Raw genomic sequence first — 71329 nt, 5'->3', positions numbered from 1 at the left:
CGCTGACGACACCACTATTGTGGGGCGTATCACTGATGGGGATGAGTCAGAGTACAGAAGAGAGATCGAGCAACTGTCCATATGGTGCCAGCGCAATAACCTGGCCCTCAACACCAGCAAAACCAAGGAACTGATTGTGGACTTTGGAAGGAGTAGGAGGGGGACCCACAGCCCCATTTATATCAACGGGTCGATGGTTGAAAGGGTCAAGAGCTTCAAATTCCTGGGCGTGCACATCTCTGAAGATCTTTCCTGGTCCGAGAACACTAATGCAATCATCAAAAAAGCACATCAGCGCCTCTACTTCCTGAGAAGATTACGGAGAGTCGGATTGTCAAGGAAGACTCTCTCTAACTTCTACAGGTGCACAGTCGAGAGCATGCTGACCGGTTGCATCGTGGCTTGGTTCGGCAATTTGAGCGCCCTGGAAAGGAAAAGACTACAAAAAGTAGTAAACACTGCCCAGTCCATCATCGGCTCTGACCTTCCTTCCATCGAGGGGATCTATCGCAGTCGCTGCCTCAAAAAGGCTGGCAGTATCATGAAAGACCCACACCATCCTGGCCACACACTCATCTCCCTGCTACCTTCAGGTAGAAGGTACAGGAGCCTGAAGACTGCAACAACCAGGTTCAGGAATAGTTACTTCCCCTCAGCCATCAGGCTATTAAACCTGGCTCGGACAAAACTCTGATTATTACCAACCACTTTCTGTTATTTGCACTATCAGTTTATTTATTCATGTGTGTATATATTTATATCATGGTATATGGACACATTTATCTGTTTTGTAGTAAATGCCTACTATTTTCTGTGTGCTTAAGCAAAGCAAGAATTTCATTGTCCTATACAGGGACACATGACAATAAACTAACTTGAACTTGAACTTGAACTCTCTGTACCTCTTTGTCTGTCTATCTTCCTTTGACCCTCTCTCTTGAGACCACGACTTCACTGAGTGCTGCAGGTGTGGTCTCACCAGGGCGCTATGTAAATGCAGTTAGACATGTTTCCCCTTGTGCCCGTACGCGCTGCCAGTAGCGGCCAACCTTGCCGTTTGCTGCTGTGACCAGCTGCTGTGCTACTTATCAGCCACTGTAGACACAGTGTGAAGGATTGCCTGCGCCAGTGTAGCAAGAGAGCTGCTATCAGGGTGGGAAAGTTTCCCTGGACCAGGGTGTACGAGACGGTGGGCACCGATCCACGGCCAAAGTGTGTGTGAGACACTGTTATACTGTGGGAACCTTCCTCTCAACTTGCGATTGTCCTTGTTCATCAGCAGGATTAGGCCATTCAGCCCATCGAGTCTCTTCCGTCATTCAATTACGTTTGATCTATCTTTCCCTCTCTACCCCATTCTCCTGCCTTGTCCCTGTAACCCCTGATACCCGACTGATCAAGAATCCGGCGATGTCCATCTTAAAAATTGTCCAATAACCTGGCTTCCACAGCCGTCTGTTTCAGCGTGCGTGCGTGCATGTGTGAGTGAGTGAGTGAGTGAGTGAGTGAGTGAGTGAGTGAGTGAGTGTGGGTGGGTGCGTGGGTGGGTGGTTGAGAGAAGAAAGTCATTTTTTTAGTTATCTCTGCTTCACCCTGTGTACGTCACGTGGGGCAGCGCAGCAGGTAGAGCTGCTGCCTCTCGGCGTCAGAGACCCAGGTTCGATCCTGACCTCGGGTGCTGTCTGTATGGAGTTTGCACGTTCTCCCTGTGACCACATGGGTTTTCTCCGGATGCTCCGGTTTCCTCCCACATCCCAAAACCATGCGGTTAGTTTTGTAGGTTAGTTGGCTTCTGTAGAACTAGTGTGAATGGGCGATGGCTGGTCGTCGTAGACTCGGTTGGCCGAAGGGCCTGTTTCTGTGCTGTATCTACCAATCAATCACATCAATCAATCACGTATTATCTTTCCGCTGACTGGATAGCACGCAACAAAAGCTTTTCACTGTAGCTCGGTACACGTGACAATAAACTCCTCAACTAAGTGTGGCCTGGATTGTAGCTCCACATACATCCCAAAAGACATATAACCATATAACCATATAACAATTACAGCACGGAAACAGGCCATCTCGGCCCTACAAGTCCGTGCCGAACAACTTTTTTCCCTTAGTCCCACCTGCCTGCACTCATACCATAACCCTCCATTCCCTTCTCATCCATATGCCTATCCAATTTATTTTTAAATGATACCAACGAACCTGCCTCCACCACTTCCACTGGAAGCTCATTCCACACCGCTACCACTCTCTGAGTAAAGAAGTTCCCCCTCATGTTACCCCTAAACTTCTGTCCCTTAATTCTGAAGTCATGTCCTCTTGTTTGAATCTTCCCTACTCTCAATGGGAAAAGCTTGTCCATATCAACTCTGTCTATCCCTCTCATCATTTTAAAGACCTCCATCAAGTCCCCCCTTAACCTTCTGCGCTCCAGAGAATAAAGACCTAACTTATTCCACCTTTCTCTGTAACTTAGTTGTTGAAACCCAGGCAACATTCTAGTAAATCTCCTCTGTACTCTCTCTATTTTGTTGACATCCTTCCTATAATTGGGCGACCAAAATTGTACACCATACTCCAGATTTGGTCTCACCAATGCCTTGTACAATTTTAACATTACATGCCAGCTTCTATACTCAATGCTCTGATTTATAAAGGCTAGCATACCAAAAGCTTTCTTTACCACCCTATCTATATGAGATTCCACCTTCAAGGAACTATGCACGGTTATTCCCAGATCCCTCTGTTCAACTGTATTCTTCAATTCCCTACCATTTACCATGTACGTCCTATTTTGATTTGTCCTACCAAGGTGTAGCACCTCACATTTATCAGCATTAAACTCCATCTGCCATCTTTCAGCCCATTCTTCCAAATGGCCTAAATCACTCTGTAGACTTTGGAAATCCTCTTCATTATCCACAACACCCCCTATCTTGGTATCATCTGCATACTTACTAATCCAATTTACCACACCTTCATCCAGATCATTGATGTACATGACAAACAACAAAGGGCCCAACACCGATCCCTGAGGCACCCCACTAGTCACCTGCCTCCAACCCGACAAACAACCATCCACCATTACCCTCTGGCTTCTCCCATTCAGCCACTGTTGAATCCATCTTGCTACTCCTGCATTTATACCCAACAGTTGAACCTTCTTAACCAACCTTCCATGAGGAACCTTGTCGAAGGCCTTACTAAAGTCCATATAGACAACATCCACTGCTTTACCCTCGTCAATTTCCCTAGTAACCTCTTCAAAAAATTCAAGAAGATTAGTCAAACATGACCTTCCAGGCACAAATCCATGCTGACTGTTCCTAATCAGACCCTGTTTATCCAGATGCTTATATATATTATCTCTAAGTATCTTTTCCATTAATTTGCCCACCACTGAAGTCAAACTAACAGGCCTATAATTGCTAGGTTTACTCTTAGAACCCTTTTTAAACAATGGAACAACGTGCGCAGTACGTCAATCCTCGGGGACTATTCCCGTTTCTAATGACATTTGAAATATTTCTGTCATAGCCCCGGCTATTTCTACACTAACTTCCCTCAATGTCCTAGGGAATATCCTGTCAGGACCTGGAGACTTATCCACTTTTATATTTTTCAAAAGTGTCAGTACTTCTTTTACTTTGAAACTCATAGTATCCATAGCTACTCTACTAGTTTCCCTTACCTCACATAATTCAATATCCTTCTCCTTGGTGAATACCGAAGAAAATAAATTGTTCAATATCTCCCCCATCTCTTTTGGCTCTGCAGATAGCTGTCCACTTTGTCTCTCCAATGGACCAATTTTATCCCTCGTTATCCTTTTGCTATTAATATAGCTGTAGAAACCTTTTGGATTTACTTTCACCTTACTTGCCAAAGCAACCTCATGTCTTTTAGCTTTTCTAATTTCTTTCTTAAGATTCTTTTTACATTCCTTATACTCCTCAAGCACCTCATTTACTTGATGCTGCCTATAATTATTGTAGATCTCCCTCTTTTTCCGAACAAGATGTCCAATTTCCCTTGAAAACCAGGGCTCTTTCCACTTTTTACTGTTTCCTTTCAACCGAACAGGAACATAAAGATTCTGTACTCTTAAAATTTCCCCTTTAAACGTCCTCCATTTCTCTTCTACATCCTTCCCATAAAACAAAATGTCCCAGTCCACTCCTTTTAAATCATCTCGCATCTCATCAAAGTTAGCCTTTCTCCAATCAAAAATCTCAACCCTAGGTCCAGTTCTGACCCTCTCCATAATTATATTGAAACTAATGGTATTGTGATCACTGGACCCGAAGTGCTCCCCAACGCATACCTCCGCCACCTGTCCCGTCTCATTTCCTAATAGGAGGTCCAACACTGCCCCTCCTCTAGTAGGTACCTCTATGTATTGCTGCAAAAAACTATCCTGCACACATTTTACAAACTCCAAACCATCCAGCCCATTTACCGAATGTGTTTCCAGTCTATGTGTGGAAAGTTGAAATCTCCCACAATCACTACTTTGTGCTTACTACTAATATCTGCTATCTCCTTACATATTTGCTCTTCCAATTCTCGATCCCCATTTGGCGGTCTATAATACACCCCTATAAGTGTTGCTACCCCTTTCCCACTTCTCAGTTCCACCCAAATAGCCTCCCTAGATGAGCCCTCCAATCTATCCTGCCAAAGCAATGCTGTAATATCTTCCCTGACTAGTAATGCAACACCTCCACCTCTTGCCCCTCCAATTCTATCACACCTGAAGCAACGAAATCCTGGAATATTTAGTTTCCAATCACAGCCCTTCTGCAACCATGTTTCACTGATCGCCACAACATCATACTTCCAGGTGTCTATCCAGACTCTAAGCTCATCCACCTTTCTTACAATGCTCCTAGCATTAAAATATGCACATTTAAGAAACCCCCCGCCTCTTATTCTGTTTATTTCCTTTTTTTTCTTTCTCCTCTTGTGCCCGAGTGCTTCCCTTTTCTGCTTCCTGCCTCCCATTCTGTCTACTAGCTTTCTCTATTTGAGTCCCTCGCCCCAACCGTTCTAGTTTAAAGTCTCCCCAGTAGCCTTTGCAAATTTCCCCGCCAGGATATTGGTCCCTCTCGGGTTCAAGTGTAACCCATCCTTTCTGTACAGGTCCCACCTTCACCAAAAGAAGTCCCAATGATCCAGAAACTTGAATCCCTGCCCACTGCACCAGTCTTTCAGCCACGCATTTATCCTCCACCTTGCTCCATTCCTACTCTCACTGTCGCGTGGCACAGGCAGTAATCCTGAGATTGTTACCTTTTTGGTCCTTTTCCTTAACTCTCCTCCCAACTCCCTAAATCCTCCCTTCAGGACCTCTTCCCTTTTTTTACCTATGTCATTGGTACCTATATGTACCACGACCTCAGGCTCCTCTCCCTCTGATTTCAGGATATCTTGGACGCGTTGAGACACGTCCAAGACCTTGGCACCAGGGAGGCAGACCACCATCCTGGTCTCCCGACTGCGTCCACAGAATCGCCTATCCGACCCCCTAACAATAGAGTCCCCAATTACTATTGCCCTCTTCTTTTTGTCCCTACTTTCAGGAGTAACAGGGCCGGTCTCTGTGCTGGAGGCCCGTCCACTCTCGCTACCCCCGGGCAGGCTGTCACCCCTATCCATACTCAAACAGGAGTACTTATTTCCAAGGTGTACCGACATTGGAGTACTCACTCGTCCCTGCTTCTGCCCCTTGCCCTTCCTTAGCGTGACCCACATGTCTCTCTCCCGTGGTTTTGGAGTGACCACCTCCCTATAACTCCCCTCTATGACCTCCTCACTCTCCCTGACCAGACAGAGGTCATCGAGCTGCTGCTCCAGGAACCTAATACGGTCCCTTAGGAGCCCCATCTTGCTGCACCTGGTGCAGATGTGGACATCTGGAGGGCCATCCGATACCATGACCTCCCACATCTGACATCCCGAACAGTACACTGCTCTGGCTGTCATTCTCCCGCCTTACCCTGGATCTGATACAAGTACAATACAATAGAAACTGCTGGGAGAAATCAGCAGGTATCTGACTCACAACAGCTGCTCCCTCTTGACCTTTAAACTGCACCTTTATTATATAAACAAAAAGCACTGTGCCTTTAGCCCACTGTACCCTTAGCTCACTGTACCTTTACTAAAGCACTGTACCTTTAGCCCACTGTACCCTTAACTCACTGTACCTTTACTAAAGCACTGTGCCTTTAGCCCACTGTACCCTTGGCTCACTGTACCTTTACTAAAGCACTGTACCTTTAGTCCACTGTACCCTTGGCTCACTGTACCTTTACTAAAGCACTGTACCTTTAGCCCACTGTACCCTTAACTCACTGTACCTTTACTAAAGCACTGTGCCTTTAGCCCACTGTACCCTTGGCCCACTGTACCTTTACTAAAGCACTGTACCTTTAGCCCACTGTACCCTTGGCTCACTGTACCTTTACTAAAGCACTGTACCTTTAGCCCACTGTACCTTTAACCAGAAAGCAGAAATGCTAACCTGAGGTTGCACCCAATCAGCTGCTTCCTCTAGTCTGCTTGAACGCAGTCTCTCGTGATCTAAGACTCAGAGACACATAAAGAAATAGAACCATGAACAAGGCCATTCAGCCTCCTGCATCTGTACTACCCCAATGAACTTTGACCCTGGTCCAACTTAGCTGCTGTACAGAGTCACGGAGTTGTACAGCACAGAAACAGGCCCTTCGGCCCACCCTGTCCATGCTGACCAGGTTGGCCTACTGGGCTAGTCACACCTTTCTGCATTTGACCCATTTCCCTCTGATCCCTGAGAGAAAACAACATATTGGTGTTAATTTTATTTTAATTATGATTTAATTTTTGGATGAGTTGAGTTTAGTTTAGAGATACAGCACGGAAACACGCTGACCAGTCCACGCTGACCAGCGATCCCCGCACACTAACACTATCCTACACACACACTAGGGAGAATTTACAATTTTACCGAAGCCAATTAACCTACAAACCCGCACGTCTTTGGAGTGTGGGAGGAAACCGGAGCACCCGGGGAAAACCCACGCAGGTCACGGGGAGAACGTGCAAACTCCGTACAGACAGCACCCGTAGTCAGGATCGAACCCGGGTCTCTGGCTCTGTGAGGCAGCACACCTGCACCTGCGTCATCATGCCGTTGGGAGTATTATGTGTAAGAAAGAACTGCAGATGCTGGTTTAAATTGAAGGTAGACACAAAATGCTGGAGTAACTCAGGGGGTGAGGCAGCATCTCTGGAGAGAAGGAATGGGTGACGTTTCGGGTCGAGACACTTCTTCAGACTGAATTATCGATTAATTTGTCATGCTACCTTAAAACATTACCTAAAATCCAAATGTGTAGGAGAGAACTGCAGCTGTTGGTTTAAATCGAAGGTAGACACAAAATACTGGAGTAACTCAGCAGGACATATCTGTTCCACACACTCCCCTGACATCAGTCTGAAGAAGGGTCTCCACCTGAAACATCACCCATTCCTTCTCTCTAGAGGTGCTGCCTGGCACGCTGAGTTACTCCAGCATTTTGTGTCGACCTGAAATCCAACTGTTTGATCGTTGTTTGGCTGTGGATGAGAAAGGTAACAAGGTGGGAGGTCATGGCCGCTCTCCAGTGGGTGAGAGGATGGTTCAGTTGCCTGATAACAGCCGGGAAGAAACTGTCCCTGAATCTGGAGGTGTGCGTTTTCAAACTTCAGTACCTGCCTGATGGGAGAGGGGAGAAGAGGGAGTGACCGGGGAGTGACCAGGGAGACTGGTGCGTGATTCCCGAACCAGGGGCCACAGTTTAAGAATAAGGGGTAAGCCATTTAGAACGGAGACGAGGAAACTCTTTTTCACACAGAGAGTGGTGAGTCTGTGGAATTCTCTGCCTCAGAGGGCGGTGGAGGCCGGTTCTCTGGATACTTTCAGGAGAGAGCTAGATAGGGAGTCAGGGGGATATGGGGAGAAGGCAGGAACGGGGTACTGATTGGGGATGATCAGCCATGATCACATTGAATGGCGGTGCTGGCTCGAAGGGCCGAATGGCCTACTCCGGCACCTATTGTCTATTGTCTATTGTCTATTGTGATGATGCTGCTGGCCTTGCTGAGGCAGCGTGAGGTGTAGATGGGGCCTGGAGCCCCTCCCTCTCCCTGTGGCCCGACCCCACCCCTCCATCTGCAGTTCCCACGCTCAGAAAGTCCAGCCGGCTGTGAGCAGAGGTTGCATGAGAGCCAGTCGCAGGAATCCTCAGCAGCTCGGAGCCGCAGAGACTGGAGCAAGGAGCCTCCGGTGCAGCGAGGGGGTAAGGTCAGAGTGTCCCACGTCGTTGGGGACGTCCAGAACAAGGGGTCACAGTTTAAGGATAAGGGGGACATCTTTTAGGACTGAGATGAGAAAAACATTTTTCACACAGAGAGTGGTGAATCTGTGGAACTCTGCCACAGAAGGTAGTTGAGGCCAGTTCATTAGCTATATTTAAGAGGGAGTTAGATGTTGCCCTTGTGGCTAAAGGGATCAGGGGGTATGGAGAGAAGGCAGGTACAGGATACTGAGTCGGATGATCAGCCATGATCATATTGAATGGCGGTGCAGGCTCGAAGGGCCGAATGGCCTACTCCTGCACCTATTGTCTATGTTTCTATGAGAGTGGCTTCGCTCACCGGCTCCTGAATTCAGAGAGGCTTCCGGGGTTATCGAATGCAGGGATGTATCAGTGGACACAGTGTTGGGGAAGCTTCAGTCTGTGTCTACCCCGAGCGGTCCCTGCCCTGGGGAGTGTGTGATGGGACGGTGTAAAGAAACATTTTCTTGGAAAGATATTGTCGAGCTTGAAAGGGTTCAGAGAAGATTTAGGAGGATGTTCCCCAGTCTCCTGACAAGCTCCTCCCTCTCTCCCTCTGGCCTGACCCCACCCCTCAGTTGTGGTTCCCACGCAGGGTGTGAGACAATAGACAATAGGTGAAGGAGTGGGCCATTCGGCCCTTCAAGCTAGCACCGCAATTCAATAGACAATAGGTGCAGGAGTGAGCCATTCGGCCCTTCGACCTAGCATCGGCAATCAATAGACAATAGGTGCAGGAGTGGGCCATTCGGCCCTTCAAGCTAGCACCGCAATTCAATAGACAATAGGTGCAGAAGTGAGCCATTCGGCCCTTCGACCTAGCATCGGCAATCAATAGACAATAGGTGCAGGAGTGGGCCATTCGGCCCTTCGACCTAGCACCACAATTCAATAGACAATAGACAATAGGTGCAGGAGTGGGCCATTCGGCCCTTCGAGTTAGCACCGCCATTCACTGTGATCATGGCTGATCATCCACAATCAGTACCCCGTTCCTGCCTTCTCTCCATATCCATATCTTTATGAGCTCTATCTAACTATGAGCTATAGGGAGAGGCTGAGTAGGCTGGGACTCTATTCATTGGAGCGCAGGAGGATGAGGGGTGATCTTATAGAGGCGGATAAAATCATGAGAGGAATAGATCGGGTGGTTGCACAGAATCTCTTGCTCAGAGTAGGGGAATCGAGGACCAGAGGACACAGTTTCAAGGTGAAGGGGAAAAGATTTAATAGAAATCTGAGGGGCAGCTTTTTCACACAGAGGGTGGTGGGTGTATGGAAAAAGCTGCCAGAGGCAGGGACTATTCCAACATTTAAGAAACAGTTAGACAGGTACACGGATAGAACGGGTTTGGAGGGATATGGACCAAACGCAGGCAGGTGGGACTAGTGTAGCTGGTACATGTTGGCTGGTGTGGGCAAGTTGGGCCGAAGGGCCTGTTTCCACACTGAAATACTGGATAGACTCGGCTTGTACTAGCTAGATTCAGAAGATTGAGGGGGGATCTTATAGAAATTTACAACATTCTTAAGGGGTTGGACAGGCTAGATGCATGAAGATTATTCCCGATGTTGGGGAAGTCCAGAACTAGGGGTCACAGTTTAAGGATAAGAGGGAAATCTTTTAGGACCGAGATGAGAAAATCATTTTTTACACAGAGAGTGGTGAATCTGTGGAACTCTCTGCCACAGAAGGTAGTTGAGGCCAGTTAATTGGCTATATTTAAGAGGGAGTTAGATGTGGCCCTTGTGGCTAAAGGGATCAGGGGGTATGGAGAGACGGCAGGGATGGGATACTGAGTTGGATGATCAGCCATGATCATATTGAATGGCGGTGCTGGCTCGAAGGGCCGAATGGCCTACTCCTGCACCTATTTTCTATGTTTCTAAATCCCTGCTTTCAGTATTCGAAATAAAACCAGGGATTGCTGATTATAGTCGGCACCCTCCAGTATGTATTGTGAGATTATTTGACCTGTTCAATGTTCCTTACTCTGTCCGAATCCCATCTTTGCCTCAACCACGCATCTTCTGATGAGCTGCAGTGTGTATGATCTTGCGGGGAAGAGATAGGGTGAACACACAGTTATTTCCAGATGATGTGGAATCATGGCCCAGAGGACAAAGATTTCAGGCGAGAGGGGAAAGATTTAATGGGGACCCGACGGGCAGCGTTTTCCACACAGAGGGTGGGAAAAGTCTAAGCTACGGAAGTCTAACAAGGGCAGGACTGACACAGTCAATGGCAGGGTGGTAAGAATATTGAGTTTCTAAGGTGGACACAAAATGCTGGAGTAACTCAGAGGGACAGGCAGCATCTCTGGAGAGAAGGAATGGGTGTCGTTGGGTGGAGACCCTTCTTCAGACTGATGTCAGGGGAGTGGGCGGGACAGAAATAGAATGTCGTCTGGGAAGGGGGAGGAGATGGAGAGAGAGGGAAAGCAAGGGCTATCTGAAGTTAGAGAAGTCAATGTTCATACCGCTGGGGTGTAAACTACCCAAGTGAAATATGAGGTGCTGCTCCTCCAATTTGCACTGGGCCTCACTCTGACAATGGAAGAGGCCCAGGACAGAAAGGTCAGAATGGGAGGGGGAGGGGGGAGTTGAAGTGCTGAGCCACCGGGAGATCAGGTAGGTTAAGACCGACTGAACGGAGGTGTTCAGCGAAACGATCGCCGTACCTGCGTGCTTACTTTCAGTGTCTGAACAAGGACCTCCAGATCTCTTTGTACTTCTCCTTTTCCCAACCTGACACCATTCAATCAAGGCTGGTCTATCTCTCCCTGTCAACCCCATTCTCCTGCTTTCTCCCCATTATCGCTATCATATAAATATCCACTGACTTGGCTTCCACAGCCGTCTGTGGCAAAGAATTCCACAGATTCACCACCCTCTGACTAAAGAAATTCCTCCTTACCTCCTTCCTAAACATAGAAACATAGTAAATGGGTGCAGGAGTAGGCCATTCGGCCCTTCGAGCCTGCACCGCCATTCAATATGATCATGGCTGATCATCCAACTCAGTATCCTGTACCTGCCTTCTCTCCATACCCCCTAATCCCTTTAGCCACAAGGGCCACATCTAACTCCCTCTTAAATATAGCCAATGAACTGGCCTCAACTACCTTCTGTGGCAGAGAATTCCAGAGATTCACCACTCTCTGTGTGAAAAATGTTTTCCTCATCTCGGTCCTAAAAGATTTCCCCCTTATCCTTAAACTGTGATCCCTTGTGCTGGACTTCCCCAACATCGGGAATAATCTTCCTGCATCTAGCCTGTCGAACCCCTTAAGAATTTTGTAAGTTTCTATAAGAAGGAACGTCCTTTAATTCTGAGGCTGTGCCCTCTGGTCCTAGACTCTCCCACTAGTGGAAACATCCTCTCCACATCCACTCTATCAGGTCTACGCTAATCCACGTATTCTATTTGATAGCACTAAGCATGAGTCCCTCAATACCTTCCCTGTGGGCAGCACGGTGGCGCAGCGGGTAGAGCTGCTGCCTCACAGCGCCAGAGACCCGGGTTCAATCCTCGGGTGCAGTCTGTGTGAAGTTTGCACGTTCTTCCTGTGACTATATAGGGTTTCTCGGGGTGCTAATGTTTCCTGTCACATCCCAGTGACGTGCGGTTCTGTAGGTTAATCGGTCCCTCTGTAAATTACCCCTAGAGTGTAGGGAGTGGATGAGAAAGTGGGATAACATGGAGCGGGTGATCGATGGGCAGCATGGACTCAGTGGGCCGAAGGGCCTGTTTCCACGCTGTATGTCTAAACTAAAACTAAACTGTCACAGTGGGGCGGTCACGGTTGCGCAGCGGTGGAGTCGCTGCCGGAGACCCAGGTTCCATCACGATTACGGGTGCTGTCTGCACAGAGTTTGCACGTTCTTCCCGGGACCTGCGTGGGTTTTCTCCGGGTGCTCCGGTTCCCTCCCATACTCCAAAGACATACAGGTTTGTAGGTTAATTGGCTTCGGTAAATGTAAAACATGTCGCTAGTGGGTGTAGGATAGTGTTAATGTGCGGGGATCGCTGGTCGGCACGGACCCGGTGGGCCGAAGGGCCTGTTTCCGCGCTGTATCTCTAAACTAAACCAAAACTAAACTCATCTAAAGTTAACGGAAACTAAATTGTCCAAATGCCTTTTAATTATCTCAGATTTCCGGCATCTGCGGTATTTTACTTTTGGGTTTCGGTGTTAAGCATCTTCTGGGGATTGGACCATCACTGGATTACAGAAGGTGTTCCCACTTTGATTATCTTCTCTTAAAGGAATTCTTGAGTCGGCTACTGGCCACAGCGGAGGCTGGAGAAGCAGAGGCCCGGCGGTGAAGAGCAGGATGCTCGTGTTTTTGACACTGGCCATCCTCCTCGCGGCCACAGATGGGAAAGTATTCGAGAAGTGTGAGCTGGCTCGGATATTCAAACAGGGAGGATTGGATGGTTTTAAGGGATATGATCTGAAAGAATGTGAGTCACCAACCGAGAGGCTCTGAGACAAAATAATTGTATCTCAAACAAACCTGCCATCGCTCCTCGCTCTTTGTATCACATTTTGTATTGTGAGCAGTTTTGGGCCCCATATCTGAGGAAGGATGTGTTGGCTCTGGAGAGGGTTCAGAGGAGGTTTACGAGAATGATCCCAGGGATGAGTGGACTAACGAATGATGACCATTAAGACGCACGTTTGCACGCTCTCCCTGTGACTGCGTGGGTTTTCTCCTGGTGCTCCGGTTTCCTCCCACACTCCTCAAACATGTGCAAGTTTGCAGGTTAATTGGCTTCGGAAAGATTGTAAATTGTCCCTAGTGCGTAGAATAGAACGATTGTGTGGGTGATCGCTGGTCGGCGCGGACTCAGCAGGCCGAAGGGCCTGTTTCCATGCTGTAAGCGAAAGTTAAAACTGTCACCTGAGATGGAGACAGAGATCCAGGATAGGCAGGAAAGATTCAGAGACTGGATCCAGAGACTGCCATTGGGGGCGTCACGGTGGCGCAGCGGTAGAGACGCTGCCTTACAGCGCTTGCAGCGCCAGAGACCCGGGTTCGATCCCGACTACGGGTGCTGTCTGTACGGAGTTTGTACCTTCTCCCCGTGACCTGCGTGGGTTTTCTCCGAGATCTTCGGTTTCCTCCCACACTACAAATACGTGCAGGTTTGTAGGTTAATTAGCTTGGTATGAGTGTAAAATTGTTCCTAGTGTTAGTGTGCGGGGATCGCTGGTCGGTACGGGCTAGGTGGGCCGAATGGCCTATTTCCATGCCGTTTCTCGAAGCTAAACTGACCATGTGGAGGAGAGGGTGAGGGTAGGCATAGTGTGCTTGTGATCACTGGTCGACGCAGTCTTGGTGTGCAGAACATCCCCCTTCCACGCTGTACCTCTAAACTAAACTTTAAATTAAGTTAGATTCTGTTCGGTTCAGTTAAATTAAGTTAAACTCAGCTCAGCTCAGATTAAGCTAAGCATCTGCCCTTAGGTCTTAATCCAATAGACAATAGGTGCAGGTGTAGGCCATTCGGCCCTTCGAGCCAGCACCGCCATTTAATGTGATCATGGCTGATCATCCTCAATCAGTACCCCGTTCCTGCCTTCTCCTCATATCCCCGGACTTCGCTATCTTTAAGAGCCCTATCTAGCTCTCTCTTGAAAGTATCCAGAGAACCGGCCTCCACCCGAGGCAGAGAATTCCACAGACTCACCACTCTCTGTGAGAAAAAGTGTTTCCTTGTCTCCGTTCTAAATGGCTTACCCCTTATTCTTAAACTGTGGCCCCTGGTTCTGGACTCCCCCAACATCGGGAACATGTTTCCTGCCTCTTGCGTGTCCAAACCCTGAATAATCTTATATGTTTCAATAAGACCCGAAACGTCTCCCATTCCTTCGCTCCAGTGATGCTGCCTGACCCGCTGAGTTACTCCAGCACTCTAGGTGCTAGTGGAATCAAGGAAGGCACGGGGTACTGATTGTGGATGATCAGCCATGATCATATTGAACAGCGGTGCTGGAGTGAAGGGTCGAATGGCCTCCTCCTGCAGCTATTGTCTCTGTTTCTATGTTTCTAATTTTGGACTGTTTCTCCGTTGCGATGAACGAGGGGTGTGCACGGCGTTCTACGAGAGCACCTACAACTCCGGTGCCATCAACATCAACTGGAAAAGGGGAACGGCTCTGTCCATGGACTGTGGTATCTTCCAGATCAACAGCTTCTGGTGGTGTTTGGATTCGCACACTTCTGTCACCAAGCGGAACTGTGGCATGTCGTGCGGAGGTAGGTCCCGTTACGCAGCCGCAGTCAGGGCTGATTGGACTTCGCTTTAGTATCGATCTGTATATAGTTTCCTTTAGTTTAGGTAGAGTTGCTGTCTTACGGCGCCAGAGACCCGGGTTCGATCCCAACTGCGGGGTTAATTTAGTTTAGTTTAGAGATACTGTGCCGAAACAGGCCCTTTGGCCCACCGGGTCCGCGCCGACCATCGACCCCCTGCACATTAACACTATCACACACACAACGCACTGGGGACAATTTTTACAATTACAACAAGCCAAATAACCTACAAACCTGCACGTCTTTGGAGTGTGGGAGGAAACCAAAGATCTCGGGGAAAACCCACGCAGGTCACGGGAGATCGTACAAACTCCGTACAGACAGCACCCGTAGTCGGGATGGAACGTGGGTCTCCGGCGCTGCAAGCGCTGTAAGGCAGCAACTCTACCGCTGCGGCACCGTGTTGTAGGTTAATTGGCTTCTTACATTGACCGTAATGCGTCGGATAGAACTCGTGAACGGGTGATCGAAACAGGCAAAACCATCACCTATCTGAGTGCTGTTTGTGGGATGCTGCTGTTCCCATGTTAGCTACAGTATGTATAAACAAAGAATTGCAGATGTTGGTTTATACCAAAGATACACACAGAGTGCTGGAGTAACTCAGTGGGCCAGTTGGGACCTTCTTCAGATGATGGAAACCTACCCGAAACGTCACCTATCCATGTTCTCCACAGATGCTGCCTGACCCGCTGAGTTACTCCAGCACTCTGTGAAATGTCACCTATCCATGTTCTCCACAGATGCTGCCTGACCCGCTGAGTTACTCCAGCACTCTGTGAAACGTCACCTATCCATGTTCTCCACAGATGCTGCCTGACCCGCTGAGTTACTCCAGCACTCTGTGAAATGTCACCTATCCATGTTCTCCACAGATGCTGCCTGACCCGCTGAGTTACAGAAACAGGCCCTTCTGCCCACCGAGTGCGCACTGACCGGCGATCCCCGCACACTAACACTATCCTACACACACTAGGGACAATTTACAATATTACCAAGCCAATTTGCCTACAAACCTGTATGTCTTTGGAGTGTGGGAGGAAACCGGAGCGCCCGGAGAAACCCCACGCGGTTTGAGGGAGCACATACAGACAGCACCGTAGTCAGGATCAAACCCGTGTCTCTGGCACTGCAAGGCAGTAGCTCTACCGCTGCGCCACCGTGCCACCCATTCTCATTCCGTTTATCGTAATATTTATCTCTCTTTTTTCAGACTTTCTGGACGACGATCTAACCGATGACATCAAGTGCGCAAAGTCTATCGTCACGCTGCATCCCGGAATGAAAGCTTGGTAAAGCCAACACTGTACTCCCTGACGAAGTATCGTTTTAGCATAGACACAGAGTGCTGGAGTAACTCAGCGGGTCAGGCAGCATCTATGGCGCTAAGGAAATAGGCAACGTTTTGGGCCGAAACCCATAAGGGTTTCGGCCCGAAACGTTGCCTATTTCCAGAAGGATTTTGGCCCGAAACGTTGCCTATTTCCTTACCTCCATAGATGCTGCTGCACCATAATTCAGCGGGTCAGGCAGCATCTGTGGAGAACATGGTTAGGTGACGTTTCACAGAGTGCTGGAGTAACTCAGCGGGTCAGGCAGCATCTGTGGAGAACATAGATAGGTGACGTTTCACAGAGTGCTGGAGTAACTCATAGAAACATAGAAACATAGAAAATAGGTGCAGGAGTAGGCCCTTCGAGCCTGCACCGCCATTCAATATGATCATGGCTGATCATCCAACTCAGTATCCTGTACCTGCCTTCTCTCCATACCCCCTGATCCCTTTAGCCACACGGGCCACATCTAACTCCCTCTTAAATATAGCCAATGAACTGTGGCCTCAACTACCTTCTGTGGTAGAGAATTCCAGAGATTCACCACTCAGTGGGTCAGGCAGCATCTGTGGAGAACATGGATAGGTGACGTTTCACAGAGTGCTGGAGTAACTCAGCGGGTCAGGCAGCATCTGTGGAGAACATGGATAGGTGACGTTTCACAGAGTGCTGGAGTAACTCAGCGGGTCAGGCAGCATCTGTGAGAACATGGATAGGTGACGTTTGGGGTCGGGACCCTTCCTCAGACCCCAACTCGAACTGAAACGTCACTCATCATTTTACTCTAGAGATGCTGCCCGGCCAGCAGAGTTACTCCAGCACTCTGTGCCTATTTTTTGTATAAACCAGCACCTGCAGTTCCTTGTTTTTACAAAGTCTATATTTAGTTGGCATGACCAAAAACAATATAATTTTTTAATATAATCCAATGTCTGCATCTCAAGAACCAGGGGACATAGGTTTAAGGTGAGGGCAGAATGTTTTAATAGGAACCCGAGGCCAACCTTTTCACACAGAGGGTGGTAGGTTTATGGAATCAGCTGCCAGAGGTGGTAGATGAGTCAGGAACCATAACAATATTTATAGAAACATAGAAAATAGTTGCAGGAGGAGGCCATTCGGCCCTTCGAGCCATTCAATGTGATCATGGCTGATCATCCACAATCAGTACCCCGTTCCTGCCTTCTCCCCATATCCCTTGATTCCGTTAGCCCCTAGAGCTCTATCTAACTATCTTTTAAATTCATCCAGTCAATTGGCCTGTACTGCCTTCTGCGGCAGAGAAATGCACAAATTAAATATTCTCTGGGTGACATTTTATTTCTCATCGCCGTTTTAAATGGCCGTAAATGGCCACATTTGGACAGGTAGATGGATTGGAAAGGTTTAGAGGTAGATGGGCCAAATGCAGCTAGGTAGGACTAGTATAGATGGAGTATGTTGGTCGGCATGGGCAGGTTGGGCCGAAGGGCCTGTTTCCGTGCTGTGTGGCCCTTGATGGTGCCGAGACCAGGCGACTCTGCATGCTGGTCCCATAAGTAGATCTGCTATAATTCATTGATTCACTGTGTAAAGCCATGCTACCCACAACTAGAGAGCAGTCCTGAGCTGCTATCTAATTCATTAGAGACCCTCATACTATCTGCAATCGGACTATACTGGACTTGCACTAAGCAGTATTCCCTTTATCCTGTATCTTTACACTGTGGGCGGCTCGATTGGAATCATGTATTGTCTTTCCGCTGACTGTACACGTGACAATAAACTAAACTAAACTAAAGATAGTCCAGAGTCTCCAAGGCACCCAACCCAAAACGTTGCCTGCCCATTCCCTCCACAGACGCTGAATCACCCGCTGAGTCTCTCCAGTACCGTGTGCTATGCCCAATGGTCAATGGTTCAAAGGTCAATGGTCAAGGGTCAAGGGTCAATGTTTTTTTTTACTGTCATGTGTGCCGGGTACAATGAAATACATTTTACATCTAGTTCCGTGAAACTATCCCAGTACAGAAGCACAATTACCTGGTCAGTACAGAGCAGCTCACTGAGTCCACATGCACGAGGTACCATGTTGGTGCCACAAAGGCCCATTGCAGCCGTTGCCTCTGTTCCGGTCGTCTGGCGAACCGTGGTCCGTCTACCCGTATGGCCATCTTTACTCAAGGGTTTGGTCTTGTTTACTTTAGAGATACAGCACGGAAACTGGCCCTTCGGCCCACTGAGTCCGTGCCGACCAGCGATCCCCGCACACTAACAGGGACTACAGATGGCGCAATGGGCTAAGTGTTCGGCTGGCAACCGGAAGGTGGCCGGTTCGAATCCCGCTTGGAGTGCATACTGTCGTTGTGTCCTTGGGCAAGACACTTCACCCACCTTTGCCTGTGTGTGAATGTGTGTGAGTGATTGGTGGTGGTCGGAGGGGCCGTAGGCGCAGATTGGCAGCCACGCTTCCGTCAGTCTGCCCCAGGGCAGCTGTGGCTACAGAAGTAGCTTACCACCACCGAGTGTGACTGAGGAGTGAATGAATAATGCGATGTAAAGCGCCTTGAGTATTAGAAAGGCGCTATATAAATCCCATCCATTATTATTATTATTACTAACACTATGCTACACACACTAGGGTCAATTTACACGTACGCCAAGCTAATTATCCTACAAACCTGCACGTCTTTGGAGTGTGGGAGGAAACTGAAGTTCGGGGAGAAAACCCACGCGGGTCACGGGGAGAGCGCACAGCCGAACAGACGTGGTTGGGATCGAACCCGGGTCTCTGGCGCTGTGAGGCAGCGACTCTACCGCTGCGCCACCGTGCTGTGCCGTGCCCCAGGGCAGAGTGATTGGGGCGGGTGATGTGGATGGGGGCGAGAGCATGCATCTCCCCACGCTGACTGACGCCTCTGTCTATTACAGGGTCGCCTGGAGCACTCGCTGCAATGGGAAAAACATGGAGGAGTTTGTAGCCGGCTGCAACGTATAGAGTTGCCGCCGTCGATTGGAGCGACGCACTTCTGTGCTGCATTCTGATTGTTTGAGTTAACTTTACACTAATGTTGCCTCTTCAAGGGGTGAGAGAGCTTCTCTTCCCATTAACCTTCCCATTAACCAGACACACGAGATGTCCATCTTAGAGTTTAGTTTAGTTTACAGATACAACTTATCTAGAATTTAGGAGATTGAGAGGGGATCTTATAGAAACTTACAAAATTCTTAAGGGATTGGACAGGCTAGATGCAGGAAGATTGCTCCCGATGTTGGGGAAGTCCAGGACAAGGGGTCACAGCTTAAGGATAAGGGGGAAATCCTTTAAAACCGAGATGAGAAGAACTTTTTTCACACAGAGAGTGGTGAATCTCTGGAACTCCCTGCCACAGAGGGTAGTCGAGGCCAGTTCATTGGCTATATTTAAGAGGGAGTTAGATGTGGCCCTTGTGGCTAAGGGGATCAGAGGGTATGGAGAGAAGGCAGGTACGGGATACTGAGTTGGATGATCAGCCATGATCATATTGAATGGCGGTGCAGGCTCGAAGGGCCGAATGGCCTACTCCTGCACCTAATTTCTATGTTTCTATGTTTCTATGTTATCCCTAATGGGAGAGGGGAAAAGAGGGAGTGGCCGGGGTGAGACTGGACCTTGGTGATGCTGCTGGCCTTGCCGAGGTAACACTTGCAACAAAATAAGTTTCATTCATTACCTTGTAGTTTAGTTTGGTTTAGTTTGGTTCAGACTTACAGCATAAAAACAGGCCCTTCGGCCCCACCGAGTCCGCGTCGACCTACAATCACCCGTTCACACTAGTTCCATGCTATCCCACTTTCTCAAAGAAACATGGAAAATAGGTGCAGTAGGCCATTCGGCCCTTCGAGCCTGCACCGCCATTCAATATAATCATGGCTGATCATCCAACTCAGTATCCTGTACCTGCCTTCTCTCCATACCCCCTACACACTAGAGGGCGTTTTACAGAGGGCCGATTAGCCGACAAACCCGCACTTCTTTGAAACACTTTTTCTCACAGAGATTTGCGAGTCTGTGGAATTCTCTGCCTCAGAGGGCGGTGGAGGTCGGTTCTCTGGATACTTTCAAGAGAGAGCTAGATAGGGCTCTTAAAGATAGCGGAGTCAGGGGATATGGGGAGAAGGCAGGAACGGGGTACTGATTGTGGATGATCAGCCATGATCACATTGAATGGTGGTGCTGGCTCGATGGGCCGAATGGCCTACTCCTGCATCTATTGTCTATTGTCTAAATCCCACGCGGGCACAGGGAGAATGTGCAAACCATGTGCAGACAGCACCCGTGGTCGGGATCGAACCCATGTCTCGAGGGCTTTTAAGTAGCAACTCTACCGCTGTGCCATCGTGCAGCCCCCCCTTGGGTAGGATGATGGGTGCCTTTGCTTGGAGGGAGAGTGTTAATAGGATGCATGACATGGGTTTAGGTTTATTTATTTATGTTACGTGCAGCGAGGTACAGTGAAAAGCTTTGCTTTACGCACTGTCCAAGCAGATCAGATAATACTATGCAGAAATACAATCAGGTCAAACTCCAGTACAATAGGTGGAGCAAAGGGGAAGATACAGAGTGCAGAGTATAGTTCTCACCATTGTAGCGCATCTGTTCCACAGACATAAAACATAGAACATAGAACAGTACAGCACAGGAACAGGCCCTTCGGCCCACATTGTCCGTGCTGAACACGATACCAAGATCAACTCTTATCTGCCTGCACGTGGTCCACATCCCTCCATCCCCTGTATATCCATGCGCCTGTCTAATATTGTCTCAAACACCACTATCGTATCTGCCTCCACCACCACCCCTGTCAGCACGTTCCAGGTACCTACCACCCTATGTGTAAAACAAAACTTGCCCGCACATCTCCTTTACACATTGCCCCACTCACCGTCATGCTACACCCAACAAATGTGCTGGACATTTCCACCCTAAGAAAAAGGTTCTGACTGTCCACCCTATCTGAGGCCCGAATAATGTTATACATTTCTGTCAGGTGGGGTCCACACGCAACCTAAACCTCCCTCTCCGGGACGCCCAGAGTCCGTTAGAGACACAGCGAGGAGTCACCTTGGGAGTTACCTTGTAATCTTGATTTATTTTGTAATATAAAACTAATTTTAAAATAACCAACTGCAATGTGTTTATAGCTGCTGTTGTAACTGTTTTACAATCAGTTTCTTTTTCCAGATTGTTTCATATTCGATTTGGTATGAATTAATAAATAAACTCAGAAAACATTATGTCATTGTTATGGAAGAGTCATGAGGTCATAAGGGATAGTAGAAGTAGGCCATTCGGCCCATCAAGGCTACTCCGCCATTCAATCAATCAATGGCTGATCTGTCTCTCCCTCCCAACCCCATTCTCCTGCCTTCTCACCCTACAGGACATTATCTTGCACTTCATTATTCACTTTATTATTCACTTCATCCTGTATCTGTACACTGTGAACGGCTCGATTGTAATCACGTGTTGTCTTTCTGCTGACTGGTTAGCACGCAACAAAAAAGCTCTTCACTGTACCTCGGTACACGTGACAATAATAAACTGATCTCTAAACTAAACTAAAGTGTCTCTCAATCCCAAAACGTCACCCATTCCTTCTCTCCAGAGATGCTGCCTGTCCCGTTGAGTTACTCCAGCATGTTGTGTCTATCTTCAGTTTAAACCAGCATCTGTAGTTCCTTCCTAAAGTGTATTCCAGTCAACCCTCTCCTTGACTCCAGATTGAGAATCTTTTGGAGATTTGGCCGTCACGGTGGTGCAGCGGATAGAGCTGCTGCCTCACAGCGCCAGAGACCCGGGTTTGATTCTGACCACGGGTGCTGTCTGTACGGAGTTTCCCCGTGACCTGCGTGGATTTTCTCCGGGTGCTCCGGCTTCCTCTCACACTCCAAAGACGTGCAGGTTTGTAGGTTAATTGGTTTGGTGTACAGTAAATGTAAAACCTGTCCCTAGTGTATGTAGACAATAGGTGCAGGAGTAGGCCATTCGGCCCTTCGAGCTAGCACCGCCATTCAATGTGATCATGGCTGGCCATCTGCAATCAGTACCTTGTTCCTGCCTTCTCCCCATATCCCCTGACTCCGCTATCTTTAAGAGCCCTATCTAGCTCTCTCTTGAAAGCATCCAGAAAATCGGCCTCCACCGCCCTCTGAGGCAGAGAATTCCACAGACTCACAACTCTCTGTGTGAAAAAGTGTTTCCTCATCTCCGTTCTAAATGGCTTACCCCTTCTTCTCAAACTGTGTGTGGCCCCTGGATAGTGTTATAGCCCAGTCCCACTAGCGAGTTTACCCAAGAGCTCTCCCGAGTTTAAAAAAAAATCAAACTCGTGGTAAGTACGTAGAATGTACGTAGCGGGTACGTCGGAGCTCGGGGACGTCTCTTAGCGGCTCGTAACGCTAACGGCAGGTATTCGGGAAACGCGGTATGCTCGTGAATTTTTTTACAACATGTTGAAAAATGTCCACGAGAGCCTCGAGTACCTACGAGCGGCCATTACCGTAAATCTCCGAGTTCGAATCAGGGGAAACTCGGGAGAGCTCTTGGATTACCTCGTGCAGTGGAACAGGCCCTATAATGTGCGGGGATCGCAGGTCGGTGCGGATTCGGTGGGCCGAATGGCCTGTTTCCATGCTGTATCTCGCAACTAAACGGAACTAAAAATGTCAAGATTCTCGCAAATCTTCTGTGCGCACGTTCCCAAACAACGCGCTTCCCAAAGCAGGAACGTTTAATGCTGACACTCCAAAATCCACACGGTTTCTCAGAAATCCGGCTCCTGTCCCCACACGTTCGAGGACTGCTGTTCACGGAATTGTTGTTGTGGATTTACTGGAAGGGGGGAGGGGGGGGGGGGACAGGAACCCTGGAGATTGTTGAAGGTCACCACTCCCCCACCACTGCCGGCAACAGGACAACTCGGCTTCCAACTGAACCATCGTCCCTCAGATACGCAGCACGGTGGCGCAGCGGGTAGAGCTGCTGCCTCACCGCGCCAGGGATCCGTTCACTTTAGATTATTCAAGTCAAGTCACTTTTATTTCTATAGCACATTTAAAAAACAACTCTCGTTGACCAAAGTGCTTTACATTGGTGGAGGTACTAACGTTATTCAGATTAAGTACATACATAAATACATACATATAGCCCTCATGCAGAGGACGTCAAGAAAGGCTTGAGAGTACACTTATTGGCACGTGTACCGAGGTACGGCGAAAAGCTTTTGTTGCGTGCTAACCAGTCAGCGGAAAATGACCACATGATCACAATCAAGAGAGAGCTAGATAGGGCTCTTAAAGATAGCAGAGTCAGGGGACATGGCGAGAAGGCAGGACGGGGTACTGATTGGGGATGATCAGCCATGATCACATTGAATGGTGGTGCTGGCTCGAAGGGCCGAAAAAAGGCCTACTCCTGCTCCTACTGTCTATTTTCTAATCGAGCCATTCACAGTGTATAGACACACTATAATGGAATAAGGGAGACCCGGGTTCGATCTGTACAGAGTTTGTACGCTCTCCCCGTGACCTCGTGTGTTTTCTCCGGGTGCTCCGGTTTCCTCCCGCACTCCAAAGGCGTGCAGGTTTGTCGGTTAATTGGCCTCAAAAAATTGTAAATTGTCCCTGGTTTGTGTGTAGGATAGTGCTAGTGTACGGGGTGATCGCCGGTCGGCGTGGACTCGGTGGGCCGAAGGGCCTGTTTCCATGCTGTATTAACTAATCCCTATGTAAAATACTATTCCAAAAATAAACTTCATTCAGAATAAAAAACAATACACAAAAATAAAACTGGGCAAACACTCTTCAAATATTCTCAGTTTTCATACATTCAGAGTTCTTCAATAGTGTCTCTCAACAATGTTAGGCCTCACCATCAAACAAAACACCTTTACAATTCAGCGGCTGCAAGAAGGAACTGCAGATGCTGGAAAATTGAAGGTACACAAAAATGCTGGAGAAACTCAGCGGGTGCACCCGCTGAGTTTCTCCAGCATTTTTGTGTACCTTCGATTTTCCAGCATCCGCAGTTCCTTCTTAAACACCTTTACCACATGTGGCTCCCTGGGGTGATATCCCTTCCCTTGTGTGAGGGGCATCCCCACCATAACCTGCCCCCCCCCCCCCCCCCCCCCCCCCCCATGTCCAGCAACGGAAGGACCCTAGACTGTGATCCTCCCCCTCCGAGCCTTGGCGTTGGCTGCACCCAGCTTCAGTGCGTCCCTCAGCAGGAGCTCGAAGGACCGAATGGCCTACTCCTGCAACTATTGTCTATTGTGCTCCTGCAGTCTGGAGCGGGCCAGTTGGCAACATTCCCCGATGGACATCTCGCTCCGCTGGGTGGTCAACAACGCTCGGGCAGACCAAAGCGCGTCTTTCACCGAGTTGAGGACCTTCCCAGCCACACTCGATGTCCGTCTCTGAATGTGTCTCTGGGAGCGGGCGTAGAATGTGCACTCTGTGCTTTGTGGGAAGGTGTGCATTCCTCGATTGAACCACTCACTCAAACACCTGTGCATGTAGTGCGTTCCCTGCAACTTGTTGGGGAAGTCAGAGCTTCCACTGGGCGTTTGGTTCAGCCACTCAAACGCCCAGGTTCAAAGGAGATGACTGAGAGTGGTGGGCACCGCCCGCTCCATCACGGGTACTGACCTCCCCACCATCACAGGGATCTCAAGAGGGGCAGCCTCAAACTTGCAGCCAGCGACCCACACCACCCTGGCCAAGCTTTCATTTCACCCCTGCCAATAGACAATAGACAATAGGTGCAGGAGTCGGCCATTCAGCCCTTCGAGCCAGCACCGCCATTCAATGTGATCATGGCTGATCATCCCCAATCAGTACCCCGTTCCTGCCTTCTCCCCGTATCCCCCGGACTCCGCTATCTTTAAGAGCTCTATCTAGCTCTCTCTTGAAAGCATCCAGAGAACCGGCCTCCACCACCCTCTGAGGCAAAGAATTCCACAGGCTCACAACTGTGAGAAAAAGTGTTTCCTCGTCTCCATTCCAAATGGCCTACCCCTTATTCTGAAACTGTGGCCCCTGGTTCTGGACTCCCCCAACATCGGGAACATGTTTCCTGCCTCTAGCGTGTCCAAACCCTTAATAATCTTATATGAGTCAATAAGATACCCTCTCATCCTTCTAAACTCCAGAGTGTACGTTCCATTCTCTCAGCATATGACAGTCCCGCCATCCCGGGAATTAACCTTGTAAACCTACACTGCACTCCCTCAATAGCAAGAATGTCCTTCCTCAAATTAGGGAACCAAAACTGCACACAATACCTCAGGTGTGGTCTCGTCGGGAAGAAACTACAGGAGCCTGAAATCCGTGATGTTCAGGTTCATGAACAGCTTCTTCACAACAACCATCAGGCTCTTGAACACTGCAGAACAATAATGGCCCAGTCCCACTGTACGAGTTTACCCAAGAGCTCTCCCGAGTTTAAAAAAAAATCAAACTTGTGGTAAGCACGTAGAATGTACGTAGCGGGCATGTCGGAGCTCGGGGACGTCTCTTAGCGGCTCGTAACGCTAACGGCAGGTACTCGGGAAACGCGGTAAGCTCGGGAAGACTGGTGAAGATTTTTGAACATGTTGAAAAATGTCCACGAGAGCCCCTAGCACCCACGAGCGGCCATTACCGTAAATCCACGAGTTCGAATCAGGGCAAACTCCGGAGAGATCTTGAATGAACTCGTACAGTGGGACAGCCCCGTAAGGGACAGAGATTGATTTCAGATGTCCCTGATAGGATAGTGTTGCCAAAGAGAAACATCGGCCTTTCCTGGAATCCTCCTTCCTCCATCAGTCGGAAGCAACTTGCAGAGAACATTCGGAGGTCAGAGCTTTATGAATCGAGTTGGTTTCCGGAGTGATAAGGACAGAGGTAAGTGGGTGTGAGCCGGCCAGCGATCTCGCAGGAGAGGGAGCTCAGTGTGCGGACACGTCTGATGCAGGCACGGACACCATGAAGACCTTCATTCTACTCAGCGCCCTGCTCTTTGTTGCCTCTCCGTACATCTTTGAGAAGTGCGAGCTGGCCCAGCTTCTACTCAGGCATGGACTGGACGGCTATCGTGGCTATAGCCTGGCAAACTGTGAGTTCAGTGCGGGTGTTGGGGGTTACGGGGAGATGGCAGGGGAATGGAGTTAGGAGGGTGAGAGAGACAGCCGTGATTGAATGGCGGAGTAGACTTGATGGGCCGAGTGGCCTCATTCTGCTCCTATCACCTATGAACTTATAGATGCCCGCTCTCTGTGTCTGTATCAGTCTGAAGATGGGTCTGGGCCCAAAACGTCACCCATCCCTTCTCTCCAGAGATGCTGCCTGTCCCGCTGAGTTACTCCAGCATGTTGTGCTTATCTTCGGTGTAAACCAACGCCTGCAGTTCCTTCCTACACTCTGTATCTTCCCCCTCGCTCAACCTATTGTACTTGTAGTTTGACATGATTGTATTTACGTGTCGTATTATCTGATCTGTTTGGATCGCGAGCAGATTGTTTCGCCAGCTCAGTGCACGTGACAATAAAGAACACACAAGTGATGACACAAAGTGCTGGAGTAACTCAGCGGGTCAGGCAGCATCTGTGGAGAACATGGATAGGTGACTTTTCACAGAGTGCTGGAGTAACTCAGCGGGTCAGGCAGCATCTGTGGAGAACATGGATAGGTGACGTTTCACAGAGTGCTGGAGTAACTCAGCGGGTCAGGCAGTATCTGTGGAGAACATGGATAGGTGAAATGTTGGGTTGAGACCCTTCTTTAGACCGACCAGTTTGAAGAAGGGTTCCGACCCGAAACGTCAACTATCCATGGTCTCCAGAGATGTGTAGGAAGGAACTGCAGATGCTGGATAAAACCCAAGATAGACACAAAAACCTGGAGTAACGCAGCCGGACAGGCAGCATCTCTGGAAAGAAGGAATTCTGTGACGTTTCGGGTTGAGACCCTTCTTCAGACTGAGCGTCAGGGTAGAGGGAGTTACAGAGATAAGGAAGTGTAAGAGACCAAAAGATAATGGCCTTCTCCTGCACCTATTTACTATATTTCTAGATGAAGTTTAAGGAAAATATAGAATGGACCATCCGATCCGAATCGTCACCTATCCATGTTCTCCACAGATGCTGCCTGACCCGCTGAGTTACTCCAGCACTCTGTGAAACGTCACCTATCCATGTTCTCCACAGATGCTGCCTGACTCGCTGAGTTACTCCATCTTTGGTGTAAGCCAGCATGTGTTGCTTTCTATAACACATAAGATATAACACAATGCGCTGAATCTGTGGAATTATTTGCCACCGAAAGCTCAGGAGGCCAAGTCAGTGGATATTTTTAAGGCAGAGATAGATAGATTGTTGATCAGTACGCGTGTCAGAGGTTATGGGGGGAAGGCAGGAGAATGGGGTAAGGAGGGAGAGATAGATCAGCGATTATTCAATGGGTGGAGTAGACTTGATGGGCCGAATTGCTTAATTCTGTTCCTATCACTTATGATCTTATATAGACACAAAAAGCTGGAGAAACTCAGCAGGACAGGCAGCATCTCTGGGGAGAAGGAATGGGTGACGTTTCCCCGTTCCTCTCTCCAGAGATGCTGCATGTCCTGCTGAGTTACTCCAGCTTTTTGTGTCTATCTTTACCAGCATCTGCAGTTCCTTCTTACACACTTATGATCTTATCATCTTACTCCTTGTTTGTGTTTATGTGTAGTATTATTTTATCGGATTGGATGGTATACAGCTTTTCTCGGTACCTCGGTGAAACGCACACCTCCAGATTCAGGAACAGTTTCCCCCCAGCTGTTATCAGGCGACTGAACCGTCCCCATATAAACATCCAGAGAGTGACTTGTTGGGCCGAATGGCCATGATCCTGCCCCTCTCACACTTCTGAGCTGCTGATGAAAATTTTAATTAAATTATTAAAAATAATATTTACAATACAATATTGTAAAACGGACCCCACCAGCATAGAAAAATGGAAAATAGGTGCAGGAGTAGGCCATTCGGCCCTTCGAGCCATTCAATGTGATCATGGCTGATCATCCAGTCAGTAACCCGTTCCTGCCTTCTCCCCGTATCCCCTGACTCCACTATCTTTAAGAGCCCTATCTAGCTCTCTCTTGAAAGCATCCAGAGAACCGGCCTCCACCGCCCTCTGAGGCAGAGAATTCCACAGACTCACAACTCTCTGGGTGAAAAAGTGTTTCCTCGTCTCTGTTCTAAATGGCCGACCCCTTATTCTAAAACCGTGGCCCCTGGTTCAAGGTTGCTCTTGCCCATCTTTACCTTAAACCCATGGTCTCTGGTTTTCGATTCCTCTCCTCTGTGCACCAAAGACACAAGAGTCAAGAGTGTTTTATTGTCATATGTCCCGGACGGGGCAATGAAATTCTCACAGAAAGAGTGAACATGTCAACATTGTATAAAACGGGGAAAAAAAGAAAAAGTTCAAATAGGTGCAGGAGTAGGCCATTCGGCCATTCGAGCCTGCACCGCCGTTCAATATGATCTTGGCTGATCATCCAACTCAGTATCCTGTACCTGCTTTCTCTCCATACCCCCTGATCCCTTTAGCCACAAGGGCCACATCTAACTCCCTCTTAAATATAGCCAATGAACTAGCCTCAACTACCTCCTGTGACAGAGAATTCCACAGATTCACCACTCTCTGTGGAACGCTCTCGTGTTCCACCAGGCACACCCCTGCAGCGAGGGACAAGCCCCTTCAAACACCCGCCGTGCCAACTCTCATCGGCAGCCCCCCCCCCCCCCAGGGTGCCCGTGGACAGAGCGTAGTCCCCTCTCTAACCCCACCCGGGCGCGGACGTAACCTCGGAAAAGGGGCTCGGGCAGAGCTGTCTCCGCCTGGCGCCGTGACTCCACGGATGGCCAGCTTGGCCAGGCCCAGGAGCAACCCCGACCAGGACATCCTCGGCCCCAAACCCTCTCCCCTACGCACAGGGTGTCTGACGGTGAGGGTGGTGGGTGTGAAGTGCAGCCAGGAGGCAAGGAGCAGCCCCGTTTAGATATTGGAACAAGGGGGGGGGGGGGGGGGCTGCCGATGAGAGTTGGCACGGCGGGTGTTTGAAGGGGCTTGTCCCTCGCTGCAGGGGTGTGCCTGGTGGAACACGAGAGCGGCTACAACACCAGGGTGGTCGGTCGCAACCGCCGAGGAGGCAAGACGGTGTCGTCGGACTACGGAATCTTCCAGATCAGCAGCACCCGCTGGTGCCGGGACGGGCAGACCACGAGGAGGAGGAACACGGACGATTCATGCGGCAGAAGCTGCCAGGGTGAGATGTCTCCAAGCCAGAGCTGTTGGCTTATTTATTTATTTATTTATCTGCCTATTCATTAAATTATTTATTTCAGGCTCAAAGTCCAGACAAGACACTACATGACATAAAATACATTGCATATAAAAACGGCATAACATACATATAAAAGCTTAGTAAATTACTTATAAGAGCATCATAAATTATATGCAAAAACACAATACATGATTTAAAATATATAACAATATAAGATTATTGAAACATATAAGATTATTAAGGGTTTGGACATGTTAGAGGCAGGAAACATGTTCCCGATGTTGGGGGAGTCCAGAACCAGGGGCCACACACAGTAAAGAGAATAAGGAGTAAGCCATTTAGAACGGAGACGAGGAAACACTTTTTCTCACAGAGAGTTGCGAGTCTGTGGAATTCTCTGCCTCAGAGGGCGGTGGAGGCAGGTTCTCTGGATGCTTTCAAGATAGAGCTAGATAGGGCTCTAAAAGATAGCGGAGTCAGGGGATACGGGGAGAAGGCAGGAACTGGGTACTGATTGGGGATGATCAGCCATGATCACATTGAATGGCGGTGCTGGCTCAAAGGGCCGAATGGCCTACTCCTGCACCTGTTGTCTATTGTCTAAAATCCAGAATAAAAAGAAAGATCAGTGTCCTACAACGAGACAACGAGACCAGTGTCTCCACAGCTGGGATTGGTAGCGTGTAGTGCCGAACCTTACGTTTGATAAGACCAACATAATTTCATTTTCAGAGTCATTAATCCTGCACATAAATTTTTACATATGATTTCTTAGGATAGTACTGACTCCTGCAGCCACAAACATTTCACTAGCACTACACCATCTAGGTTTCCTTAACAGTGTTCTCATGGCATCATTATATGACACATTTAGTCTCTGTACACTTGTCTTTCCATAGTTTGACCACAGGGGTGCAGTGGTGTGCAATATGCTCCAAACAGCGACATCTTCACCGTTCAAATTCAAGTTTATTGTCATGTGTCCCTGTATAGGACAATGGAATTCTTGCTTTGCTTAAGCACACAGACCACAGTAGGCATTTACTACAACACAGATCAGTGTGTCCATATACCATAATATAAATATATACACACATGAATAAATAAACTGATAAAGTGCAAATAACAGAAAATGGGTTATTAATAATCAGAGTTTTGTCCGAGCCAGGTTTAATAGCCTGATGGCTGTGGGGAAGTAGTTATTCCTGAACCTGGTTGTTGCAGTCTTCAGGCTCATGTACCTTCTACCTGAAGGTAGCAGGGAGATGAGTGTATGGCCAGGATGGTGTGGGTCTTTGATGATACTGCCAGCCTTTTTGAGGCAGCGACTGCGATAAATCCCCTCGATGGAAGGAAGGTCAGAGCCGATGATGGACTGGGCAGTGTTTACTACTTTTTGTAGTCTTTTCCTCTCCAGTGCGCTCAAATTGCCGAACCAAGCCACGATGCAACCGGTCAGTATGCTCTCTACTGTGCACCTGTAGAAGTTAGAGAGAGTCCTCCTTGACAAACCGACTCTCCGTAATCTTCTCAGAAAGTAGAGGCGCTGATGAGCTTTCTTGATAATTGCATTAGTGTTCTCGGACCAGGAAAGATCTTCAGAGATGTGCACGCCCAGGAATTTGAAGCTCTTGACCCTTTCAACCATCGACCCGTTGATATAAACGGGGCTGTGGGTCCCCCTCCTACTCCTTCCAAATTCCACAATCAGTTCCTTGGTTTTGCTGGTGTTGCTACCACATCTGTACACGCACCATTAGCTCTTCACCATATCTGTACACGCAGTTAGATTTAGCTCTTAGGGCTGACGGAATCAAGGGGTATGGGGAGGAATCGGTACCCCGTTCATGCTTTCTCCCCATTCTATGATTCTATGACCCAGATCCTCACATCTTTTTAGTTTAGTTTAGTTTCATTTAGCTTAGTGCGAAACAGGCCCTTCGGCCCACCGAGTCTCTGCTGACCACCGATCACCCGGCACACTATCCCGCACGCACTCGGGACAATTTAAAATTAACCGATTTAAAATTCAAAATTCACGGCGGCACAGCGGTAGAGTTGCTGCCTCACAGCGCCGGAGACCCGATTTCGATCCCGACCACGGGCGCTGTCTGTACGGAGTTTGTACGTTCTCCCCATGACCTGCGTGGGTTTTCTCCGGGCGCTCCGGTTTCCTCCCACACTTCAAAGACGTACGTGTTTGCAGGTAAATTGGCTTCGGTAAATGTAGAAATGGTGCCTAGTGGGTGTAGGATAGGATAGGATAGGATAGGATAGTGTGCGGGGATCGCTGGTCGGCGCGGACCCGGTGGGCCGAAGGGCCTGTTTCCGCGCTGTATCTCTAAACTAAACTAAGGAGCCAAATAGCCGACACACGTGCATGTCTCTGGAGTGTGGGAGGAAACATAGAAACATAGAAACATAGAAATTAGGTGCAGGAGTAGGCCATTCGGCCCTTCGAGCCTGCACCGCCATTCAATATGATCATGGCTGATCATCCAACTCAGTATCCTGTACCTGCCTTCTCTCCATACCCTCTGAACCCCTTAGCCACAAGGGCCACATCTAACTCCCTCTTAAATATAGCCAATGAACTGGCCTCGACTACCCTCTGTGGCAGAGAGTTCCAGAGATTCACCACTCTCTGTGTGAAAAAAGTTCTTCTCATCTCGGTTTTAAAGGATTTCCCCCTTATCCTTAAGGTGTGACCCCTTGTCCTGGACTTCCCCAACATCGGGAGCAATCTTCCTGCATCTAGCCTGTCCAACCCCTTAAGAATGTTGTAAGTTTCTATAAGATCCCCTCTCAATCTCCTAAATTCTAGAGAGTATAAACCAAGTCTATCCAATCTTTCTTCATAAGACAGTCCTGACATCCCAGGAATCAGTCTGGTGAACCTTCTCTGCACTCCCTCTATGGCAATAATGTCCTTCCTCAGATTTGGAGACCAAAACTGTACGCAATACTCCAGGTGTGGTCTCACCAAGACCCTGTACAACTGCAGTAGAACCTCCCTGCTCCTATACTCAAATCCTTTTGCTATGAAAGCTAACATACCATTCGCTTTCTTCACTGCCTGCTGCACCTGCATGCCTACTTTCAATGACTGGTGTACCATGACACCCAGGTCTCGCTGCATCTCCCCTTTTCCTAGTCGGCCACCATTTAGATAATAGTCTGCTTTCCTGTTTTTGACACCAAAATGGATAACCTCACATTATCCACAGTAAACCGGAGATCTCGGAGTAAACCCACACAGGTCAAGGGGAGAACGGACAAACTCCGTAAAGACAGCACCCGCCCGGGTCCCTGGCGCTGTGAGGCAGCAACTCTAGGCCACCGTGCCGCCAACAAGAAACATGTTGGCACAAACCGAGATGACTCTGTGGAAACCCGGAGCTGTTCCGAGGGGCGAGGAAAACTTGCACGGACTTCACCCGAGAACATTGTGTTCACGAACAGGTGGCGCAGCGGGTGGAGCTGCTGCCTCACAGCGCCAGAGACCCGGAGAAGGCAGAGATAGATAGAGTCTTGATTAGTATTGGTGTCAGGGGTTATGGAGGGGGAGAAGGCAGGAGAATGGGGCTAGGAGGGAGAGATAGATCAGCCATGATTGAATGGCGGAGTAGACTTGATGGGCTGAATGGCTTAATTCTGCTCCTATCACTTATGACCGCATGGGTTTCCCCGGGTGCTCCGGTTTCCCCCCACACCCAAAGACCTTCCCGTGCGGGTTTGTAGGTGAATCGGCCCTCTGTAAATTGCCCCTCTAGTGTGTAGGAAGTGGATGAGAAAATGGGATAAGATAGAACTGGTGTGAATGGGTGATCGATGGTCTGCGTGGACTCGATGGGCCGAAGGGCCAGTTTCTGTGCTGGACCTCGCTACCAATCAACCACCTTGTATTTCTCCCGCAGATTTTATCAATGAAAATATTACCGATGACATTGAATGTGCGAAGAAAGTGGTTCTGCCTCAAGGAATGAATGCCTGGTAAGTCAGACGTTGCTGATCTTTGGCCTGGAGCTGTAGCTGGGTGACATGGAGGATCAGGAGGCTTTGGAGATGGTGCAGAGGAGGTTTACCACAATGCTGACACAAGGAACTGCAGAGGCTGGTTGGCAAAAAAAAAGCGCTGGAGTAACTCAGCGGGTCAGGCAGCATAGAAACATAGAAAATAGGTGCAGGAGTAGGCCATTCGGCCCTTCGAGCCTGCACCGCCATTCAATATGATCATGGCTGATCATCCAACTCAGTATCCTGTACCTGCCTTCTCTCCATACCCCCTGATCCCTTTAGCCGCAAGGGCCACATCTAACTACCTCTTAAATATAGCCAATGAACTGGCCTCAACTACATTCTGTGGCAGAGAATTCCAGAGATTCACCACTCTCTGTGTAAAAAATGTTTTTCTCATCTCAATCCTAAAATATTTCCCCCTTATCCTTAAACTGTGGTGAACGTCGATAGGTGACGTTTCACAGAGTGCTGGAGTAACTCAGCGGGTCAGGCAGCATCTCTGGAGAACATAGATAGGTGACGTTTCAGTGTGCTGAAGGAAGGGGGGGGGGGTGAACAGTAGGAGGAATGGGTGAGCTCAGGGAAGAGTTGGAGGGGGAGGAAGTATGCTGTCTGGATTTGAGGGGACCAGCTACAAGGAGACATTGGTCAAACAAAGATGGTTTACTCTGGAACGTCAGAGGCTGAAGGAAGACCTGCAGTTCTACTACCTGTCTCTCTTAAGAAAGACCAGTGTGAGGATGGGTCTCGACCCGAAACGTCACCCATTCCTTCTCTCCAGAGATGCTGCCTGTCCCACTGAGTTACTCCAGCTTTTTGTGTCTGACTTCAGTGTAAACCAGCATCTGCAGTACATTTCTACCCAGCTGTCCTTCTGTGTTCCCCTTTTGTTCAGATGGACTCGGGCTTTCACAAATCTCAAACAGTTAACACACACACGGCGTCAGGCGATTGGGAAGAGAATCTGGATTTTGGTTTTAAATCTCACACTTGAGTATAAACGTGGGGAACTGACCACAAACGCCGCTGCTGTGGCCACAGTGAGATTATTCCACTGAAAGAGAGATGTTCCTTTGAAACATAGAGACTTAGAAACATAGAAAATAGGTGCAGGAGTAGGCCACTCGGCCCTTCGAGCCAGCACCGCCATTCAATATGATCATGGCTGAACATCCAGAATCAGTACCCCGTCCTGCTTTTTCCCCATATCCCGTGATTCCTTTAGCCCTAAGAGCTCTATCTAACTCTCTCTTGAAAACATATTTGAATAAGGAAGTACAGCGAAGGTTAACACATCGTTTCCCAGGACAGAGGCTCTTCCAACCTACCTCATTGTGGATTTTGCACTTTTTATCTGCACTTTCTCTGTAACTGTATGGCACGGTGACGCAACAGTAGAGTTGCTGCCTCACATCGCCAGAGACCCGGGTTCGATTCTGACTACGGGTGCTGTCTGCACAGAGTTTGTACGTTCTCCCCGTACATGGGGCGGAAATCCTGGGGGGGGGGGGGGGGGGGGGGGGACAGGGGGGATATGTCCCTACCATGCTTTGAGAGATGGGGGACGATCCCCTCCCCATGTTTTGTCATCCGGACTTCATCATTCCAAGGGCTGAATCGGCCCATTCGCGGGGCATTTCAGCGCCCGGCGCGGCTTAAAATCGAACTGCTGCATCGAGCTGATCGAGGTTCCCGATGTTGAAGCCCCAGCCGGCTGATGAAAGGCCCCGTGAACGGGCAGATTGCGCGTGCGGCCGCCAAGAAATTGTGTCCCCCTCATGTTTTGACAGCAATTTCCGTGCCTGTTCCCCGTGACCTGCGTGGGTTTTCCCCGGGCGCTCCAGTCTCCTCTCACACTCCAAGGACATACAGGTTTGTGGGATAATTGGCTTGGTAAAATTGTACATTTTCCCTAGTGTGCATAGGATCGTGTTAGTGTGCGGGGATCACTGGTCGGCGCCGACTCGGTGGGACGAAGGGCCTGTTTCCGTGCTGTATCTCTAAACTAAACTAAATTAAACGCGGTAGACACAAAAATGTGGAGTAACTCAGCGGGACAGGTGGTATTTAAGAGTGTTGGTCTTGGCATCATGCACGGTACAGACATTGTGGGCCGAAGGGCCTCTTGCTGTTCTACGGTCTATGTTCACCTGTTTTATTTTTACAGGTACAGCTGGAAGAAGAAATGCAAACAAAGCACTCTGACCAAGTTTCTGAAGGAGTGTGATGTGTAGGAGTGGTCGTGGCTTGCTCGCGGGCGCAGCCTCCTGCAAACGTCCCACACTCTTTACTCATTGGCTTGCACCGCTATAAGCCCAGCGAGTGAGCGGAAGATCATAGAACCCTTCAGCCCATCGCATCCCTGCTAGCCATGATCCCCATCACACACGTCCCATTTGCCGCGTTTGTCCCATAACCTTCCATCTAAACCCCTACTTCTCATGAACGTGTCCAAGTGCCTTTACCAGTTGTAACAATACCTGCTTCTAGCCCCTCGTTCCATACACCCACCACCATCAGTGTGAAACAAACACTTACCTGATTTCCTTTAAATTCCTCCCTTCGGATGGCACGGTGGCGCAGCGGTAGAGTTGCTGCCACACAGCGCCAGAGACCCCGGTTCCATCCCGACTACAGGTGCTGTCTGTACGGAGTCTGCACGTTCTCCCCATGACCTGCGTGACTTTTCTCCGAGTGCTCCTGTTTCTGCCCACACTCCAAAGACATGAAGGTTTGTAGGTAAATTGGCTTCGATAAGTTGGAAATAAATTGTTCTTAATATGTAGGATAGTGCTAGTGTACGGGGTGATCGCTGGTCAGCATGGACTCAGTGGGCCGATGGGCCTGATTCCGCGCAGTATCTCTAAAGTGAAGTCACCTGTATCCTCTAGTTCAGATTCCCCTGCCCTGTGAGAAAATACTGTGTCAATGTATTCAGTCTATTTAGTTTAGTTTAGTTCAGAGATACAGCGTGGAAACAGGCCCTTCGGCCCACCGAGTCCACATCGGCCAACGATCCCCACACACTAACACTATCCTACACACACACGGGTCAATTCACATTTAAACCAAAGCCAATTAACTTACAAACCTGCACGTCTTTGGAGTGTGGGTGGAAACCGAAGATCTCTGAGAAAACCCACGCAGGTTACGGGGAGAACGTGCAAACTCCGCACAGACAGCACCCGTGGTCGGGATCGAACACGGGTCTCCGGCGCTGTGGGTCAGCGACACTACCGCTGCACCACCGTGCTGTCTGTATGCCCAATGATTTTATAAACCTCTGTAAAGTCGCCCCTCGGTCACCATCTTCCAGTGAGAATAAACGCAGCCTGTCCACTCTCTCCCTAGATCCACTGCCCACCATTCCAGGCAGCGTCCTGGTGAATCTCTTCTGCACTCTCTCTATCGCTAACCTATCAGAATCTGAATCAGAATGCTTTATTGTCATTGCATGTGTCACATACAACAAGATTACTGTGTCTCTCCATTTAAAAGAACTTCAACATTCACATACTCATACTTTTTACACTCCCTCCCTCCCCAAACCCATCCATGGATTCACATTTACATAAATTATCACTGTCTCCCACCCCCCCTCCTTCCCCATAACCCGCTCCCAAGACAGAGTTCAGTTCCAAGATTGCTGATGGGTAAAAGCTGTCCTTCCTGTAATGTGGGACTAGAACATTTACCGCCTGACCATAGAAACGTAGAAAATAGGTGCAGGAGTAGGCCATTCGGCCCTTCGAGCCAGCACCACCATTCAATATGATCATGGCTGATCATCCAAAATCAGTACCCCGTTCCTGCTTTCTCCTCATATCCCTTGATTCCGTTAGCCCTAAGAGCTTTATCTAACTCTCTCTTGAAAACATCTAGTCAACTGGCCTCCACTGCCCTCTGTGGCAGAGAATTCCACAGATTCACAACTCTCTGGGTGGAAATGTTTTTCCTCATCTCAGTCCAAAATGGCCGACCCCTTATTCTTAAACTGTGACCCCTGGTTCTGGACTCCCCCAACATCGGGGGGGAAAATAAATGCACAAAGTGCTGGAGCAACTTCCCATCTCCACCTGCAGTTGGAGGCATCTTCAATTTAATGACGTGTTTTGTGTAACTACACCTGCCATTCACGCAACCCATTGCTTACACTGTTCTCTCGACGGCAATGTCAAGAATAAATCATATTCTCCAACCGTTCTCTGTGTGACTTAAACTGTGGGACTGCTTGCGGCGATTAGTTTTCAGCTGTGGTCAATAAGGAAACCAGTAACTTTATGAAGATGTTGCCAGGACTTGAGGGCCTAAGCCACAGGGAGAGGTTGGGCCAGGCTGGGACTCTATTCCTTGAAGAGCAGGAGAATGAGGGGTGATCTTATAGAGGTGTACAAAATCTTTTACTCAGAGTAGAGGAATCAAGAACCAGAGGACATAGGTTTAAGGTGAGGGGGGGAAAGATTTAATAGGAACCTGAGGGGCAACTTTTTCTTTACACAAAGGGTGGTGGGTGTATGGAACGAACTGCCAGAGACGGTAGTTGAGGCATGGACTATCGCAACATTTAAGAAATATTTGGACAGGTACATGGATAGGACGGGTTTAGATGGATATTAACCAAACACAGGCAGGTGGGACTAGTGTAGGTGGTGGGACATGTTGGCCAGTGTGGACAAGTTGGGTCGAAGGCCCTGTTTCCACACTGTATCACTCTATGACCCCATAACTCCATCTCCAACCCTTGATTCTGTGGTCACAGTGACCAATTCTCCCATTTATAGATGTTTGGATCTTGAACGGGTGTCAAGGGTTATGGGGAGAAGGCAGGAAAATAGAATTAAGAGGCAGAGATCAGCCATGATTGAATGGCAGAGTAGACTCGATGGGCCGAAGGGCCTAATTTTTCTCCTATAACTTGTGAACGTGTGGTGCAAGACAGTAGTTCTTCACGACCTTCTCAGGGGCAAGGAATGAACGATTATGGTCTTTCCTGGACACACATGGTCACAAATAAACCTCCAAACCACAGACAGCAAATCACAAAGCAAAATTTATTTCAAATCACAAAGTGTAGTTTAGAGATACAGCGCGAACAGGCCCTTCGGCCCACCTAGTCCACACCCACCATCGATCACCATTCACACTAGTTCTATGTTATCCCACTTTCACATCCACTCCGTACATACTAATTAACCAGGCCAATTAACCTACAAACACGCATGTCTTCGGGATGTGGGAGGAAACCGGCGCTGCCGACGGAAATCCACGCGGTCACAGGGAGATCATGCAAACTCCACGCAGACATGGACAGGTGACGTTATGGGTTGGGACCCTTCTTCAGGCTGATGGAGTGGGGGGAAGAAGCTGAGGAAGAGAGGGTGGGGGGGACAAAGTTTGGCAAGTGATAGGTGGATACAGGTGAGGGAGATGATTGTCAGATGTCGGCTCCGGAAGCCGCGGTCTCAAGCTAGGAAGCGGCCGTTCCAGGTAGCCCAGCCGCCGTGAGGACTCTCCCGACGCCGGGGCAAGACCACCCGGTGAGAACGGCCAGGAACATCGGGCCTCCGTAGAGGCAATTGCGGTGGCCTCAATAGGCCTGACTTTGGGGCGAACATGGGGTGGGGACTGGACATTGTGCCTTCCTCCACAGTGCTATCCACTGTGGGGGGATGATTTTTTTGTCTAATGTAATCCTGTAAGTCTGTGTCCAAGATGGCTGCCGTGAAGAGAGAGTGGACGCTGGCACGATTTGGTTGCCGCTGCTCCCTCTTCACACTGTGTTTTTGATTTTCTGTTTTTGGAATGAATTCTGTTTTTAATTTGTGTCTCTGTGATGTCTTTATTACTTATTTTATTCTGATTATATGTTTTTATTTCTATTAACCTATGTAAGGTGTCCTTGAGATGTCTGAAAGGCGCCCATTAAATAAAATTTATTATTATTATTATTAGATGGGTGGAGTCAGTTGCAAAGGCTGGGGGTGAAGAGGAGACAAGAGGCGGTCAGATACGGAGAGGAGGAGTGAAATGTAAAGCTGGAGGGGGGGTATGTGGAAGGGGAAAGGGGGGGACAGGATAGTGAGAGAGAGGGGGACACACCAGAGCAGCGCACAGGGAAAAGAGTGGAGGGGGGGGGGGGGGGGGGGTGTTACCCAAAATTCAGAGTTCAATGTTCATACCGAAGATAGACACAAAATGCTGGAGCAACTCAGGCAGCATCTCTGGAAAGAAGGAATGGGTGACATTTAGGGTCGAGACCCTTCTTCAGTCTGTGAATCAGGGGAGAGGGAGACTAGATATGGAGGAGCAAGGTGTGAAAACGACAGATCAAAGCAGACGATGATCAAGGAAATGTAGAATGGTTCATTGTTGGCTGAGGGGAAGCTGACAACGAGGAATACAAACAGTAAAATTAATCAGGAGGACAGTGAAACTAGTCGGTGAACCAGGGCGGGGGAGGGATGGAGAGGGAGGGAAAGCAAGGGTTACTGGAACTAGGTTGGGGCAGGGTTCATACCGCTGGGTTATAAGCTACCCAAGTTGACGTCTGGGGCATCATTACATTGGATGATAGTACGGGCTTGAGGGATGAGTGGCCTGCCCCTGTTTTCTTCATCCTGAGGACTTGCTACATCAGTGTAGCACATCGGGAAGAAAGTACAGGAGCCTGAAAATGGTGACCTCCAGGTTCAGGAACAGCTTCTTCCCAACAACCTTCAGGCTCTTGAACACTGCACGAATATATTAAACGACACAGAGTACTGGAGTAACTAGCTGGAGTAGTGGGACAGCCAGCATCTGTAGAGACCACGGAGAGGCAATGTTTCGGGTCGGGATCCTGTCAGTAAGTGACAGCAAGTTCTAAACCTACACCAGGCACATGCAGAGAGTTGTGGACGCAGCTCAGCCCATCGCACAAACCTACTTCCCTTCCATTGACTCCATCTACACCTCACGCTGCCTCGGCAAGGCCAGCAGCATAATCAAGGACAAGTCACACCCTGGCCACTCCCTCTTCTCCCCTCTCCCATCGTGCTTAGGGTACAGAAGTGTGTAAACGCACACCTCCAGATTCAGGGACAGTTTCTTCCCAGCTGTTATCAGGCAATTGAACCATCCGACAACTAATTAGAGAGTGGTCCTGAGCTCCCATCTACCTTATTGGTGACCCTCGGCTTATCTTTGATCCGACTTTACTGGACATTATCCTGCATTAAACGTTATTCCCTTTATCCTGTATCTATACACTGTGGACGGCTCGATTGTAATCGTGTGTTGTCTATCCGCTGACTAGTTAGCACACAACAAAAAGCTTTTCACTGTACCTTGGCACACGTGACAAGAAACTAAACTCTAACCCACACCAGGCAAATGCAGAGAAAATGATGACACAACAACACCAATAAACATCTCTGGGAAATCAATTAATTTGTTGCTTATTTGTTGAGATTTCAGAAATGCGGAGTAACTAGTGTTAGTCAGGAGTTGTTTCCAGAAAGTGGTCACAACCCCACAGGCCAGTTGTTGTCTAGAGGTTGCACTCCTGCAGATAATTGTCAACATTTTCCTTGCAATGTTTATTCCAGCCGTACCTGCAATGGGAGAGAGGATCATGAGTGGACTAGGTCAGCAAACAGCGTTAGGCACTTGGAGTCACAGAGTCACACAGGCCCTTCCGCCCAACTCCTCCACCCCAGCCCACTTTTACAAGGATGATCCCAGGAATGTGTGGATTAACATATGATGGGCGTTTGTTGGCACTGGGCCTGTACTCGCTGCAGTTTTGAAGGATGAGGGGTGAGGGGACCTCATTGAAACTTACCCAATAGTGAAAGGCTTGGATAACGTGGATGTTATAGAAGATGTTTCCACTAGTGGGAGAGTCTAGGACCAGAGGTCACAACCTCAGAATAAAAAGGATGTTCCTTTAGGAAGGAGATGAGGAGGAATTTCTTTAGTCACAGGGTAGTAAACCTGTTGAAAGCCGACAATGCATTTGTAGTTTAGGGCCCCATATCTGAGGAGGGATATGTTGGCATTGGAGAGGGTCCAGAGGTAATTTACCAGAATGATCCCAGGGATGATGAGAAAGGAGATAAGGTGAAATTTCTTTAGTCAGAGGGTGGTGAATCTGTGGAATTCATGGTCACAGAAGGCTGCGGCCCAGCCATGGAATATTGTTATAGCGGAGATTGACAGGTTCTTGATTAGTACAGCTGTCAGGGGTTATGGGGAGATGGCAGGAGAATGAGGTTGTGAGGGAGAGATAGATCAGCCATGATTGAATGGCAGAGTTGACTTGATGGGCTGAGTGGCCTAATTCTGCTCCTATGACATGAACTGCAAGTAAGAATTTCATTGTTCTCTCTAGGACATATGGCAATATGACTTTTGACGCCTGATTCACATATAAACAGAAAACCAGAGATGAAGCAGCATGTTTAAACGTACCAGGCATTCATTCCTTGTGGATCCTTTACCACCCTCTTTGCACATGTGATATCATCTGCAATGTTATTGTCGACAAACTCTAGAGGTAGAAAGTACCAGGACAGAATTAGTTGTTGAAACACTGGCACCTCCCCAAACACAACTCAACCCTAACTGCCCAACTCCCCCCCCTCCCCCCTCCCCCCTACCCCTTCGCCACTTGGCTATAGATGGGAGGCAAACACGTTGTGACAGCCACAATACAAATGTTTAAACGATGTTTGGACAGGTAGATTCAGGCACGGAAATCGTTATCAAAACATGGGGGGGACCTGGGGACACAATTTCTTGGGGGCCGCGCGCACACACACACGCGCACACACACCCACACACACACACGCACACACCCACACACACACACCCCCACACACCCACACACCCACACACAAACACACACACACACACACACACACACACGCACGAAGCTTCAGCCGTGAGCCCTGTGGACAGTAATTACGGGAACGACGGCCCAGGCTTACGGGCAGCGCGGTTCAGCAGCGCTAAATCCAGCTCAACTCTGCTGTCTCGCCGGTTTAACTTACAGCCCTGCCTGGACTGACGGGACACCAGTCCGGAGCCGTGGAGCTAGCGCTGTTTCACCGCGCTGGCTGTAAGCCTGGGCCATCGTTCCCGCAAGTCCAGGCAGGGCTGTAGGTTAACCTGGCGAGACAGGCAGAGTTGAGCTGGATTTAGTGCTGCTTTTCTGCGCTGGCTGTTTCCCGTCTGACTCCCGACATCTCTGGCCACACCCGGGCGTGGGGCACTTGGTTGGGGGCGGGGATGGTCCAGTGGCAGTTCGGCAGCGATTGCAGCGCCGGAGACTCAGGATCGATCCTGGCTGCGGATGAGGCGCAGGTCTGTGTCCAGGGCTGCTGAGAGTGTTTTCCGCTTGTGACCTATGACCTGGGCAAGCAATTCAAGCTCCGCTCTATGTTCTTTGCTACACAGACTTTTTTCTCTGCCAATCTATCCTCAGTCCCACCCACCTACTTACGCCTCTGACCGACACTTCCCTCCTCCAATCATCGCACTGAATTATCATGTCCCGCCCCCATTGCCTATTGACCGACGAGTCTCTCGTCCAATCGGCGCCCTCGATCGTCAGTCCCACCGCCAATGTCTCGCGGAAAGCGGAGATTTTACCGGGTATTAAAATCCGGATTACAAAAAATGGGGGGAATCGTCCCCCACCTCTCAAAAATGGGTGAGGGGGGAAGTGTCCCCCCTGCCCCCCCGGGATTTCCGCCCCTGGGTAGATTGATAGGAAAGGTTTAGAGAGGGAAAAAAAGAGACACAGAGTGCTGGAGTAACTCAGCGGGTCAGGCAGCATCTCTGGAGAACATGGATGGGTGACGTTTCGGATCGGGACCCTTCTTCAGACTTGACCTGAAAAGTCACCTATCCATTTTCTCCAGAGATGCTGAGTTACTCCAGCGTCTTTTTTTTGGTAAATCTGCAGTTCAGTGTGTCTCTAAGGTTTGGAGTGCATCTTGGTCAAAGTTGGGTCAAAGGGCCTGTTTCCGTGCAGCATGAGTCTATGATATGAACAGGCTGGAAATAGAGGGTTATAGACAATGCAGGCTTAACAGCACAATGGCCTGCACGGACATGGTGAGCTGAAGGGCCTGTTCCTGTGCTCTACTGTGCTGTATTCTATAAATGACCATGCCTGTCATAAATTCACATACCTTCAATGCTTCAGCATGGAATGGAAAGGATGAATCTTTTAGTTTTAGGTTTATTATTGTCACGTGTACCGAGCTACAGTGAAAAGATTTACATGCTGTCCAAACAGTTGAGGTAAGACTATACATGAATACCATCATGCCAAGCCAAAGGCAAGTACTATAGTTATTGTGAAGTCAAGCTTGAAAGGGTTCACAGAAGATTTACGAGGATGTTGCCAGGACTAGAGGGTCTGAGCTATAGGGTGAGGTTGAGTAGGCTGGGTCTCTATTCCCTGGAGCTTGGGAGGATGAGGGGTGATCTTAGAGAGGCGGATAAAATCATGAGAGGAATAGATCGGGTAGATGCACAGAGTCGCTAGCCCAGAGTGAGGGAATAGAGGACATTGGTTTAAGGTGAAGGGGAAAAGATTTAATAGGGATCTGAGGGGTAACTTTTTTACACAAAGGGTGGTGAGTGTATGGAACGAGCTGCCAGAGGAAGTACTTGAGGCTGGGACTATCCCAACGTTTAACAAACAGTTAGACAGGTACATGGATAGGACAAGTTTGGAGGGATATGGACCAAACGCAGGCAGGTGGGATTAATGTAGATGGGACAAGTTGGCCGTTGTGGGCAAGTTGGGTCGAAGGGCCTGAGTCCACACTGTATCACTCTATGTCTCGATGATTTAAGTGCTTAGAGCCCTTTACCTAAAGAACCAGAGGACATGCGTTTAAGGTGAGAAGGGAATAGGAGCCTGAGGGGCAACGTTTTCACACAGAGGGTGGTGTGTACATGGAACGAGCTGCCAGAGGAGGTAGTTGAGGCAGGGACTATAACACTATTTAAAAGACATTTGGAGAGGTACATGGATAGGAAAGGTTTAGAGAATATATTCGCCGAACGCAGGCAGAAGGGACTAGTGTAGAAGGGGCATCTTGGTCAGCATGGGCAAGTTGGGCTGAAGGGCCTGTTTCCATGCTGTATGACAATGCAAAGAAAATATCTGTTGTTAATCGGAAACACAACATACTTGAGATTACATGCTGCATTATGATATTTTATCATGCAGAGTGCAGAATATAGTTCCCTGCATTATAGTGTTTAGTTTTATACAGTTTAGTTTTAGTTTAGAGATACAGCGTAGAAACTGGCCCCTTAGCCCACCGATCCGCGCTGACCAGCGACCCCCACACATTAACACTATCCAGGCACGTACCGTGAGTAATTACTCAGGGTAGGCAGGCGGCTTTTAAAAAAAATCTTAGACCTTGCATTCGCAGATTGTTCTCTCCTTAAAAATAGAAAATAAAAATAAATAACAATTCAATTTGTCCAAGTCTTCTAGAAACATTGAAAATAGGTGCAGGTGTAGGCCATTCGGCCCTTCGAGCCTGCACCGCCATTCAATATGATCATGGCTGATCATCCAACTCATTATCCTGTACCTGCCTTCTCTCTATACCCCCTGATCCCTTTAGCCACAAGGGCCACATCTAACTCCCTCTTAAATATAGTCAATGAACTGGTCTCAACTACATTCTGTGGCAGAGAATTCCAGAGATTCACCACTCTCTGTGTGAAAAATGTTTTTCTCATCTCAGTCCTAAAAGATTTCCCCTTTATCCTTAAACTGTGACCCATTGTTCTGGACTTCCCCAACATCGGGAACAATCTTCCTGCATCTAGCCTGTCCAACCCCTTAAGAATTTTGTAAGTTTATATAAGATCCCCCCTCAATCTTCTAAATTCTAGCGAGTACAAGCAGAGTCTATCCAGTCTTTCTTCATATGAAAGTCCTGACATCCCAGGAATCAGTCTGGTGAACCTTCTCTGTACTCCCTCTATGGCAAGAATGTCCTTCCTCAGATTAGGAGACCAAAACTGTACGCAAGACTCCAGGTGTGGTCTCACCAAGACCCTGTACAACTGCAGTAGAACCTCCCTGCTCCTATACTCAAATCCTTTTCCTATGAATTCTAACATACCATTCGCTTTCTTCACTGCCTGCTGCACCTGCATGCCTACTTTCAATTTGGAGTAAGGAGGAGAACTTCTTCAAAGTAGGCATACCTTGAGGAGGGGGAGAACTTCTTCAAAGTAGGCATCCCTCCCATGTCAATTCTTCCCTTCCCTCCCGTACCACCCCCTCCCCGGGCACTTTCCGTTGCAACCGCAAGAAATGCAACTGTCCGTTTACCTCGACTCCATTCAAGGACCCAAGCAGTCGTTGCAGGTGCGACAGAGGTTCACCTGTATCTCCTCCAACCTCATCTACTGCATCGGCTGCTCTAGATGTCAGCTGATCTACATCGGTGAGACCAAGCGGAGGTTGGGCGATCGTTTCGCCGAACACCTCCGCTCAGTCCGCAAGAACCTAACTGACCTCCCGGTGGCTCAGCACTTCAACTCCCCCTCCCACTCAGAATCCGACCTCTGTGTCCTGGGTCTCCTCCATGGCCAGAGCGAGCAACACCGGAAATTGGAGGAACAGCACCTTATATTCCGCTTGGGGAGTCTGCAGCCTGCGAGCTTGAACATTGAATTCTCCCAATTTTGTTAGCCCCTGCTGTCTCCTCCCCTTCCTTAGCCCTCGGGCTGTCTCCTCCCATCCCCCAGTCCTCGGGCTCCTCCTCCTCCTTTTTCCTTCCTTCTCCCAGCCACCCCCTATATGTCTGAAGAAGGGTTTCGGCCCGAAACGTTACCTATTTCCTTCACTCCATAAATGCTGCTTCACCCGCTGAGTTTCTCCAGCTTTTTTGTGACTTACTTTTGTGACCTACTTTTAATGACTGGTGTACCATGACACCCAGGTCTCGTTGCATCTCCCCTTTTCCTAATCAGCCACCATACAGATAATAGTCTACTTTCCTGTTTTTGCCACCAGTGGATAACCTTACATTTATCCACATTATACTGCATCTGCCATGCATTTGCCCACTCACCTAGCCCATCCAAGTCACCTTTCAGCCTCCTAGCATCCTCCTCACAGCTAACACTGCCCCCCAGCTTCGTGCCATCTGCAAGCTTGGAGATGTTGCATTCAATTCCCTCATCCAAATCATTAATATATATTGTAAATAGCTGGGGCCCCAGCACTGAGCCTTGTGGTACCCCACTAGTCACTGCCTACCATTCTGAAAAGGACCCGTTTACCCCCACTCTTTGCTTCCTGTCTGCCAGCCAGTTCTCTATCCACATCAATACTGAAACCCCAATACCGTGTGCTTTAAGTTTGTATACTAATCTCTTATGTGGGACCTTGTCGAAAGCCTCTGAAAGTCCACATATAACACATCCACTGGTTCTCCCTTATCCACTCTACTAGCTACATCCTCGAAAAATTATTTAAGATTCGTCAGACATGATTTACCTTTCATAAATCGATGCTGACTTTGTCCAATGATTTCACCACTTTCCTAATGTGCTGCTATCCCATCTTTAATAACTGACTCTCGCAGTTTTCCCACTACTGATGTTAGATTAACTGGTCTGTAATTCCCCGTTTTCTCTCTCCCTCCCTTTTGAAAAAGTGGGGTTACATTAGCTACCCTCAAAGCCTCAGGAACTACTCCAGAATCTAAAGAGTTTTGAAAAATTATCACTAATGCATCGATTATTTCTGGGGCTACTTCCTTAAGTACTCTGGGATGCACCCTATCTGGCCGTGGGGATTTATCGGCCTTTAATCCATTCAATTTACCTAACCCACTTCCCGGCTAACCTGGATTTCACTCAGTTCCTCCATCTCATTTGACCCCCGGTCCCCTGCTATTCCGGCAGATTATTTAAGTCTTCCTTAGTGAAGACAGAACCAAAGTAGTTATTCAATTGGTCTGCCATGTCCTTGTTCACCATGATCAATTCACCTATTCCTGACTCCAGTTTTCTTTCACAATCTATTATCCCTTTCCTAATTAAGCCCTTTGTCCTCCTCTGCTGGACTGAATTTCTCCCAGTCCTCTGGTAGGCTGCTTTTTTATGGCTAATTTGTATGCTTCATCTTTGTTTTGATATTATCCCTGATTTCCCTTGTTATCCACGGATGCACTACCTTCCCTGATTTATTCTTTTGCCAAACTGGGATGAACAATTGTTGTAGTTCATCCATGCAGTGTTTAAATGCCTTCCATTGCATATCCACCGTCAGCCGCCGACAGCAGAACCGGCTGCCACCTGAGTAAGGCCGGCGAGCGACAGGAGAGAGGTTTTCAGACGGAGAGTACTGCCAGAGGTGTGCGGGGACCGGCAGAATGGGCTGTCCGTTCCCGGCGGCCACTCGCAGCCACCCAAGCTACTTCACTCTCCGGCCACAATGCGGTGGCTCCGTGCAAGGAGCGCCGCAAGTGGGTTACTGGCCCCGATCCCCTCCTTCACAACGCTCCTGCCTTCCCCGCAAATTTACCCCGGGCCAGACTCCCCAAACACTGTGAAAGGAGCTCCCCCCCCCCCCAACACCAGGAAATACGGTATTTAGAAACATAAAGCACCAAGAAATGTACTTACCACATTATCGGTACATGAACTCCATTCTTCTCTCTTTGCTTCCTAACATACCCTTCAGATAATGGCTATCCATATTTGAAAAACCCGCAAAGAAACTTGCGCTGCGCATGCGCAGTACAGCAAAGGCAGAATTTCAGCTGCCTTCAGCTCCCCTTGAAATTGACGGCTTCAAGCAGCGCGGACGGCACGTGGGCTGCACAGACCTTCCTGTGTTACAATCGCTGCGGATGAAAGGCACGGAGAATTATGCCTACCTAAGAGATCGATCTCTTAGATAGGCATAATTCTCCCATGCCTTTATTATTTATATTTAATGGTTCCATGTCATAATTTTAGTCAGGGTAGGCAGTGCCTACCTTGCCTACCCGGATGGCACGTGCCTGACACTATCCTATACACACTTGGGACAATTTACATTCATACCAAGCCAATTAACCTACAAACTTGTACATCTTTGGAGTGAGGGACGAAACCGGAGCACCCGGGGAAAACCCACACAGGTCACAGGGAGAATGAACTCCGTACAGACAGCACCCGTAGTCGGGATCGAACCCGGATCACCGGCGCTGTGAGGCAGCAACTCTGCTGCTGTGCCACCGTGCTGCCCAGAGACAAAGTTGGGGAAAACAGCAAGTGGTAAGCAGAATGCCAGGAGTGAAACCTAACGGAGCTTAGAATTAATTACCAGACATCTCACGCACGTGTGCAGTGTTGTTCACAAGCATTTAGTGAATTTTCCGTCTTTCCATCGTCACACCACCAGCGACTGTTGATCTGGAACAGTCCGTAATCTGTGGAAACAACTCTGCCATTTCTCCAGTTCTGTCCCTCAGCATTGGTACTGAAGCTGCTTTCGTATTGCACCAAGCATACCCCTGAAACAAGGGCAAAGATATGTCATGGAGCACAGAAACAGGCCCTTCGGCCCAACATCCCCATACTGACCCGGTTACCATTTGACTGCGGTTGGCCTGTGTCCTCTGAACCCTTCCCATCCAATGTATGTGTCCAAATGTCTAAGTGTATCAGCTCCTGTAGCTTCTTGTGACAGCTCACTCCAGATACGGACTGCATTCTGAGTGAAATGCTGCCCCAGAGATCCCTATTAAGTCTCCCCCCTCACCGTATGCTCTCCATCGAGTTTGGAACCTTCTACCTGGGAAAAAGATTGTGAGCATTGATGTTAAGGACAACCCATAAAACCTCGTAGACTTTCCCTGATCAGTCCATGCCCGTCAAAATTCTGGTCATTCTGCCTCTCAGATCATCCCTCCAATATCTTCGGTTGAAACCAGCATCTGCATTTCCTTCCTACTCATTTTGTCCGCTCCATTGCAAAATTGTTAGGGAGAGCTCTTAAAGATAGCGGAGTCAGGGGAAATGGGGAGAAGGCAGGAACGGGGTACTGATTGCGGATGATCAGCCATATTCACAGTGAATGGTGGTGCTGGCTCGAAGGGCTGAATGGCCTACTCCTGCACCTATTTCTATTGTCTACTGTAAAATCTCCTCAAGATATATCTACTTTGAAGAGGTTCTCCCCCTCTCTTCAATGAGAGTTCTGCAACACCCTCTCTCACTGCTCCCCCTCTGTCCTTCCTCCTGCTCTCCGACGCTACGACCACGTTTTAACTCAGACTCGCTCCCTATAATGTCTCTATCTCTCGTTTCCCTCTCCCCTGAGTCTAAAGAAGGGTTTCGGCCGAAACAACACATATTCCTTTTCTCCAGAGATGCTGCCTGACCCGCTGAGTTACATTTTGTGTCTCCCCAGCACGAACGTCAGGCTCACTGGTCAGTAGATCTCAGTCTGGTCCTTGCTGCCCTTCTTAAACAACGGCACAACATGGGGTAGAGTGGAATCGGACAGTACCCTACCTTTAGACTACAATTATACAGCGTGGAAACAGTCGCTTCGGCCCACGAAATCTTTGCCGACCAGCGATTACCCCGTACACTAGCACTATCCAACACACTAGAGACAATTACATAAACCAATTAACCTATAAACCCGTCTTTAGAGTGTGGGAGGAAACCGGAGCACCCCGGAGGAAACCCACGTGGTCACAGGGAGAACATACAAACTCTGTACAGACAGCACCTGCAATCATGTATTGCCCCTAGTGTGTGTAGGATAGTGTTAGTGTGTGGGGATCGCTAGACGGCGTGGACTCAGTGGGACGAAGGGCCTGTTTTCGCACTGTATCTCTAAACTAAACTAAAGGCTGTATGCTATTCAATGAGATCAGATAATACTTTACATAAATGCAAACAAGTCAAGGGGTAGACGTTGTTCCTGAGCCTGGTTAAAAACATTCAGTGCCTATGTCGACAGTGCCTATTCTTGGGACGACAGATGGCACAATGGGCTAAGTGTTCGGCTGGCGACTGGAAGGTGGCCGGTTCGAATCCCGCTTGGAGTGCATACTGTCGTTGTGTCCTTCCAACCCGTAACTTTGAAAGACACGGGCTAGCTCACATTTGGTGTAGGTCCGAAGGCTCGCGACGGTGAACAAAGCACAAAGAAGGAACAGGGTCTTCATCTCACTGGTAATTACTCTCCTGTACGGTCGATTCTAATGCGGAAATAACTCTTGCCCACTTTCCACTTGCAATCAAATTGAACGCTGCCACAGTTCAATTAGAAGATATATACACACATGAATAAATAAACTGATAAAGTGCAAATAACAGATAATGGGCTATTAATGTTCAGAGTTTGTCCGAGCCTAGACTAATAGCCTGATGGCTGTGGGGAAATAGCTATTCCTGAACCTGGTCGCTGCAGTCTTCAGTCTCCTCTACCTTCTACCTGAAGGTAGCGGGGAGATGGGTGTATGGCCTGGATGGTGTTATAGGAGATTAGTGGGCAAAATGAGGGCACATGGTATTGGGGGTAGAGTGCTGACATGGATAGAGAAGTGGTTGGCAGACAGGAAACAAAGAGTAGGGATTAACGGGTCCCTTTCAGAATGGCAGGCAGTGACTAGTGGGGATCGCAAGGCTCGGTGCTGGGACCGCAGCTATTTACAATATACATCAATGATTTGGATGAAGGGATTCAAAGTAACATTAGCAAATTTGCAGATGACACAAAGCTGGGTGGCAGTGTGAACTGTGAGGAGGATGCTACGAGACTGCAGGGTGACAGGTTAGGGGAGTGGGCAGATGCATGGCAGATGAAGTTTAATGCAGATAAATGTGAGGTTATCCACTTTGGTAGCAAAAACAGGAAGGCAGATTACTATCCAAATGGCGTCATGTTGGGAAAAGGAGAAGTACAATGGGATCTGGGGGTCCCTTTACATCAGTCTATGAAAGTAAGCATGCAGGTACTGCAGGCAGTGAAGAAAGCGAATGGCATGTTGGCCTTTATAACAAGAGGAATTGAATATAGGAGCAAAGAGGTCCATCTGCAGTTGTACAGAGCCCTAGTGAGACCACACCTGGAGTATTGTGTGCATTTTTGATCCCCTAATTTGAGGAAGGACATTCTTGCTATTGAGGGAGTGGTTCTTGGTTCTTGGTTTCTTGGAATTTAAACTGGAGGTGGTGAAGGGAGTCAACTTAAATGTTAGAAAATAATCGCTTTTGTTTTATTTTCAATCAATCTTGCATCGTAACATACATTAATCATTTATTTTAAAAACACCCAAACCTACATTCCAGTGCTCAACAACAATTTTGTACAGTGGTGACTGCCTGCTTATCACACAATTTGCAAGTCATGAAGAAGAAAATGTATTGCTTGTTTATGGACTTAAATGTCACCATCTGTTTCTTCAACTTGAATTTTAAAAAAGTTCAGTATTGCTGCAGAATTCTTATTTAAATAACTATAGTAAGTGTTTTTGAAAGCAATGGCGTACACATGTTGCACTTAAGCAAACATGGCTCTTAGTGCAGCGTAGGTTTACAAGGTTAATTCCCGGGATGGCGGGACTGTCATATGCTGAGAGAATGGAGCAGCTGGGCTTGTACACTCTGGAGTTTAGAAAGATGAGAGGGGATCTCATTGAAACATATAAGATTGTTAAAGGTTTGGACACGCTAGAGGCAGGAAACATGTTCCCGATGTTGGGGGAGTCCAGAACCAGGGGCCACAGTTTAAGAATAAGGAGTAAGCCATTTAGAACGAAGACGAGGAAACACTTTTTCTCACAGAGAGTGGTGAGTGTGGAATTCTCTGCCTCAGAGGGCGGTGGAGGCAGATTCTCTGGATGCTTTCAAGAGAGAGCTATCTTATAAATAGCGGAGTCAGGGGATATGGGGAGAAGGCAGGAACGGGGTACTGATTGGGGATGATCAGCCATGATCACATTGAATGGCGGTGCTGGCTCGAAGGGCCGAATGGCCTACTCCTGCACCGATTGTCTGGTTCCATGATGATGCTGCCAGCCTTTATGAGGCAGCGACTGTGATAGATCGCCTAGATGGACGGGAGGTCAGAGCCGATGATGGACTGGGCAGTGTTTACTACTTTTTGTAGTCTTTTCCGCTCCAGGGCGCTCAAGTTTCCGAACCAAGCCACGATGCAACCAGTCATCATGCTCTCTACTGTGCACCTGTAGAAGTTAGAGAGAGTCCTCCTTGACAAACCGACTCTCCGTAATCTTCTCAGGAAGTAGAGGCGCTGATGTGCTTTCTTTATGATTGCATCAGTGTTCTGGGACCAGGAGAGATCTTCAGAAATGTGCACGCCCAGGAATTTGAAGCTCTTGACCCTTTCAACCATCGACCCATTGATATAAACGGGACTGTGGGTCACCATCCTCCCTCTTCCAAAGTCCACAATCAGTTCCTTGGTTTTGCTGGTGTTGAGGGCCAGGTTATTGTGCTGGCACCATTTGGTCAATCGGTCAATCTCACTTCTATACTCTGACTCATCCCCATCAGTGATACGTCCCACAACAGTGGTACCGTCAGCGAACTTGATGATGGAGTTCGCACTATGACCGGCTACGCAGTCATGAATATAGAGTGAGTACAACAGGGGGCTGAGCACGCCGCCTTGAGGTGCTCCTGTGCTGATTGTTATCGAGACTGACACATTTCCACCAATACGAACTGATTGTGGTCTGTGAATGAGGAAGTCAAGGATCCAATTGCAGAGGGATGCGCAGAGACCCAGTTCGAGTTTGGTAACCAGCTTGGAGGGGATGATTGTATTAAATGCCGAGCTGTAATCAATGAATAACAGCCTGACGTATGTGTTTTTGTTGTCCAAGTGATCCAGAGCGGAGTGGAGGGCCAGCGAGATCGCATCCACCGTTGATCTATTGTGGTGGTAAGCGAACTGCAGAGGGTCCAGATTTTTTTCGAGGTAGGAGTTGATTTGCGCCATGATCAACCTCTCAAAGCACTTCATCACCACAGACGTTAGTTCCACTGGTCGATAGTCATTGAGGCACGTCACCTTGCTCTTCTTGGGCACCGGTATAATTGATGCCCTTTTAAAGCTGGTGGGAACCTCAGGCCTCAGAAGTGAGAGGTTGAAAATGTCCGTAAAAACCCCAGCCAGTTTTTTTCAAAAAAGGACACTAAGTGCTGGAGTAACTCAGCAGGTCAGGCAGCATCTCTGGAGAACGTGGATAGGTGAAAGAATAGGTGTGAGACAAAAGAAAGCTTTATACCATGGTAACCTCATTGCACAACATTGAAAGAACAATACAAGGGCGGGTATTCCCAGAAATTACTTAATTGTTTTGTGTTACTGGATTTCACGTGTCAGCAAAAACATGGAACAATGCCACAGTTCAATTAGAAGACATAAATGCCCAGGAACAAAGGGATCTACAGGGAGTGGTGGTCACTGCCCGCTCCATCACGGGTACTGACCTCACCACCATCACAGGGATCTACAGGAGGCACTGCCTCAAAAAGGCAGCCAGCATCATCAGAGACCCACACCACCCTGGCCACGCTCTCACCTCACTCCTACCATCCGGAAGAAGGTACAGGAGTGTGAGAACCGTGACCTCCAGGTTCAAGAGCAGCTTCTTCAGCACGCAACATCGCAGATGCAGATGATGTATTAATATACATCACAAACCCAGAAACTAGCATCCCAAACCTGTTAAAACTCAATTTGGCTCATTTTCAGGATAGAGAATTAATTGGAACAAAAGTGAAATTATGCCAATAACGGAACTCAACTTGCATATATTACAACAATCCCCCTTTAAAATAGTCAATGAAAAATTTAAACACCTAGGAATTTAATTGACTAGGAAATATACTTCTTTATTTAAATTAAATTTCCCGCCTTTACTTAAGAAACTGCATAAGAATATTCAGTATTGGAAAACACTTCCTATCTCAATGTTTGGTAGAATTAATAAAAATGATCTTTCTTCCGCAATTACTGTACCTCTTTCAATCAATCCCGATATACTGTATCTTCCAAAACATTTTTTTTTTAAAGTTGATTCTATTGTCACAAGCTTTATTTGGGATTATAAGAACCATAGAATAAGTAAAAAACATGTATGTAAATCCAAAACGAATGGAGGATTAGCTTTACCAAATGTTTTGTTCTACTTCTGGGCAGTTAATATTAAAAATATGAACTTCTGGTTGGAAAATATGGATCAGCAACCGGACTGGTTAAAGATGGAAAAAAAAGACTCTGTGTTTTTTGTTTGGCTCTGGAGTTGAAGGTGGACACGGGAGGGCTGGGGTGGCTCAGAGGGACGGGCGGCGGCTCTGGGGAGTGGGTGGCGTTTCGGGTCGAGACCCTTCTGCAGACAATCACAAGTACTCTCACCGACGAGAGTTCAGTTCAGTCTGAAGAAGGGTCTTCTCTCCAGAGTTGCTGCCTGGTCCAGGATCAGTTCATTACGAAGAGGAACAAAGATTCTAAGGAGAGGAACAACGGAAGTCAAGGACAGTATAAAAATAAAAGAGAAGTATAACATAGCAAAGGTAGACAAAAATGCTGGAGTAACGCAGCGAGTGAGGGAGCATCTATGGAGTGAAGGAATTGGAGACATTTCGGGTTGAGACCCTTTTTCAGACTGATGTGGGGGGTCGAGGGGCGGGAAGGGACTCATGTCGCAGCGGCCTCTGCAGTCCGTCTGTCTTTTTATTATTTTCTCTCGTTTCAATGTAGTTTTTATTTTATTTTTTGACGGGGTATGTGTGTGGGGGGCGGGAGGTGGGGAAACTTTAAAATCTTTCCCCTGCACGGGAGACCCGACCTTTTCTTTGTCGGGTCTCCTTTGTCGTTTGGGCTGCAACGTGGAGTGGCCTCCTGCAGGAGTGACCTGGGGCTCCAGTCGCGGAGCAGCGGACCTACTCACCATCGCGGAGCTGGCCGAGTTCAGAACGGGTGGAGCGGTGGTGGCGCGCTGCTGTGACCCGACCCCCGGATGTTCGGAGGCTCCAACCGCAGGTCTGGCAGACAGGAACACCGGGAGCCCGCGGGTCCCTGCTGGGAGACCGCTTTTCGGGGCTTCCGCAACGGCGATTTCTCCCGCCCGAGTTGCGGGGTTGAAGATTACCTGGAGCGGGGCCTTACATCACCGCCCCGCGTGGCTTGGAATGGCCGCGGGACTTTGCTAGTGCCCGCCGGGGGCTCCAACAACAAGACCCGGAGCGTGGCCTTGCATCACCCGGCGTGGCTTTAATGGCCGCGGGACAATTACCATCGCCCGCCGGGGGCTTTGACTCTGACATCGGGGGGGGAGAGGGGAGTGCAGGGGAGAGATCCGTTTTTTGCCTTCCATCACAGCGAGGAGATGCGCTGTGATGGATGTCTGTGTAAATTGTGTTGTGTCTTGCTTGGGTCTTCATCTTTTTGTATGTATGACTGCAGACACAACATTTCATTTGGACCTCAACGAGGTTCAAATGACAAATAAATTGTATTGTATTGTAAGAAGGAAGAGGCAGAGACAGTGGGCTGTGGGAGAGCTGGGAAAGGGAGAGGTAGGAGGGAGAAAGCAGGGACTACCTGAAATTGGAGAAGTCAATGTTGATACCGCTAGCGTGTAAACTACCCAAGCGAAATATGAGGTGCTGCTCCTCCAATTTGCGGTGGGACTCGCTATGGCCATGGAAGAGGCCCAGGACAGAAAGGTTGGATTCGGAATGGGAGGGGGAGTTGAAATGCTGGGCCACCGGGAGATCAGGTTGGTTAATGGAAGTGAGCAGAGGTATTGGGCGAACTGACCCTGCGCTTGGTCTCACCGATGTAGAGCAGTTGACAGCTAGAACAGCGGATGCAATAAATGAGGTTGGAGGAGGTGCAAACAATCTCCCAGATGTACTAGTGACCAGAGGACCTAGGGTGACGGAGGAACTGAAGGTGTTGGTGAAGGTGAAGAACTGAAGACTGATAGGACTGAAGGCTGATAAATCCCCAGGGCCTGATGGTCTGCATCCCAGGGTTATTTAAGGAAGTAGAAATCGTGGACGTATTTTTCAATGTTCTATAGTTTCAGGATCAGTTCCTGTGGATTGGGAGGGTAGCTAAGGTTAAGAAGGAAGGGAGAGAGAAAACAGGGAACTATACATTAATGACAGATGAAGCTGGGTGGCAGTGTTAGCTGTGAGGAGGATGCTAGGAGGCTGCAAGGTGACTTGGATAGGCTGGGTGAGTGGGCAAATGCATGGCAGATGCAGTATAATGTGGATAAATGTGAGGTTATCCATTTTGGTGGCAAAAACAGGAAAGCTGACTATTATCTAAATGGTGGCCGATTAGGGAAAGGGGTGATGCAACGAGACCTGGGTGTCATGGTACACCAGTCATTGAAAGTAGGCATGCAGATGCAGCAGGCAGTAAAGAAAGCGAATGGTATGTTGGCATTCATAGCAAAAGGATTTGAGTATAGGAGCAGGGAGGTTCTGCTGCAGTTGTACAGGGTCTTGGTAAGACCACACCTGGAGTATTGCGTACAGTTTTGGTCTCCAAATCTGAGGAAGGACATTATTGCCGTAGAGGGAGTGCAGAGAAGGTTCACCCGACTGATTCCTGTGATGTCAGGACTTTCTTATGAAGAAAGACTGGATAGACTCGGATTGTACTCGCTAGAATTTAGGAGATTGAGGGAGGATCTTATAGAAATTTACAAAATTCTTAAGGGATTGGACAGGCTAGATGCAGGAAGATTGTTCCCGGTTGGGGAGTCCAGGACAAGGGGTCATAGCTTAAGGATAGAGGGGAAATCCTTTAGAACCGAGATGAGAAGAACATTTTTCACGCAGAGTGGTGAATCTCTGGAACTCTCAGCCACAGAAGGTAGTTGAGGCCAGTTCATTGGCTATATTTAAGAGGGAGTGTGGCCCTTGTGGCTAGAGGGATCAGGGGGCATGCAGGTACGGGATACTGAGTTGGATGATCAGCCATGGTCATATTGAATGGCGGTGCAGGCTCGAAGGGCCAAATGGCCTGCTCCTGCACCTATTTTCTATGTTTCTATGAAGGGATTAAATGTAACATTAGCAAATATGCAGATGACACAAAGCTGGGTGGCAGTGTGAACTGTGAGGGGGATGCTATGAGGATGCAGAGTGACTTGGACAGGTTGTGTGCGTGGGCAGATGCATGGCAGATTCAATTTAATGTGGATAAATGTTTGGTTATCCATTTTGGTGGCAAGAACAGGAAGGCAGATTATAATCTGAATGGTGTCAAATTAGGAAAAGGAGAAGTACAACGAGATCTGGGTGTCCTTGTTCATCAGTCACAGACCTAGTTTGAGGAAGGACATTCTTGCTATTGATGGAGTGTAGCGTAGGTTTACAAGGTTAATTCCCAGGATGGCAGGACTGTCATATATTTATAGAATGGAGCGGCTTGTATACACTGGAATTTAGAAGGATGAGAGGTTATCGTATTGAAACATATGAGATTATTAAGGGATTGGACACGCTAGAGGCAGGAAACATGTTCCCGATTTTGGGGGAGTCCAGAACCAGGGGCCACACTTTAAGAATAAGGACATGGCCATTTAGAACAGAGATGAGGAAAAACTTTTTCACCCAGAGAGTTGTGAATCTGTGGAATTCTCTGCCTCAGAAGGCAGTGGAAGCCAATTCTCTGGATACTTTTAAGAGAAGGCAGGAAAGGGGTACTGATTGTTGATGATCAGCCACGATCACAGTAAATGGTGGTGCTGGCTCGAAGGGCCGAATGGCCTCCTCCTCCACCTATTGTCTGCAGTACATGCAAATGTTGTACTCAGGTATTGTGTCATTTGGCTGGATAGCACGCAGAAAAGTACTTCCCTGTAACTTAGTACGCACGCATATTGATCCATACTGTCATGATGAGAGGAAGAGATGGGTAGATACACACAGTCTCCTGCACAGAGTGGGGGAGTCAAGGACCAGAGGACGTAGGTTCAAGGCGAAGGGGGAAAGATTTAATAGGAATCTGAGGGGTGACCTTTTCCCGCAATGGTTGATGGCTGTATGGATCGAGCTGCCGGAGGCAGGGACTATCCCAACGCTTAAGAAGCAATTAGACAGGTATGTGGATTAAACAGGTTTAGACGGATATGGGTCAAACGCAGGCAGGTGGGACTAGTGTGGATGGAGCATCAGCACGCGAACGCCTCTACTTCCTTAGTTTGGCATGTTCTCACCAACTTCTACAGATGCACCAAAGAAAGCATTTAATCGGGATGCATCACAGCTTGGTTTGAGAACAGCTGCATCCAAGACCACAAGAAATTGCAGAGAATTGTGGACGCAGCCCAGACCATCACACAAACCAACCTCCCTTCCATTGGCTCCATCTACACCTCATGCTGCCTCGGCAAGGCCAGCAGCATAATCAAGGACCAGTCGCACCCCGATCACTCCCTCTTCTCCGCACTCCCATCGGGCAAAAGGTACAGAAGTGTGAAAACACACACCTCCAGATTCAGGGACAGTTTCTTCCCAGCTGCGATCAGGAATCCGAATCATCCTACCACAACCAGAGAGTGGCCCTGAACTACTATCTACCTCATTGGTTTTGGCAGATAGTAGTTCAGGCAGCAACAAGACACAAACTGCTATAGGAAGGAAATGCAGATGCTGGTTTAAATCGTTGATTGGACTTTATTGGCTTTACCTTGCACTCAATGTTATTCCCTTATCATGTATCTTTGCACTGTAAATGGATAATTTGTAATCATGTATTGTGCTTCTGCTAACTGGTTAGCACTAAACAAAAAGCTTTTCACTGTACCTCGTTACACATGACAATAAACTAAAGTGACGTTGGTCGGTGTGGGCACGTTGGGCCGAAGGGCCTGTTTCCACGCTGTTTGACTTTGATTCTCAAATCTCCTTTTCCCGTTAATATCCCACCGCTCCGGTAGTCGAACCAGGGACATGCCTATTTTCCGGGCATCGATGATGCACGTGGGCAGATTGTCAACGTGTTGACGTTTATCTCTCCCATGGGGTCGACAACAGCAGCAACAAGGCCCAAACTGCAGATGCTGGTTTAAAGTGAAGATAAACACAAAATGCTGGAGTAACTCAGCAGCACAGGCAGCATGTCTGGAGAAAAGGAATGGGTGACGTTTCGGGTCAAGACCCTTCTTTAAACACCATTCCAGACAGAATGGTCTCGACTCGAAATCCTGCAGTTCCTTCCTACACACCAGTGTGTGTTCATTCCTCCGTGGGGCATCCAGTTGCATGGGCCTGTTGGCATGAGCCTGGCTGCAACATTTGTAGGAAGGAACAGCGGATGCTGGTTTAAACCGAAGATACAGACACAAAATGCTGGAGCAACTCAGCGGGTCAGAGAGCATCTCTGGAGAGTAGGAATGGGTGACTTTTCGGGTCGAGACCCATCTTCACACTCCTAGACTCCTCGTCTGAAGAAGGGTCTCGAACCAAAACGTCATCACCCATTCCTTCTCTCCAGAGATGCTGCCTGTCCCGCTGAGTTACTCCAGCTTTTTGTATCTATCCCCAACCTGTAATATTTATTTATTCTCTCGCTGTGACAAGTTTTCATAAATCAATAGCTCACGATCTGCCCACAAGACCACCGATAACACAGCAAACAGAATGAAACCAAAACCTCACCAACTGCAACTTGTGGTTAGCACGGTGGTGCATCGGTAGAGTTCCTGCCTCACAGCACTAAACAAAGATTATAGAGAGGTGCTCCATGATCTTTGGCGCTAAAGACCCAGACTCGATCCTGACCACGGGTGCTGTCTGTACAGAGTTTGTACGTTCTCCCCGTGACCTGCGTGCGTTTTCTCCGAGATCTCCGGTTTCCTCCCACACTACAAAGACATGCAGGTTTGTAGGTTAATTGGCTTGGTATAAATGTAAACATTGTCCCTGGTGTGCGTTAATCTGCGGGGATCGCTGGTCGGTGTGGGCTGAAGGGCCTGTTCCTGCACTTTATCTTTTAATAGTGTCTGGTCTGGGGAGAGAGGGGAGAGGTTCTAGTCTGGGGGTGTCTGGTCTGGAGTGCAGGGGATGTCTAGTCTGGGGGGAGGGGGTGTCTGGTCTGGTCTGGGGGCTGACCGGTCTGGGGAGATGTCTGGTCTCGGGAGGTGTCTGGTCTGGGGGGGGGGGGGGTGTCTGGTCTAGGGGGGGGGTGTCTGGTCTGGGGGGGGAGAGGGGGGTGTCTGGTCTAGGGGGGGGTGTCTGGTCTAGGGGGGGGGGTGTCTGGTCTGGGGGGGTGGGTATGTTCTGGGGGGGTGTCTAGTCTGGGGGGGATCTGGTCTGGGTGTCTGGTCTGGGGGTCTGGTCTGGGTGTCTAGTCTGGTGGGTGATTCTGGTCTAGGGTGGTGTCTGGTCTGGGGGGGGGTCTGGTCTGGGTGTCTAGTCTGGGAGTGATTCTGGTCTGGGGGGGTGTGTCTAGTCTGGGGGGTTGGGTGGGTCTGGTCTGGGTGGTGATTCTGGTCGGGGGGGGTGTCTGGTCTGGGGGCAGCGCGTCGGTTCTTCTTGGTTGTTGGGTCGGGTGGTCACCACACCCATGCGATGCCTCACCTGCCGGAAGGCGGTGTCCAGGCCCGGAGGGACACTGCGCTCCGCCCTGAGGGTGGGGAGCGGCCGCCATCAGTGAGGAGGCAGCAGCCGCCGATGGCGATGATGAACTGGGCGCCGGGTGGGGGGGCCGGGGGGGGGAGGGGCCGCGCGCCCAACCGCCAGCGAGATTCAAATGGTAGCGTCGCGGCCTCGCGCTCCCCCTCACGCCGCGCGCACGCGCAGTGGTTGCCGCTCGAGACGCCGCCGCCGCCCGCATCAAGTAAGTGAACGGGTTTAATGAATTGTCAAATGTCCATTCTCACCACTGTCCCGCTGCTACATCATTCCTGCGCCTGTCTTCAGTGTACAGATGCATAATGAATAGACAAAAATGCTGGAGAATCTCAGCGGGTGAGGCAGCATCTATGGAGCGAAGGAAATAGGCGAAACGGTACCCATTCCCTTCGCTCCATAGATGCTGCTCCACCCGCTGAGTTTCTCCAGCATTTTTGTCTCCCTTCGATTTTCCAGCATCTGCAGTTCCTTCTTGAACATAAATGGTCGTGAATATACTTTTTTCACCAAATCATCCCGCGGGCCGCATCCGGCCCGCGGGCCCGTAGCTTGCCATCCCTGATTTAGATGAAGGGATTAAAAGTGACATTAGCAAATTTGCAGATGACACAAAGCTGGGTGGCAGTGTGAACTGTGAGGAGGATGCTGTGAGGATGCAGGGTGACTTGGACAGGTTGGGTGAGTGGGCAGATGCATGGCGTGAGTTTTCTCCGAGATCCTCGGTTTCCTCCCACACTCCAAAGGCGTACAGGTTTGTTGGCTTGGTGTACATGTAAAATTGTCCTGAATGTGCGTTAATCTGCAGGGAACGCTGGGCGGTGTGGACTCAGTGGGCTGCAGGGCCTGTTACTGCGCTGTACGTCTAAACTAAACTAAAACTTTGGTTTGATTGCCAAATTAGTTTAGAGATCAGACGCAGAGTTCTGGAATAACTCAGCAGGCCAGGCAGCAACACTGGAGAAAAAGGTGATGTTTCAGGTCGGGACCCTTCTTCAGACTGAATCGTCACCCATCCATTTTCTCCAGAGCTGTTGCCTAACCCGCTGACTTACTCCAATACTTTGTATCTATCTTTGGTATAAACTGCCATCTTGTTTGGTGTGCAATCCAGTCAAGTCATAATGTACGTGAGTGCATAAGTTAGTGAAAAGAGAAAATGAATTGAGTGCAGAATGTAGTGTTACCGCTACAGAGAAAGTAAAGTGCAAGAGGCTCAACGAGGTAGGTTGGAAGATCGGGAATATATCCCGAGGATATAAGGGTGACACAGGGGCACAGCGATAGAGTTGCTGCCTCACTGCGCCAGAAAACCAATTTTAATTCTAACTACGGGCGCTGTCTGTACAGATTTTGAACGTTCTCCCCGTGACCTGCGTGGATTTTCTCTGGGTGCTCCAGTTTCCTCCCACACTTGAAAGAAATACAGGTTTGTCGGTTAATTGGCTTTGCTAGAGATCGTAAATTGTGGGTAAATTGTAAACCTAGTGTGCAGGGTAGCGTTAGTATGCGGGGATCGCTAGTTGGCGGGCCGAAGGGCCTGTTTACGCACTGTATCATTAAACTAAAACTTGTGTGTGAATGCATCATAAGTGCTCCCAATCATGACACCTTTGTAAGAATCTCACAAAGCGAATACGAGAAACTTGAATGAATGATAAATACAATCCTATAGACCTCGACATAGTTATTCACAAATGGACATTAAGGTTATTGGAGTATTGTGTACAGTTTTGGTCTCCTAATTTGAGGAAGGACATCCTTGTGATTGAGGCAGTGCAGCGTAGTTCACGAGATTGATCCCTGGGATGGCGGGCTGTCATATGAGGAAAGATTGAAAAGTCTAGGGTTGTATTCACTGTAGTTTAGAAGGATGAGGGGGTATAGAAACATATAAAATTATAAAAGAACTGGACAAGCAAGATGCAGGAAAAATGTTCCCAATGTTGGGCGAGTCCAGAACCAGGGGCCACACTTAGAATAAAGGGGAGGTCATTTAAGACTGAGGTGAGAAAAAAACTTTCTCACCCAGAGATTTGTGAATTTATGGAATTCCCTGCCACAGAGGGCAGTGGAGGCCAAGTTGGATGGATTTAAGAAAGAGTTAGATAGAGCTCTCGGGGCTAGTGGAAACAAGGGATATGGGGAGAAGGCAGGCACGGGTTATTGATAGGGGACGACCATGATCACAATGAATGGCGATGCTGGCTCGAAGGGCCGAATGGCCTCCTCCTGCACCTATTTTCTATGTTTCGATGTTAGTCGACATTCCCAGTCCCACTTTCCTCCGCAGTTGCTTAATCAATGAACGAATGAATAATTCATTGTCACATGTGACAAGCAAGTCCCAGTGAGATTCTTTGCTTGCATACCCAACGTTTGCGAATAGTCGCCACATAAAGGGCGCTGACAAAGTACACCGCGCCAGGTTCCCCCTTTGTTCTGCCCCCTCCTCCCTAGAGGCAGCCCCCCATGCCGAGTCCTCCAGCTCCCACGTGTCCCGTCCTCGACCGCCCCACCGCTGACCATAGTCAGTTACACGGCGTGGAAACAGGCCTTTCTGCCCAACCTGCCCACACCGACCAACATGTCCCATCCACACTAGACCCAACTGCCCGTGTTTGGCCCATATCCCCCCAAACCTGTCTGATCGATGTACCTGTTTCTTCAACGTTTCTATAGTCCCAGCCTCAACTACCTCCTCTGGCTGCTTGTTCCATACACACACCACACTTTGTGTGGATAAAGTTACCCCTCAGGTCCCTATTAAATCTTTCCCCCCTCACCTTAAACCCATGTCCTCTGGTCCTCAATTCCCCTACTCTGGGCAAGAGACTCTGTGCGTCTACCCGATCTATTCCTCTCATGATTTTATACACAACCAGACAGGCTCCTCCACCCGCCTCTCTGCAGCCTCCTGGGATGTGTCTAACGAAGGACTCATTGCAGTTGCACCAGAAGTCAACATTTTTATTGTCAGTGCAATGCTTAAATTTCTGACATTATATTAAGTTTTCCCAAAATTTCACCACAGTTTTAAAAATACCAACCCTATTCCAGATAAATAATTTGCAAAGAGTTTAACGCAATATTTGAGATATTAACTTACGTGGGAACAGTCGGCGAGCACACAAACAGCAACAAACCCTGACCTGCAGATGTGAGCTTGTTTGTGCTTGCATAATGTGTATGCAGGGAACAGGCAGTGACAGTCTGACCGGTGTGGTCCCGTCTAGGGTTTAACAGCAGGAGGCACTGTCCTGAGAAGATGACAGAACACAGTTCATGCTGATGCTCAGTGCCTGAACCAAGTTTGCATGTTCCTCAATGCCCATCCTTCCAAACTCAGTCACTAAACCACAGAGAGGCACAGAGTGCTGGAGTAACTCAGCAGGTCAGGCAGCATCTGTGGAGAACATGGATAGGTGATGTTTCACAGAGTGCTGGAGTAACTCAGCAGGTCAGGCAGCATCTGTGGAGAACATGGATAGGTGACGTTTCACAGAGTGCTGGAGTAACTCAGCAGGTCAGGCAGCATCTGTGGAGAACATGGATAGGTGATGTTTCACAGAGTGCTGGAGTAACTCAGCGGGTCAGGCAGCGTCTGTGGAGAACATGGACAGGTGATGTTTCGGGACATGTCCCTTCTTTGACGGGTTCCATATTATCACAATCCCTACAAGCTAGGAAAAATATACAGATGGTAAATTAATCTTACAAGAAGTCCCGATCCAAAACGTCACCTATCCGTGTTCTCCAGAGATGCTGCCTGACCCGCTGAGTTACTCCAGCACTCTGTGTGTCTATCTTTGGCATAAACCAGCATATTCAGTTTATTTTCATTAGTCATTAAACCATTCTGTCTCAATCTATCGGGATAAAGAGTGCACAGTATTTAGAGAGACACTTCTTCAAGTCTGCTCGTCCTTCATCTATTAACCAAATAAAACACGTTGCCACCTACCACACTGTGGATAATTCCAGGTTCACACAACAGGAGTCCACATCTTTGGGGGGCTGAGACAAATAAGGTGCTGTGCTAATCAAAGGTGCATGTTCCGCCTCAGTCATACTCAGTGTCTTTTCCACCAGCTGCTTTTAGAGACTTTTGGACAGGCATTTCAGTGGCCATGTTTACAAGAATGATCCCAGGAATGAGTGGGTTACCTACGTTTAAGAACTGCTGATGCTGGGAATATCGAAGGTGGACAAAAATTCTGGAGAAACTCAGCGGGTGAGGCAGCATCTACGGAGCGAAGTCGAGACCCGAAACATCACCTATTCCTTTGCTCCATAGATGCTGCCTCACCCGCTGCGTTTCTTCAGCATTTTTGTCTGCCAGTGGGTTACCTATGATGAGCGTTTGTCGGCACTGGGCCTGTACTCGCTGGAAGTTAAGAAATATGAGGGGGGACCTCATTGAAACTTACAGAATAGTGAAAGGCTTGGATAGAGTGGATGTGGAGAGGATGTTTTCACTAGTGGGAGAGTCTAGACCAGAGGTCACAGCCTCAGAGTTAAAGGACGTTCCTTTAGGAAGGAAATTAGAAGGAATTTATTTAGTCAGAATTTATTTAGGCAGGAGAATGGGGTTAGGAGGGAGACATAGATCAGCCATGATTGAATGGCGGGGTAAACTTGATGAGCCGAATGGCCCACGTGCTCCTATCACTTATGACCTTATGATTTTGAGAGATACATGGATATGCAGGGAATGGATGATGTTCTTGGCATCATGTTTGGCAGAGACTTTGCCAGCTGCACACCAACAGATTAGTTTAGAGATACAGCACGGAAACAGACTCTTCGGCCCGTGACAACGCCGACCATCGATCACCCGTTCACACTAGTTCCATGTTATCCCACTTTCTCATCCACTCCCTACACACGACGGGCAATTAAATGAGGGCCAATTAACCTACAAACCCAGACATCTTTGGGATGTGGAAGGAAACCGGAGCACCCGGAGGAACCCCACGCGGTCACAGGGAGAACGTGCAAATTCCACACAGGCAGTACCCAAGGTCAGGATCGAACCTAGGTCTCCAGCGCTGCACCACCGTGCCACTTCTCAAGAACGAGAATGAGGTCCCGGAGGATTCTAAAGCAAGGCAGGGGGTCTCATTACAGTCCTCCAGAGATGCTGCCTGACCCGCTGAGTTACTCTCTGGAGAACATGGATAGGAGTTTTTTCGGATCGGGACCCCTCTTCAGACCAGTCCTGACGCGAAACGTCACCTATCCACGTTCTCCAGAGATGCTGCCCGACCCGCTGAGTTACTCCAGCACTCTGTGTCTTTTTATGTATGAAGCAGCATCTGCAGTTCCTCCTTCCCTCATAAATAAGCGGGGTTCTCTAGCAGACTACAAAGGCACCTATTCATGGTGGGGGTCAAAGGGAAGGCATCGCGTGATCCCGTGGCAGATGCAATCCGCTCTGAGGTTCGAGTGGAATGCATTCCCAAGGCTGGCATGTGAATGGAGATGCCTGTCCAAGCCAAGGGGCACACCGCAGTCCACGTGCCCGCCACATCTCCAGTGTTGTGCAAATATGCTTCTTCAGTAGCAGTGCGTGAGGTTGGCTTGTCACAAAGCCCCTCGTTCAAACCTTCATCAGTGTTCCTTCATCCTGTGGGTCCGTCAGGGAGGAAACAGGAAAACTATTAGTGAATGAGCCAGAACTTCACCTTTTCAATAAACTCAATTATTGTCCCCAGCCATTTCCCTCGGTTATTTCCATGGCAATACAAGCGGCACGGTGGCGCAGCGGTAGAGCTACTGCATCACAGCGCCAGACACTCGGGTTCGATCCTGACTACCGGTGCTGTCTGTATGGAGTTTGTACCTTCTCCCCGTGACCTGCGTGTGTTTTTCACTGGGTGCTCCAGTTTCCTCCCACACTCCAAAGACGTGCAGGTTTTCAGGTTAATTGACTTGGTATAATTGTGAATTGTCCCTAGTGTGTGTAGGATCGTGTTAATATGTGGGGGCCCCTGGTTAGCACACTCATTGGGCTGAAAGGGCCCATTTCCACGCTGTATCTCTGAACTAAACCTAAATTTCCTCCGCTAACCATCATTCAGCCCCGTCACCAACATTTCTCGTTCCATCGCCTCCACCTCCAGGCCTTTTTCTACGGTAAGAATCGGCTGGTCTGAAGAATGGCTCTGACCTGAAAAGTCTCCTATTCATATTCTCCAGGGATGCGGCCCGACCCACTGAGTTACTCCAGCACTTTGTGTCTTTCATTGGTAAACTAGCATCTGCAGTTCCATGTTTCACCACCAAACTAATCCATCTACACTTCATGTGTAAGAAGGAACAGCAGATGCTAGTTTAAACCGAAGACACTCAAAAACCTGGAGTAACTCAGCGGGTCAGGCAGCATCTCTGGAATGGGTGATGTTTTGGGTCGAGAGACTGAAGATTGGTCTTGACCCGAAACGTCAACCATTCCTTCTCTCCTGAGATGCTGCCTGTCCCGCTGAGTTACTCCAGCATTTTGTGTCCATCTTCCATCTACACTTCACGCTGGCTTGGAAACACAGCCAATAGCTCCACCAGCAGGATGCATCGGTACTGCAGGCCACTGTAATCCGTTTTTTAAAAGAGTCAACACACCGTCATTCTTTAGTTAGACACAAAATGCTGGAGTAACTCAACGGTCAGGCAGTATCCCTGGGGAGAAGGAATGGTCTTGACCCGAAACGTCACCTTCTCTCTAGGGATGCTGCCTGTCCTGCTGAGTTGCTCCAGCATTTTGTGTCCACCTTCGATTTGAACCAGCATCTGCAGTTCTTTCCTACACACCTAGTCATTATTTAGTTTATTGATACAGCGGAGAAACAGACCCTTCGGCCCACCGGGTCCACGCTGACCATCGATCACCCATCCACACTAGTTCTATATTATTCCACTTTCTCATCAACTTCCTACACACTAGGGGGCAATTTACAGAGTGTTAATAAACCTACAAGCCCGCACGTCTTTGGGATGTGGGAGGAAACCAGAGCGCCCGGACGGAGGAAACTCACGCGGTCACGGGGAGAACGTGCAAACTCCACACGCAGACAGTACCCAAGGTCAGGATCGAACCCGGGTCTCTGGCGCTGTGAGGCAGTAGCTCTACCCGCTGCACCACTGAATTTGTGAAAAGGATTTGCTGCCACAAAAAGATATGAATTACGTTCCCTACAATGTTACAGGGATAATTCATGCTGCAAGGCTGGCATTAATTGCCCCGTCCTGTCGCAACAATATGATCAGAGCGATATATTTTCACAGAGTGCTGGAGAAACTCAGCGGGTCAGGCAGCATCTGTGGAGAACATGGATAGGTGACGTTTCACAGAGTGCTGGAGTAACTCAGCGGGTCAGGCAACATCTGTGGAGAATGCGGATAGGTGACGTTTTGGGTTGGGGCCCTTCTTCAGACAGAAAGAGGCCCATCAACCCACAATGTCCATACCAAACTAATCTCCTCTGCCTCCATATCCCTCCATTCCCTGCTCATCCATGTGCCGATGTTAAAGCCTCTGAAACACCACTGTTGTAACTGCTTCCACCAGGCAGAATGTATTTACACCACATGATCCCTGAAGGAGTGTGTCCATGGATCCCATCTCAAAACGTCTTCTCTCCATTCCTTCCACAGATGCTGCCGACCCCCAATTTGGGCCCCGTATCTGAGGAAGGATGTGCTGGCTCTGGAGATGGTCCAGAGGTGGTTTATAAGAATGATCCCAGGAATGTGCAGGTTAGCATATGATGAGCGTTTGATGACACTGGGCCTGTACTCGCTGGAGTTTAGAAGGATGAGGGGGGGGCCTCATTGAAACTTACAGAATAGTGAAAGTCCTGGATAGAGTGGATGTGGAGAGGATTTTTCCACTTGTGGGAGCGTCTAGGGCCAGGGGTCGCAACCTCAAAATTAAAGGGCGCTCTTTTAGAAAGGAGGTGAGAAGGATCTTCTTTTATCAGAGGGTGGTGAATCTGTGGAACTCATTGCCACAGAGGGCTGTGGAGGCCAAGTCAGTGGATATTTTAAAGGCAGAGATAGACAACTTCTTGATGAGAACAGGTGTCAAGGGTTATGGGGATGAAGGCAGGAAAAATGGATTAGGAGTGAGAGATCTACTCAGCCATAATTGAATGGCGGAGTGGACTCGATGGGCCGAATGACCCAATTCTACTCCTAAAACTTGTGAATGTGAACTATTCCAGCACTTGGTGTTTTAACTCAAGATTCCAGCATCTGCATTTGTATCTTCTGCAGAAGTCTGCCGATTACAATCATCCAACTGATGTTCCACTATAATGCCAGAAGAGATGTAACTTACTCAATCTCATTTGTCTTTGGGTCTAAAATGCGAAGCTCCTTCAGTATCAGGCGAAACAGCAACTTGAAGCAAAAACAGAATTGTTACAACATAATTTTAGCTGCAAATTCAACCTCAAAGATGATTCAAATCCAACGACGACAGAATCACAGAAACATAGAAAAATAGGTGTAGGAGTAGGCCATTTGGCCCTTCGAGTGTGGTCATGGCTGATCTTCTAAAATCAGTACCCCGTTCCTGATTTTTCTCCATATCCCTTTAGCCCCAAGAGTTCTATCTAATGAGAGAGAGATAGAACTCTTGGGGCTAAAGGGATATGGAGAAAAATATCCCATTCCACTGATTATGAATTTTATATGTTTCTATAAGATTATTTCTATAATCTTATAGAATTCTATAAGCCAGAAAGCACCAAGGGTCTCAACATAATCCCATCGTTCACCACCAGCCTGTCACATAAATTAGTTTGGTCTTGAGATACAGCATGGAAACTGGCCCTTCGGCCCATCCAGTCCATGCCGACCATCCATCACCCTTTAACGCTACTTCAATGTTAGCCAATTTGTTTCATCCACTACTTTGAACATTGCAATCATATTTTTAAAACCAGTTGACTATTTAACACTTGCAGTGAATTCCTTGACCACATTAAGCAAGAGATCACGGTGGTGCAGTGGTAGAATTGCTGCCTTACAGCGAATGCAGCGCCGGAGACCCAGGTTCAATCTCGACTGCAGGTGCTGTCTGTACGGAGTATCCTCAGAGATTTTTGGATTCCTCCCACACTCCAAAGGCGTGCAGGTTTGTAGGCTAATTGGCTTGGTGTAAATGCAAATTGTCTCTAGTTTATGTAAGATAGTGTTAATGTGCGGGGATCGCTGGTCGGTGCGGACTCGGTAGGCCGAAGGGCCTGTTTCCACGCTGTATCTCCAAACTAAATTAAACTAAAGAGAGGGTTTCTCGTGTAAATTTAGGAGCTGAGACAAACGATGTAAAAAAAAGTCAGGAAAAGCAGGAATTCACCATTTTGTTCCAGATAACGTTACACTGTCTGGGGTGGTGAAGTTGGCTGGGTAGCAGAAGGTTCACTGGCGACTATATGCTTTTAATACCCTCAAGTGGGATGATAAAATGGGGCGGCACGGTGCTGCCTTACAGCGCCAAAGTCCCAGGTTCAATCCTGACAACGTGGAGTTTGCACATTCTCGCTGTACATTCTCCCTGTGACCACGTGGGTTTCTCCAAGAGCTCCGATTTCCTCTCACACTTCAAAGCCATGTGGGTTGGTAGGTGAATTGGCTTCTGTAAATTGTAAATGGCCCCGAGTGAGTAGGATCGTGCTTGTGTACTGGGTGATCGCTGGTCGGCGTTGACTCGGTGGGCCGAATCGAAGGGGCTGTTTCCATGCTGCATCTTCCAACTCCATGCACCACTGCACCGCCCCATTTGATGCATGCTGCAGCTCTCTGCCTGAAGCCAAGCTGGAGGGTGAGGGAGGGAGGGAGAGCCCATTGTAGAGCATACACTCCTTTGTGGGCATGCAGATATTCCACGGGCTTCAAGGCGGTGATGGTTTGGATTGGCTTGCTTCTGCTGGGCTTGGACTCAGGGCCAGAAGCAGACTCCACTCTGCATAAAGGAGAAGCGATTGACCCCGGGGATGAGTGGGTTAACATACAGTGACCGTTAGTCGGCGCTGGGCCTCTACTTGCTAGATTTTAGAAGGTTCGGGGGGGGGGGGGGGGACCACATTGAAACTTACCGAATAGTGAAAGGCCAGGATAGAGTGGATGTGGTGAGGACGTTTCCACTGTAGGAGTGACCTTAGTTTAGAGATACAGCACAGAAACAGGCCCTTCAGCACATCAAATCCCCGCACACCAACACTATCCTACACACAATAGGGAAAAACAATTTCACCGAAGCCAATTAACCTACAAACCTG

At 48.6% G+C, this 71329-nt stretch overlaps 4 protein-coding genes across 5 annotated transcripts in view; 2 read left to right on the top strand and 2 right to left on the bottom strand.

Annotated features, from left to right (window-relative positions):
* Positions 1–14677, top strand: part of LOC116980871 (lysozyme C-2-like) — a 16684-nt gene extending 2007 nt beyond the window's left edge. The window contains exons 2-4 of the mRNA XM_033033486.1: positions 8201–8321; positions 12631–12828; positions 14454–14677. Of these exons, the coding sequence (XP_032889377.1) occupies positions 8201–8321; positions 12631–12828; positions 14454–14677 (543 nt within the window). The remainder of the gene's footprint in view (positions 1–8200; positions 8322–12630; positions 12829–14453) is intronic.
* An 11331-nt stretch (positions 14678–26008) lies between these two features.
* On the top strand, positions 26009–35608 carry LOC116980869 (lysozyme C, milk isozyme-like). Its single transcript, XM_033033485.1, has 4 exons — positions 26009–26138; positions 29154–29336; positions 33272–33347; positions 35542–35608. The coding sequence occupies exons 1-4, from the start codon at positions 26009–26011 to the stop codon at positions 35606–35608; spliced, it is 456 nt and encodes a 151-aa protein (XP_032889376.1).
* Positions 35609–40627: 5019 nt separating this feature from the next.
* Positions 40628–50665, bottom strand: LOC116980868 (lysozyme C, milk isozyme-like). The gene is made up of 4 exons (XM_033033484.1): positions 50467–50665; positions 48740–48934; positions 41826–41904; positions 40628–40966 (listed from the first exon to the last, which is right to left on the bottom strand). Exons 1-4 carry the CDS (start codon positions 50579–50581, stop codon positions 40903–40905), a joined length of 453 nt encoding a protein of 150 aa, XP_032889375.1. The 5' UTR covers positions 50582–50665; the 3' UTR covers positions 40628–40902.
* A 15612-nt stretch (positions 50666–66277) lies between these two features.
* Positions 66278–71329, bottom strand: part of slc37a1 (solute carrier family 37 member 1) — a 57704-nt gene continuing 52652 nt past the window's right edge. For both annotated transcript variants that reach the window (XM_033032342.1, XM_033032343.1), the window contains exons 19-20: positions 69385–69446; positions 66278–66675 (exon numbers count right to left, since the gene is read on the bottom strand). In XM_033032342.1, the coding sequence (XP_032888233.1) occupies positions 66660–66675; positions 69385–69446 (78 nt within the window). In that variant the 3' untranslated portion in view covers positions 66278–66659. The remainder of the gene's footprint in view (positions 66676–69384; positions 69447–71329) is intronic.

The sequence above is a fragment of the Amblyraja radiata genome, chromosome 14 (genome assembly GCF_010909765.2).
Source record: "Amblyraja radiata isolate CabotCenter1 chromosome 14, sAmbRad1.1.pri, whole genome shotgun sequence".
Lineage (NCBI taxonomy): Eukaryota > Metazoa > Chordata > Chondrichthyes > Rajiformes > Rajidae > Amblyraja > Amblyraja radiata.
Note: the sequence above shows the minus strand (reverse complement) of the source record. Positions and strands in the feature narration are given on the sequence as shown.

Excerpts from the sequence above, each read along its gene's own strand:
- LOC116980869 (XM_033033485.1), top strand. The coding sequence starts at position 26,009 with ATGAAGACCTTCATTCTACTCAGCGCCCTGCTCTTTGTTGCCTCTCCG. Across the intron at positions 26,139-29,153 it reads TGGCTATAGCCTGGCAAACT|GGGTGTGCCTGGTGGAACAC; the intron begins GTGAGTTCAGTG and ends CCCTCGCTGCAG. Across the intron at positions 33,348-35,541 it reads CCTCAAGGAATGAATGCCTG|GTACAGCTGGAAGAAGAAAT; the intron begins GTAAGTCAGACG and ends TTATTTTTACAG.
- LOC116980868 (XM_033033484.1), bottom strand. The coding sequence starts at position 50,581 with ATGAAGACCCTGTTCCTTCTTTGTGCTTTGTTCACCGTCGCGAGCCTT. Across the intron at positions 48,935-50,466 it reads GTTGGAAGGACACAACGACA|ATATCTTTGCCCTTGTTTCA; the intron begins GTATGCACTCCA and ends GTGCTCCATGAC. Across the intron at positions 41,905-48,739 it reads TTGTGAACAACACTGCACAC|AGTTTGTCGACAATAACATT; the intron begins GTGCGTGAGATG and ends TTCTACCTCTAG.